The 72,089-nt window shown below is 49.6% G+C and overlaps 1 protein-coding gene and 1 long non-coding RNA gene across 3 annotated transcripts; both read left to right on the forward strand.

Moving 5' to 3' along the window:
* Window positions 1–8,912: 8,912 nt before the first annotated feature.
* Window positions 8,913–14,699, forward strand: LOC137345272 (uncharacterized). Its single transcript, XR_010968553.1, has 2 exons — window positions 8,913–9,124; window positions 13,044–14,699. It is a non-coding gene; the product is annotated as an uncharacterized lncRNA (long non-coding RNA).
* Window positions 14,700–18,405: 3,706 nt separating this feature from the next.
* ndufv1 (NADH:ubiquinone oxidoreductase core subunit V1) lies at window positions 18,406–34,351 on the forward strand. 2 transcript variants are annotated; one of them, XM_068059825.1, is made up of 11 exons: window positions 18,406–18,499; window positions 22,653–22,765; window positions 23,054–23,139; window positions 23,593–23,763; window positions 27,791–27,974; window positions 28,758–28,947; window positions 29,376–29,588; window positions 30,288–30,454; window positions 30,977–31,058; window positions 33,441–33,586; window positions 34,076–34,351. In XM_068059825.1, the coding sequence occupies exons 2-11, from the start codon at window positions 22,661–22,663 to the stop codon at window positions 34,157–34,159; spliced, it is 1,428 nt and encodes a 475-aa protein (XP_067915926.1). In that variant the 5' UTR covers window positions 18,406–18,499; window positions 22,653–22,660; the 3' UTR covers window positions 34,160–34,351. The 2 variants fall into 2 exon arrangements, with proteins under 2 accessions (XP_067915926.1, XP_067915927.1); XM_068059826.1 differs by having other exon boundaries at window positions 18,416–18,487.
* The last annotated feature ends 37,738 nt before the right edge of the window (window positions 34,352–72,089 follow it).

Here is a 72,089-nt window from a genome sequence, read left to right on the forward strand (position 1 = left end):
CACAAACCCTGACCCCTGACCCCCGACCCCTATGCCCAACCCCAAATTCACACTCTGAGTCCTGATCCCAAACCTAGGCCCTCGACCACAAACCCTAATCCGACCCCAAACCCTGACCCCCGACCTCAAACCCACACCTGACCCAAACCCCGAGCCACACCCTGACTCCACCCCAACCCACATCCTGACCCCCAACCCCAATCCACACCCTTTCCCCCCACGCATCCCACACCCTGACGCCTGACCTCAAACCCTGACCCCGACTGCAAACCCTGAATCCCGACTCCAAAAGCGAATCCTGACCCCGACCCTAAATCCACACCTTGACTCTTGAATCCTGCCCACGAATCCTGGCACCCAAGCCCAAACCCAGACTCAGAGCCCCAAATCTCAAACCCTGACCCCCGACCCCCGACCCCAAACCTTGATGCTCGACCCCAAACCCATACCCTGACCCCCGACCCCAAACCCATACCCTGATCCCCCACCCCATACCCTGAATCCCGACCCCAAATACACACACTGAGCCCCAAATCCTGACCCCAAACCCTGACCCCTGACCCTGATCCCAAACCCGACCCCAAACTCACACCCTGACCCCCAAATCATGATACTTGACCCGAAACCCTGAACCCCGACCCCAGATCCACACTCTGACCGCCGAAACCTGACCCCAAACCCAAAACCTGACCCCAAACTCTGATCCCACGACCCCCAATCCTGACACCCAAACCCAAACCCACACTCAGACCCCCGAAACCTGACCCCAAACCCAAATCCTGACCCCAAACCCTGACCCATGAGTCCAAACCTTGACACCCGACCCCAAAACCTGACCCCTGAAATCCGATCCCCAACCCACACCCAGACCCAAAACCCACACCCTGACGCTGACCCCAACCCACACCCTGATCTCCGACCCCAAACCCACAGTCTGACCCCCGAATCTCAAACCCTGACCCCAACCCCAAACCCACAGTCTGACACCCGCATCTCAAGGCACGAACCTCGACCCCAAACGCACATCCTGACCCCTGAAACCCGAACCCTGATCCTAATCCTGACCCCTGAGCCCAAACCCACATCATGGCCCCCGAATCACAAACCCTGACCCCCGACCCCTATGCCCGACCCCAAATTCACACTCTGAGTCCTGATCCCAAACCTAGGCCCTCGACCACAAACCCTAATCCGACCCCAAACCTTGACCCCCGACCTCAAACCCACACCTGACTCCAAACCCCGAGCCACACCCTGACTCCACCCCAACCCACATCCTGACCCCCAACCCACACCCTTTCCCCCCACGCATCCCACACCCTGACCCCTGACCTCAAACCCTGACCCCGACCGCAAACCCTGAATCCCGACTCCAAAAGCACATCCTGACCCCCGAATCCTGACCCCGACCCTAAATCCACACCTTGACTCTTGAATCCTGCCCACGAATCCTGGCACCCAAGCCCAAACCCAGACTCAGAGCCCCAAATCTCAAACCCTGACCCCCGACTCCAAACCTTGATGCTCGACCCCACACCCATACCCTGACCCCCGACCCCAAACCCATACCCTGATCCCCGACCCCATACCCTGAATCCCGACCCCAAATACACACACTGAGCCCCAAATCCTGACCCCAAACCCTGACCCACGACCCGAAACCCACACCCTGATCCCTGATACCCGATCCCAAACCCTGAATCCCGACCCCAAACCCACATCTGAACCCCGAATCCTGATCCCAAACCCTGATACCGACCCAAAATCCACACCCTGACCCCAAAACTCAAACCCAGACGCACAATTCTCAAACCTTGATCCCCGACCCAAACACGCACTCTGACCCCGAATCCAGACTCAAAACCCTGACACCCCACAACCCCAAACCCTGACTGCTGTATCCTGATCCCAAACTCTGACCTCTGACCCCAAACTCACACTCTGACCCCTGAATCCTGACCCCGACCCCAAACCCTGATCCCGACCCCGAACCCGCACCCTGATCCCTTACTCCCAAAATGACATCTGACCCTCCCCGACCCCAAATCCTAACCTTGACCCCAAACACTGACCCGACCCCAAACTCACACCCTGACCCTTGATCCCAAACACTCACTGCTGAATCTCAAACACTAACTCTGACCCCAAACCCACACCTGAAGCCAAACCCACACCCTGACCCCCAAATCAAGAACCCTGACCCCCGACCCCAAACCCACACCCTGACCCCCGAAATCTGAACCCTGACATGACCCCAAACCCTGACGTCTGACCCCAAACCCACACGGTGACCCCTAATCCCCACATCCTGACCCCAAACCCACATCCTGACCCCTGACCCCCAAACCCACATGCTGACCCCCAAATCCCAAATGCCAACACTTGACCCCAAACCCTGAAAGCTGTTCCCAAGGCTCAACGTCCAACCCTCGGACTTTGACACTGGACCCCTGACCTCCGAACACAAATCCCAACCACCAATCCTGCCTGCATCTTGGTTCCATCCTCGAAAACCTGACTGCCAAGCCTAGACCCCTGACCCCAAACCCCGACTCCCAAAATTTGCTCCCTTCCTGACTCCAGACCCTCAAAGCACGCGCAGTCTGAACCTTCTCCTAATCCTGGCATCAGGAATGGTCTTTACCGGGTTCCCCTCAATCTGCAGATCTCTGTTAACTCCCCTCTCCCTCCCTCCAGTGGAAAGCTGGGATCGGACTGTGCTGCTGCGAGTGGCCCACCTACGTCTACCCCCTGGAGCTGAAGCTGGCCGTGCGGTCGGCCTTCCCCGGGCAGCTGCGGGATTATCCGGACCCACATCACAGCAGGGTAAGCATCGTAAGGGAGCGTGACCCACTCTGAGGGAGGGGCAAGGGTGGGGAGACTTCCTGGAGGGAAATAAACCCTGGGATGATAAATCCTCCCCCCTCGGGATATCTCACCCAGCAGCCCCCCCACCCTACCATCCTCACGCCCTGACACTCTCACCCCAGGCTGCAATCTCACTGGGACATTCAGCCATGGTTTGCATCACAGCCAAAATCCAAACCTATCCTCACAGGACCCTCGACTTACGCATGACCCCCGGTGCTGGGTTACTGTGGGGGTGTCACTGGACAGTGATCAGGAGCAGAAAATCCGGCTGATTTCCCCTCTCTCTCTAACCCAGGGGTCACTGGACAGTGATCAGGAGCAGGAAATCTGGGTGATTTCCCCTCTCTCTCTAACCCAAAGGTCACTGGACAGTGATCAGGAGCAGGAACCCTGGCTGATTTCCCCTCTCTATCTAACCCAGGGGTCACTGGACAGTGATCAGGAGCAGGAACCCTGGCTGATTTCCCCTTCTCTCGAACCCAGGGGTCACTGGACAGTGATCAGGAGCAGGAACCCTGGCTACTTTCCCCTCTCTCTCTAACCCAGGGGTCACTGGACAGTGATCAGGAGGAGGAACCCTGGCTGATTTCCCCTCTCTCTCTAACCCAGGGGTCACTGGACAGTGATCAGGAGCAGGAATCCTGGCTGATTTCCCCTCTCTCTCTAACCCAGGTGTCACTGGACAGTGATCAGGAGCAGGAACCCTGGCTGATTTCCCCACTCTCTCTCTAACCCAGGGGTCACTGGACAGTGATCAGGAACAGGAACCCTGGCTGATTTCCCCCTCTCTCTCTAACCCAGGGGTCACTGGACAGTGATCAGGAGCAGGAAATCTGGCTGATTTCCCCACTCTCTCTCTAACCCAGGGGTCACTGGACAGTGATCAGGAGCAGGAACCCTGGTTAATTTCCACTCTCTCTCTAACCCAGGGGTCACTGGGCAGTGATCAGGAGCAGGAACCCTGGCTGATTTCCCCACTCTCTCTCTAACCCAGGGGTCACTGGACAGTGATCAGGAGCAGGAAATCTGGCTGATTTCCCCACTCTCTCTCTAACCCAGGGGTCACTGGACAGTGATCAGGAGCAGGAACCCTGGTTAATTTCCACTCTCTCTCTAACCCAGGGGTCACTGGGCAGTGATCAGGAGCAGGAACCCTGGCTGATTTCCCCACTCTCTCTCTAACCCAGGGGTCACTGGACAGTGATCAGGAGGAGGAACCCTGGCTGGTTTCCCCTCTCTCTCCAACCCAGGGGTCACTGGACAGTGATCAGGAGCAGGAAATCTGGCTGATTTCCACCTCTCTCTAACCCAGGGGTCACTGGACAGTGATCAGGAGCAGGAACCCTGGTTAATTTCCACTCTCTCTCTAACCCAGGGGTCACTGGACAGTGATCAGGAGCAGGAACCCTGGCTGATTTCCCCTCTCTCTCAAACCCAGGGGTCACTGGGCAGTGATCAGGAGGAGGAACACTGGCTGATTTCCCCTCTCTCTCTAACCCAGGGGTGACTGGACAGTGATCAGGAGCAGGAACCCTGGCTGATTTCCCCCTCTCTCTAACCCAGGGGTGACTGGACAGTGATCAAGAGCAGGAACACTGGCTGATTTCCCTCCCGCTATCTAACCCAGGGAATCACTGGACAGTGATCAGGAGCAGGAACCCTGGATGATTTCCCTCTCTCTCTAACCCAGAGGTCACTGGACAGTGATCAGGAGCAGGAACCCTGGCTGATTTCCCCCTCTCTCTCTAACCCAGGGGTCACTGGACAGTGATCAGGAGCAGGAACCCTGGCTGATTTCCCCCTCTCTCCAACCCAGGGGCCACTGGACAGCGATCAGGGGAAGGAACCCTGCGTGATTTCCCCTCTAACCCAGGGGTCACTGGACAGTGATCAGGAGCAGGAACCCTGGCTGATTTCCCCTCTCTCTCTAACCCAGTGATCACTGGACCGTGATCAGGAGCAGGAACCCTGGCTGATTTCCCCCTCTCTCTCTAACCCAGGGATCACTGGACCGTGATCAGGAGCAGGAACCCTGGCTGATTTCCCCCTCTCTCTCTAACCCAGGGATCACTGGACCGTGATCAGGAGCAGGAACCCTGGCTGATTTCCCCTCTCTCTCTAACCCAGTGATCACTGGACCGTGATCAGGAGCAGGAACCCTGGCTGATTTCCCCTCTCTCTCTATCCCAGGGTTCACTGGACCGTGATCAGGAGCAGGAACCCTGGCTGATTTCCCCTCTCTCTCTAACCCAGGGATCACTGGACAGTGATCAGGAGCAGGAACCCTGGCTGATTTCCCCCTCTCTCTCTATCCCAGGGTTCACTGGACAGTGATCAGGAGCAGGAACCCTGGCTGATTTCCCCCTCTCTCTCTAACCCAGGGGTTACTGGACAGTGATCAGGAGCAGGAACCCTGGCTGATTTCCCCCTCTCTCTCTAACCCAGGGTGACTGGACAGTGATCAGGAGCAGGAACCCTGGCTGATTTCCCTCTCTCTCTCTAACCCAGGGGTTACTGGACAGTGATCAGGAGCAGGAGCCCTGGCTGATTTCCCTCTCTCTCTCTAACCCAGGGAATTACTGGACAGTGATCAGGAGCAGGAACCCTGGATGATTTCCCTCTCTCTCTTACCCAGAGGTCACTGGACTGTGATCAGGAGCAGGACCCTGGCTGATTTCACCTCTCTCTCTTACCCAGGGGTCACTGGACAGTGATCAGGAGGAGGAACCCTGGCTGATTTCCCCCTCTCTCTAACCCAGGGGTCACTGGACAGTGATCAGGAGCAGGAACCCTGGCTGATTTCCCCCTCTCTCTAACCCAGGGGCCACTGGGCAGTGATCAGGAGGAGGAACCCTGGCTGATTTCCCCCTCTCTCTAACCCAGGGGTCACTGGACAGTGATCAGGAGCAGGAGCCCTGGCTGATTTCCCTCTCTCTCTAACCCAGGGGTCACTGGACAGTGATCAGGAGCAGGAGCCCTGGCTGATTTCCCTCTCTCTCTCTAACCCAGGGGTTACTGGACAGTGATCAGGAGCAGGAACCCTGGCTGATTACCCTCTCTCTCTCTAACCCAGGGGTCACTGGACAGTGATCAGGAGCAGGAACCCTGGCTGATTTCCCTCTCTCTCTAACCCAGGGGTCACTGGACAGTGATCAGGAGCAGGAGCCCTGGCTGATTTCCCTCTCTCTCTCTAACCCAGGGGTTACTGGACAGTGATCAGGAGCAGGAACCCTGGCTGATTTCCCCTCTCTCTCTAACCCAGGAGTCACTGGACAGTGATCAGGAGCAGGAACCCTGGCTGATTTCCCCTCTCTCTCTAACCCAGGGATCACTGGACAGTGATCAGGAGCAGGAGCCCTGGCTGATTTCCCTCTCTCTCTCTAACCCAGGGGTTACTGGACAGTGATCAGGAGCAGGAGCCCTGGCTAATTTCCCTCTCTCTCTCTAACCCAGGGAATCACTGGACAGTGATAAGGAGCAGGAACCCTGGATGATTGCCCTCTCTCTCTAACCCAGAGGTCACTGGACTGTGATCAGGAGCAGGAACCCTGGCTGATTTCCCCTCTCTCTCCAACACAGGGGTCACTGGACAGTGATCAGGAGCAGGAACCCTGGCTGATTTCCCCCTCTCTCTAACCCAGGGGCCACTGGACAGTGATCAGGAGCAGGAACCCTGGCTGATTTCCCCCTCTCTCTCTAACCCAGGGGTTACTGGACAGTGATCAGGAGCAGGAACCCTGGCTGATTTCCCCTCTCTCTCTAACCCAGGGGTCACTGGACAGTGATCAGGAGCAGGAACCCTGGCTGATTTCCCCTCTCTCTCTAACCCAGGGGTCACTGGGCAGTGATCAGGAGCAGGAGCCCTGGCTGATTTCCCCCTCTCTCTCTAACCCAGGGATCACTAGACCGTGATCAGGAGCAGGAACCCTGGCTGATTTCCCCTCTCTCTCTAACCCAGGGGTCACTGGACTGTGATCAGGAGCAGGAACCCTGGATGATTTCCCTCTCTCTCTAACCCAGAGGTCACTGGACTGTGATCAGGAGCAGGAACCCTGGCTGATTTCCCCCTCTCTCTAACCCAGGGGTCACTGGACAGTGATCAGGAACAGGAACCCTGGCTGATTTCCCCCTCTCTCTAACCCTGGGGCCACTGGACAGTGATCAGGAGCAGGAACCCTGGCTGATTTCCCCCTCTCTCTAACCCTGGGGCCACTGGACAGTGATCAGGAGCAGGAACCCTGGCTGATTTCCCCTCTCTCTCTAACCCAGGAGTCACTGGGCAGTGATCAGGAGCAGGAACCCTGACTGATTTCCCCCTCTCTCTCGAACCCAGGAGTCACTGGACAGGGATCAGGAGCAGGAACCCTGGCTGATTTCCCTTCTCTCTCTAACCCAGGGGTCACTGGACAGTGATCAGGAGGAGGAACCCTGGCTGATTTCCCCTCTCTCTCTAACCCAGGGGTCACTGGGCAGTGATCAGGAGCAGGAGCCCTGGCTGATTTCCCCCTCTCTCTCTAACCCAGGGATCACTAGACCGTGATCAGGAGCAGGAACCCTGGCTGATTTCCCCTCTCTCTCTAACCCAGGAGTCACTGGGCAGTGATCAGGAGCAGGAACCCTGACTGATTTCCCCCTCTCTCTCGAACCCAGGAGTCACTGGACAGGGATCAGGAGCAGGAACCCTGGCTGATTTCCCTTCTCTCTCTAACCCAGGGGTCACTGGACAGTGATCAGGAGGAGGAACCCTGGCTGATTTCCCCTCTCTCTCTAACCCATGAGTCACTGGACAGTGATCAGGAGCAGGAACCCTGGTTGATTTCCCCTCTCTCTCCAACACAGGGGTCACTGGACAGTGATCAGGAGCAGGAACCCTGGCTGATTTCCCCCTCTCTCTAACCCAGGGGCCACTGGACAGTGATCAGGAGCAGGAACCCTGGCTGATTTCCCCTCTCTCTCTAACCCAGGGGTCACTGGACAGTGATCAGGAACAGGAAACCTGGCTGATTTCCCCCTCTCTCTAACCCAGGGGTCACTGGACAGTGATCAGGAGCAGGAACCCTGGCTGATTTCCCCCCCTCTCTAACCCAGGGGTCACTGGGCAGTGATCAGGAGCAGGAGCCCTGGCTGATTTCCCCCTCTCTCTCTAACCCAGGGATCACTAGACCGTGATCAGGAGCAGGAACCCTGGCTGATTTCCCCTCTCTCTCTAACCCAGGGGTCACTGGACAGTGATCAGGAGCAGGAACCCTGGCTGATTTCCCCTCTCTCTCTAACCCAGGGGTCACTGGGCAGTGATCAGGAGCAGGAACCCTGGCTGATTTCCCCTCTCTCTCTAACCCAGGAGTCACTGGACAGTGATCAGGAGCAGGAACCCTGGCTGATTTCCCCTCTCTCTCTAACCCAGGGGTCACTGGACAGTGATCAGGAGCAGGAACCCTTGCTGATTTCCCTCTCTCTCTCTAACCCAGGGAATCACTGGACAGTGATCAGGAGCAGGAACCCTGGATGATTTCCCTCTCTCTCTAACCCAGAGGTCACTGGACTGTGATCAGGAGCAGGAACCCTGGCTGATTTCCCCCTCTCTCTAACCCAGGGGTCACTGGACAGTGATCAGGAGCAGGAACCCTGGCTGATTTCCCCCTCTCTCTAACCCTGGGGCCACTGGACAGTGATCAGGAGCAGGAACCCTGGCTGATTTCCCCTCTCTCTCTAACCCAGGGGTCACTGGACAGTGATCAGGAGGAGGAACCCTGGCTGATTTCCCCCTCTCCCTCTCTAACCCAGGAGTCACTGGGCAGTGATCAGGAGGAGGAACCTTGGCTGATTTCCCCCTCTCTCTCTCTAACCCAGGGGTCACTGGACAGTGATCAGGAGCAGGAACCCTGGCTGATTTCCCCCTCTCTCTAACCCAGGGGTCACTGGACAGTGATCAGGAGCAGGAACCCTGGCTGATTTCCCCCTCTCTCTAACCCTGGGGCCACTGGACAGTGATCAGGAGCAGGAACCCTGGCTGATTTCCCCTCTCTCTCTAACCCAGGGGTCACTGGACAGTGATCAGGAGGAGGAACCCTGGCTGATTTCCCCCTCTCCCTCTCTAACCCAGGAGTCACTGGGCAGTGATCAGGAGGAGGAACCCTGGCTGATTTCCCCTCTCTCTCTAACCCATGAGTCACTGGACACTGATCAGGAACAGGAATAAAAACAGAAAGTACTGGAAATACTCAGCAGGTCTGGCAACATCTGAGAGAAGCAGGTAATATTTCAGGTCTGTGACCTTTCATCAGAACTGGCAAAGGCTCGAGAATAGTGAGGTTTTAAGCAAGTGAAGGGCATGAGGTGGGGGGAGTACAAACGGGAAGGCGTTTGATAGGGCAGGAGAGATTATATAACACAACTGTTTGAGGACAAAGGCAAAGACTCTGTTAATGCTCGTGGTGAAAGGCAAAGCTTGAGTCCAGACATAGTGTTAGTTGCAGAATAATGAGCAGGTTCTGCCAGACCTGCTGAGAATTTCCAGCACTTTTTGCTTTTTATTTCAGATTTCCAGCATTTGCAGTATTTAGCTTTTATATCAGGAGCAGGAACCAAGGTTATGTGCAGACAGCTCCCTCTAGTGTCCCATCAAACACTCCCAGGACAGGTACAGCACGGGGGTTAGATACAGAGTAAAGCTCCCTCTACACTGTCCCCCATCAAACACTCCCAGGACAGGTACAGCACGGGGGTCAGATACAGAGTAAAGCTCCCTCTACACTGTCCCCCATTAAACACTCCCAGGACAGGTACAGCACGGGGGTTAGATACAGAGTAAAGCTCCCTCTACACTGTCCCCATCAAACACTCCCAGGACAGGTACAGCACGGGGGTTAGATACAGAGTAAAGCTCCCTCTACACTGTCCCCCATCAAACACTCCCCAGGACAGGTACAGCACGGGGGTTCTTTTTTTTCTTTTGGGCCTCCTTATCTCGAGAGACAATGGATACGCGCCTGGAGGTGGTCAGTGGTTTGTGAAGCAGCGCCTGGAGTGGCTATAAAGGCCAATTCTGGAGTGACAGGCTCTTCCACAGGTGCTGCAGAGAAATTTGTTTGTCGGGGCTGTTGCACAGTTGGCTCTCCCCTTGCGCCTCTGTCTTTTTTCCTGCCAACTACTAAGTCTCTTCGACTCGCCACAATTTAGCCCTGTCTTTATGGCTGCCCGCCAGCTCTGGCGAATGCTGGCAACTGACTCCCACGACTTGTGATCAATGTCACACGATTTCATGTCGCGTTTGCAGACGTCTTTATAACGGAGACATGGACGGCCGGTGGGTCTGATACCAGTGGCGAGCTCGCTGTACAATGTGTCTTTGGGGATCCTGCCATCTTCCATGCGGCTCACATGGCCAAGCCATCTCAAGCGCCGCTGACTCAGTAGTGTGTATAAGCTGGGGATGTTGGCCGCTTCAAGGACTTCTGTGTTGGAGATATAGTCCTGCCACCTGATGCCAAGTATTCTCCGAAGGCAGCGAAGATGGAATGAATTGAGACGTCGCTCTTGGCTGGCATACGTTGTCCAGGCCTCGCTGCCGTAGAGCAAGGTACTGAGGACACAGGCCTGATACACTCGGACTTTTGTGTTCCGTGTCAGTGCGCCATTTTCCCACACTCTCTTGGCCAGTCTGAACATAGCAGTGGAAGCCTTACCCATGCGCTTGTTGATTTCTGCATCTAGAGACAGGTTACTGGTGATAGTTGAGCCTAGGTAGGTGAACTCTTGAACCACTTCCAGAGCGTGGTCGCCAATATTGATGGATGGAGCATTTCTGACATCCTGCCCCATGATGTTCGTTTTCTTGAGGCTGATGGTTAGGCCAAATTCATTGCAGGCAGACGCAAACCTGTCGATGAGACTCTGCAGGCATTCTTCAGTGTGAGATGTTAAAGCAGCATCGTCAGCAAAGAGGAGTTCTCTGATGAGGACTTTCCGTACTTTGGACTTCGCTCTTAGACGGGCAAGGTTGAACAACCTGCCCCCTGATCTTGTGTGGAGGAAAATTCCTTCTTCAGAGGATTTGAACGCATGTGAAAGCAGCAGGGAGAAGAAAATCCCAAAAAGTGTGGGTGCGAGAACACAGCCCTGTTTCACACCACTCAGGATAGGAAAGGGCTCTGATGAGGAGCCACCATGTTGAATTGTGCCTTTCATATTGTCATGGAATGAGGTGATGATACCTAGTAGCTTTGGTGGACATCCGATCTTTTCTAGTAGTCTGAAGAGACCACGTCTGCTGACGAGGTCAAAGGCTTTGGTGAGATCAATGAAAGCAATGTAGAGGGGCATCTGTTGTTCACGGCATTTCTCCTGTATCTGACGAAGGGAGAACAGCATGTCAATAGTCGATCTCTCTGCACGAAAGCCACACTGTGCCTCAGGGTAGACGCGCTCGGCCAGCTTCTGGAGCCTGTTCAGAGCGACTCGAGCAAAGACTTTCCCCACTATGCTGAGCAGGGAGATTCCACGGTAGTTGTTGCAGTCACCGCGGTCACCTTTGTTTTTATAGAGGGTGATGATGTTGGCATCGCGCATGTCCTGGGGTACTGCTCCCTCGTCCCAGCACAGGCATAGCAGTTCATGTAGTGCTGAGAGTATAGCAGGCTTGGCACTCTTGATTATTTCAGGGGTAATGCTGTCCTTCCCAGGGGCTTTTCCGCCGGCTGGAGAATCAATGGCATCACTGAGTTCCGATTTGGTTGGCTGTATGTCCAGCTCATCCATGACTGGTAGAGGCTGGGCTGCATTGAGGGCAGTCTCAGTGACAGCATTCTCCCTGGAGTACAGTTCTAGGTAGTGCTCAACCCAGCGGTCCATCTGTTTGCGTTGGTCAGTGATTATGTCCCCCGATTTAGATTTGAGGGGGGTGATCTTCTTGATGGTTGGCCCAAGAGCCCACGCAGCTTCCACAGTGCGGACTGCGACACCGACCACTCCCTGGTGTGCAGCAAGGTTAGACTCAGACCAAAGAAGCTGCATCATTCCAAGCAGAAGGGCCACCCGCGCATCAACACGAGCAGAATTTCTCACCCACAGCTGTTACAAAAATTTCTAAATTCACTTGTAACAGCCCTTCAAAACACTCCCACAGGGGATGCTGAGACCAAGTGGGCCCACATCAGAGACGCCATCTATGAGTCAGCTTTGACCACCTACGGCAAAAGTGCGAAGAGAAATGCAGACTGGTTTCAATCTCATAATGAAGAGCTGGAACCTGTCATAGCCGCTAAGCGCATTGCACTTTTGAACTACAAGAAAGCCCCCAGCGATTTAACATCCGCAGCACTTAAAGCAGCCAGAAGCACTGCACAAAGAACAGCTAGGCGTTGCGCAAACGACTACTGGCAACACCTATGCAGTCATATTCAGCACGGGGGTTAGATACAGAGTAAAGCTCCCTCTACACTGTCCCCCATCAAACACTCCCAGGACAGGTACAGCACGGGGGTTAGATACAGAGTAAAGCTCCCTCTACACTGTCCCCATCAAACACTCCCAGGACAGGTAAGGTACGGGGTTAGATACAGAGTAAAGCTCCCTCTACACTGTCCCAATCAAACACTCCCAGGACAGGTACAGCACGGGGTTAGATACAGAGTAAAGCTCCCTCTACACTGTCCCCCATCAAACACTCCCAGGACAGGTACAGTACGGGGGTTAGATACAGAGTAAAGCTCCCTCTACACTGTCCCCCATCAAACACTCCCAGGACAGGTACAGTACGGGGGTTAGATACAGAGTAAAGCTCCCTCTACACTGTCCCAATCAAACACTCCCAGGACAGGTACAGCACGGGGGGTTAGATACAGAGTAAAGCTCCCTATACACTGTCCCCATCAAACACTCCCAGGACAGGTAAGGTACGGGGTTAGATACAGAGTAAAGCTCCCTCTACACTGTCCCAATCAAACACTCCCAGGACAGGTACAGCATGGGGTTAGATACAGAGTAAAGCTCCCTCTACACTGTCCCCCATCAAACACTCCCAGGACAGGTACAGTACGGGGGTTAGATACAGAGTAAAGCTCCCTCTACACTGTCTGATTGTTCCTACACGTGAGTTCTCCTGGTTGATGGGGTGGGTGATGTTTTGACTTGTTTTTCTTTTGCGTTGAATCTCTGCTCTGTTAATCTCCCAGGTTGTACATGTGACATTGGAGGATCTCTGGCTATTGGAGGAAGAGTGAGTGAGTGAGTGAACGAGCTTATGGAGGAGATGCTTTGTGAGGGAGAGTTGGGCAGATTCACTCCGTCCATCCCGATCCAGGATACACATTTCTCTCTGATCCATTTGGTCCTCAGGACCTGGTGGAGAGTGGGCGGGATCTCCTGCTGATTGGCCACGGCCGTACTCCCAACATGGACAGTATGTCATCAGATCAACCCTCAGTCTGGAAATCAACCAATCAGAACATCCATCAGTCAGGATATCAACCAATCAGGACATCGATCAGATAGGATAACAACCAATCAGAACTTCCATCGGTCTGGAAATCAACCAATCAGAACAACCATTGGTCTGGAAATCAACCAATCAGAACATCCATCGGTCATGAAATCGACCAGTCAGAACCTCCATCTGTCTGTAAATCAACCAATCAGAACATTGATCGGTCTGGAACTCAACCAATCAGAACCGCCATTGTTCTGGAAATCAACTGCTCATAACATCCATCGGTCCAGCACTCAACCAATCAGAACAGCTATTGATCAGGGAATCGACCAGTCAGATGTTCCATCAGTCTGGCATTCCACCAATTAGAACAGCCAATGGTCTGGAAATCAACCGTCATAACATCCATCGGTCCAGCAATCAACCAATAAGAACATCTATTGGTCAGGAAATCAACCAATCAAATCATCCATCAGTCTGGAAATCAACCAATTAGAACAGCCAATGTTCTGGAAATCAACAATTCGGAACACTCATCGGTCTGGAAAACAACCAATCAGAGCACCTATCAGTCTGGAAATCAACCAATCGGAACATATATCGGTCAGGCAATCAACCAATCAACATCCACCGGGTAGCAATCAACCAATCTGAGCATTGAACTACCAGTTTTGGGATCTACCTATCAGGTTGTCAGGTGTTAAAAAGCATTACTCGGAATTGATCCTTCATTCAGCCCCTCCTCGAGCCTGTTACACAGGAACAGGAGGAGGCCATTCAGACCCTCCCCCTAGAACCTGTTACACAGGAACAGGAGGACGCCATTCAGACCCTCCCCCTAGAACCTGTTACACAGGAACAGGAGGACGCCATTCAGACCCTCCCCCTAGAACCTGTTACACAGGAACAGGAGGAGGCCATTCAGTCCCTCCTCGAGCCTGTTACACAGGAACAGGAGGAGACCATTCAGACCCTCCTCTAGAACCTGTTACACAGGAACAGGAGGAGGCCATTCAGCCCATCAGGGGAAATAGTTTCTCTCTCCCAAATCCTTTAATCATCTTGAACCCCTCGATTAGATCACCCCTTCCTCTCCAATACTCGACGGAATACACGCCCAGTCTCTACAGCTCTCCTCAGAGTTTAACACGTTCAATCCCGGGATCATTCTGGGGAATCTTCCCTTCTCTCCCCTGAAATCCTTCCTGAAACGTTGAGATCACTTTATCGTTTTGTGGTCGAGTGTTTTGCAGTCAGTTTGTTTTCCCCTCAAAGAGGTTACGAGCGATTCCAGAATGTTCCATTATTTTAGGGATTGTTTCTGAATCTTCGCCTGATTGTTCAGGGTCGTTTATTCGGGTTGTTTCAAAGTTCGAGCATTAAAGTCTGGATTTGAAAACGAGGGGTTTGATTGTTTTATTGGTTAGGAAGGACAGTCGGGTCATCGGGCATTGGCTGATTCAAGTTCTGATGTTCGAACCCAGACACACGGAAAGCCCCAGGCTTCAATTCTGGCCGAGTGCTGAGGTAGACGATCACAGCCAGTGTGTGGTACCGAGGCCCACACAAACACGCACACACAGCAGGAAAGGGCTAGGCTTCAATCCTGGCCTTGTGCTGTCAGCCAATCACATCTGCTGTGTGGCATTGAGGCCCATACACAGGGCAGGAAAGGCCCAGGCTCCAATCCCGGCCTACTGCTGAGGTAACCAATCACAGTCGGTGTGTGGTAGTGAGGGCCATACACAGGGCAGGAAAGGCCCAGGCTCCAATCCCGGCCTACTGCTGAGGTAAACAATCACAGTCGGTGTGTGGTAGTGAGGCCCATACACAGGGCAGGAAAGGCCCAGGCTCCAATCCCGGCCTAATGCTGAGGTAACCAATCACAGTCGGTGTGTGGTATTGAGGCCCATACACAGGGCAGGAAAGGCTCAGGCTCCAATCCTGGCCTAGTGCTGAGTCAGCCTGATCCCAGTTGGGTGAAGTTGAGGGACACAATAATTCCCTGATGGCCCCACTTCTGAGCACTGTCCAATGAAGCCCAGCTGGATGAGATCAGCCTGTGTGTGTCAGTATGTATGTATACATGTACACAGCAATGCATGTATACATATATATATAGATATATATGTGTGTGTATGTGGATGAATGGCCATGCCAAGCATAGACTCTGATAAAGGTTAATCACTGGTCATTGTATAATGCTTTAAACAGAGAACAAAATCCCCCGAGGCAGAGAATATTAATCAAATTTTGACCCCGAGACACATAAGGAAATATTGGGACAGGCGATAAAAGCTCGGTCAAAGAGGGTGGTTTTAAGGACAGTCTTAACGGAGGAAAGAGAGAGGTGGAGAGGGTTAGGAAGGGAATTCCAGAGCTTAGGGCCGGGCAACTGAAGGCATGGCCGCCAATGGTGGAGCGATGGGAATTGGGGGATGGGCAAGAGGCCGGAATTGGAGGAGTACAGAGATCTCAGATGGTTGTTGGGGCTGGAGGAGGTTGCAGAGATAGGGAGAAGTGTAGGGACTGAAGGAGGTTACAGAGATAGGGAGGGTTTTAGGGGCTGGAGGAGGTTACAGAGATAGGGAGGGTTGTAGGGGCTGGAGGAGGTTACGAAGATAGGGAGGGGTGTAGGGGCTGGAGGAGGTTACAGAGATAGGGAGGGTACAGGGGCTGGAGGAGGTTACAGAGAAAAGGAGGGGTGTAGGGGCCAGATGAGTTTGCAGTGATATGGAGGGGTGGAGGGGCTGGAAGAGGTTACAGAGATAGGGAGAAGTGTAGGGGCTGGAGGAGGTTACGGAGATAGGGAGGGGTGCAGGGGCTGGAGGAGGTTACAGAGATAGGCAGGAGTGAAGGGGCTGGAGGATGTTACAGAGATAGGGAGGGTTGTTGGGGCTGGAGGAGGTTACAGAGATAGGGAGGGTTGTAGGGGCTGGAGGAGGTTACGGAGATAGGGAGGGGTGTAGGGGCTGGAGGAGGTTACGGAGATAGGGAGGGGTGTAGGGGCTGGAGGAGGTTACAGAGATAGGGAGGGTACAGGGGCTGGAGGAGGTTACAGAGAAAAGGAGGGGTGTAGGGGCCAGAGGAGTTTGCAGTGATATGGAGGGGTGGAGGGGCTGGAAGAGGTTACAGAGATAGGGAGAAGTGTAGGGGCTGGAGGAGGTTACGGAGATAGGGAGGGGTGCAGGGGCTGGAGGAGGTTACAGAGATAGGCAGGAGTGAAGGGGCTGGAGGATGTTACAGAGATAGGGAGGGTTGTAGGGGCTGGAGGAGGTTACGGAGATAGGGAGGGTTGTAGGGGCTGGAGGAGGTTACAGAGATAGTGAAGGTTGTAGGGGCTACAGGAGGTTACAGAGATAGGGAAGAGTGTAGGGGCTGGAAGAGGTTACAGTGATAGGGAGGGTGTAGGGGCTGGAGGAGGTTACAGAGATAGGGAGAGGTGTAGGGGCTGGAGGAAGTTACAGAGATAGGGAGGGTGTAGGGGCTGCAGGAGGTTACAGAGATAGGGAGGGTGTCGGGGCTGGAAGGAGATTACAGAGATAGGGAGAGGGGTTGGAGGAGGTTATAGAGATAGGGAGGGTGTAGGGGCTGGAGGGGGTTACAGAGCTAGGGAGGGTGCAGGGCTGCAGGTGATTACAGAGATAGAGAGAGGGGCTGGAGGAGGTTATAGAGATAGGGAGGAGTGTAGGGACTGGAGGAGTTTCCAGAGATAGGGAGGGGTGTAGGGGCTGGAGGAGGTTACAGAGATAGGGAGTTGTGTCGGGGCTGGAGGAGGTTACAGAGATAGGGAGGGGTGTAGGGGCTGGAGGAGGTTACAGAAATAGGGAAGAGTGTAGGGGCTGGAGGAGGTTACAGAGATAGGGAGGAGTGTAGGGGCTGGAGGAGGTTACAGAGATAGGGAGGGGTGTAGGGGCTGGACGAGGTGACAAAGATAGGGAGGGGTGTAGGGGCTGGAGGAGGTGACAGAGATAGGGAGGGGTGTAGGGGCTGGAGGAGGTTACAGAAATAGGGAAGAGTGTCGGGGCTGGAGGAGGTTACAGAGATAGGGAGGAGTGTAGGGGCTGGAGGAGGTTACAGAAATAGGGAAGAGTGTAGGGGCTGGAGGAGGTTACAGAGATAGGGAGGTGTGTAGGGGCTGGAGGAGGTTACAGAGATAAGGAGGGGTGTAGGGGCTGGAGGAGGTTACAGAGATAGGGAGGGTGTAGGGGCTGGAGGAGGTTACAGAGATAGGGAGGGTGTAGGGGCTGGAGGAGGTTACAGAGATAGGGAGGTGTGTAGGGGCTGGAGGAGGTTACAGAGATAGGGAGGTGTGTAGGGGCTGGAGGAGGTTACAGAGATAGGGAGGGGTGTAGGGGCTGGAGGAGGTTACAGAGATAGGGAGGGTGTAGGGGCTGGAGGAGGTTACAGAGATAGGGAGGTGTGTAGGGGCTGGAGGAGGTTACAGAGATAGAGAGAGGGGCTGGAGGAGGTTACAGAGATAGGGAGGGGTGTAGGGGCTGGAGGAGGTTACAGAGATAGGGAGAGGGGCTGGAGATGAGCATAGTGAGAGGGTGGGGGGAGGGGGTTGCTTAAGCAATTTGTTGAGAGGAACCCCCACTGGAACCCTTTAGTGCCTTGAGCAAAGATGGCAGTGCCCAAAATGTCACAGAGCGGGAACGTCCGCCAGTAACAAATATGGCGGCGCCGAAACACGGCGTTTGCGCGGGGTTGCTGTCGGTGGGCGGGGCGTGTAGCGAGACGGCGATGTGAAGAGCAGCAAGCCGCTCCTGCTGCTACTCTTTCGCCTCATATCCATTCAAGGGGTCGGATCGTACCGACGGTTATTTTATTTGTGTCCTGAACGAAAATAGCGGCTGCCCGCACACAGGCCGTCGTCGCTGCCCGCAACAAAGATGGCGCATCCCGCCTTCCATTGCTGCTGTCCCCGTGCGGCCTGCCGCCTCAAACAAGCATGGCGGCTGTCTGTTACCCGGATGGTATCCGCCCCGAACAAACATGGCCGCTCCTTTCCTCCCGCGCTTCCCGGGGACGGTCTGCGCTGCCTCTGCTCCTATCAAAGATGGCGGGGAGCAGAGGGCTGCGCTGCTGAACGCATGCGCGGGCTGGGGTGGAAGTCTGGTTCTGAGGAATACTTCCGGGTGAGGTCTTGAGGAAGGCTTGCGGCTGCGGGAAGTTGTTTTGGGAGAGGTGAGATTGAAGGTGAGAGGCTGGGAAAGAGTAAAAGAGCAAATGGAAGAATTCAAGAGGGGGAGGTGGACAAGTATTATTCTGCTGCTCAGGGTTGGGGGTGTTATTCTGCTACTGAGGGAGTGGGGGTATTATTCTGCTGCTCAGGGAGTAGGGGGTATTATTCTGCTGCTCAGGGAGTAGGGGGTATTATTCTGCTGCTCAGGGAGTAGGGGGTATTATTCTGCTGCTCAGGGAGTAGGGGGTGTTATTCTGCTGCTCAGGGAGTGGGGGTATTATTCTGCTGCTCAGGGAGTAGGGGGTATTATTCTGCTGCTCAGGGTTGGGGGTGTTATTCTGCTGCTCGGGGTCAGGGGTATTATTTTGCTGCTCAGGGTCGGGGGTGTTATTCTGCTGCTCAGGGAGTGGGGGTATTATTCTGCTGCTCAGGGAGTAGGGGGTATTATTCTGCTGCTCAGGGTTGGGGGTGTTATTCTGCTGCTCGGGGTTAGGGGTATTATTTTGCTGCTCAGGGTTGGGGGTGTTATTCTGCTGCTCAGGGAGTGGGGGTATTATTGTGCTGCTCAGGGAGTAGGGGGTATTATTCTGCTGCTCAGGGTTGGGGGTGTTATTCTGCTGCTCAGGGAGTAGGGGGTATTATTCTGCTGCTCAGGGTTAGGGGTATTATTCTGCTGCTCAGGGTTGGGGGTGTTATTCTGCTGCTCGGGGAGTGGGGGTGTTATTCTGCTGCTCGGGGAGTGGGGGTGTTATTCTGCTGCTCGGGGAGTGGGGGTGTTATTCTGCTCGGAGTGGGGGTATTCTGCTGCTCAGGGAGTGGGGGTATTATTCTGCTGCTCGGAGTGGGGGTATTATTCTGCTGCTCAGGGAGTGGGGGTATTATTCTGCTGCTCAGGGAGTGGGGGTATTATTCTGCTGCTCAGGGAGTGGGGGTATTATTCTGCTGCTCAGGGAGTGGGGGTATTATTCTGCTGCTCAGGGAGTGGGGTTATTATTCTGCTGCTCAGGGAGTGGGGGTATTATTCTGCTGCTCAGGGAGTGGGGGTATTATTCTGCTGCTCGGAGTGGGGGTATTATTCTGCTGCTCAGGGTGTGGGGGGTATTATCCTGCTGCTCAGGGTGTGGGGGGTATTATCCTGCTGCTCAGGGTGTGGGGGGTATTATCCTGCTGCTCAGGGTGTGGGGGGTATTATCCTGCTGCTCAGGGTGTGGGGGGTATTATCCTGCTGCTCAGGGTGTGGAGGTATTATTCTGCTGCTCAGGGTGTGGAGGTATTATCCTGCTGCTCAGGGTGTGGGTGGTATTTGCTGCTCGGTGTGGAGGTATTATCCTGCTGCTCAGGGTGTGAGGGGTATTATCCTGCTGCTCAGGGTGTGGGGGTATTATCCTGCTGCTCAGGGTGTGGGAGGTATTATCTGCTGCTCAGGGTGTGGGAGGTATTCTCCTGCTGTTCAGGGTGGGGGGGGGGTGGGTGTTATTATCCTGCCGCTCACGCTATGGGGGTATTATTCTGCTGCTTGGTGGGTGGGGGGATTATTCTGCTCGGTGTTTTGGGGTATTATCCTGCTGCTCAGGGTGTGGAGGTATTATCCTGCTGCTCAGGGTGTGGGGGGTATTATCCTGCTGCTCAGGGTGTGGAGGTATTATCCTGCTGCTCAGGGTGTGGAGGTATTATCCTGCTGCTCAGGGTGTGGAGGTATTATCCTGCTGCTCAGGGTGTGGAGGTATTATCCTGCTGCTCAGGGTGTGGAGGTATTACCCTGCTGCTCAGGGTGTGGAGGCATTATCCTACTGCTCGGTGTGTGGGGTATTATCCTGCTGCTTAGGGTGAGGGTATAATCCTGCTGCTTAGGGTGAGGGTATTATCCTGCTGCTCGGGGTGCGGGGTATTATCCTGCTGTTCAGGGTGTGTGGGGTATTATCCTGCTGCTCAGGGTGTGTGGGGTATTATCCTGCTGCTCAGGGTGTGGCGGTATTATCCTGCTGCTCAGGGTGTGTGGTGTATTATCCTGCTGCTCAGGGTGTGTGGTGTATTATCCTGCTGCTCAGGGTGTGTGGTGTATTATCCTGCTGCTCAGGGTGTGTGGCGTATTATCCTGCTGCTCAGGGTGTGTGAGGTATTATCCTGCTGCTCAGGGTGTGTGGCGTATTATCCTGCTGCTCAGGGTGGGAGGTATTATCCTGCTGCTCAGGGTGTGGAGCTATTATCCTGCTGCTCAGGGTGTGTGGTGTATTATCCTGCTGCTCAGGGTGTGTGGCGTATTATCCTGCTGCTCAGGGTGGGAGGTATTATCCTGCTGCTCAGGGTGTGGAGGTATTATCCTGCTGCTCAGGGTGTGTGGTGTATTATCCTGCTGCTCATGGTGTGTGGTGTATTATCCTGCTGCTCAGGGTGTGTGGTGTATTATCCTGCTGCTCAGGGTGTGTGAGGTATTATCCTGCTGCTCAGGGTGGGGGGTATTATCCTGCTGCTCAGGGTGGGGGGTATTATCCTGCTGCTCAGGGTGGGAGGTATTATCCTGCTGCTCAGGGTGGGAGATATTATCCTGCTGCTCGGGGTGGGGGGTATTATCCTGCTGCTCGGGGTGTGGAGGTATTATCCTGCTGCTCGGGGTGGGGGGTATTATCCTGCTGCTCGGGGTGGGAGGTATTATCCTGCTGCTCGGGGTGGGAGGTATTATCCTGCTGCTCAGGGTGGGAGGTATTATCCTGCTGCTCAGGGTGGGAGGTATTATCCTGCTGCTCAGGGTGGGAGATATTATCCTGCTGCTCAGGGTGGGAGGTATTATCCTGCTGCTCAGGGTGTGGAGGTATTATCCTGCTGCTCAGGGTGTGGAGGTATTATCCTATTGCTCAGGGTGTGTGGTGTATTATCCTGCTGCTCAGGGTGTGTGGTGTATTATCCTGCTGCTCAGGGTGTGTGAGGTATTATCCTGCTGCTCAGGGTGGGGGGTATTATCCTGCTGCTCAGGGTGGGGGGTATTATCCTGCTGCTCAGGGTGGGAGGTATTATCCTGCTGCTCAGGGTGGGAGGTATTATCCTGCTGCTCAGGGTGGGGGGTATTATCCTGCTGCTCGGGGTGTGGAGGTATTATCCTGCTGCTTGGGGTGGGGGGTATTATCCTGCTGCTCAGGGTGGGAGGCATTATCCTGCTGCTCAGGGTGGGAGGTATTATCCTGCTGCTCAGGGTGGGAGGTATTATCCTGCTGCTCAGGGTGGGAGGTGTTATCCTGCTGCTCAGGGTGGGAGGTATTATCCTGCTGCTCAGGGTGGGAGGTATTATCCTGCTGCTCAGGGTGGGAGGTATTATCCTGCTGCTCAGGGTGTGGAGGTATTATCCTGCTGCTCAGGGTGGGAGGTATTATCCTGCTGCTCAGGGTGGGAGGTATTATCCTGCTGCTCAGGGTGGGAGGTATTATCCTGCTGCTCAGGGTGGGAGGTATTATCCTGCTGCTCAGGGTGGGAGGTATTATCCTGCTGCTCAAGGTGGGAGGTATTATCCTGCTGCTCAGGGTGTGGAGGTATTAGCCTGCTGCTCAGGGTGTGTGGTGTATTATCCTGCTGCTCGGTGTGTGGTGTATTATCCTGCTGCTCGGTGTGTGGTGTATTATCCTGCTGCTCAGGGTGGGGGGTATTATCCCGCCGCTCGGCGCGGAGGGGATTTGGCCGCCGCTCAGGCTGCGGAGGGAGGGGTAGTATTCTCATGATGGTTGGTGCAGCAGAACAGAGGAGGACTGAGCAGCCAATGGAATACCTTTGTAATAGAGGACACGCGGCAGCGAGCCTGTGCGTAGCTGGGTCCGACAGACACAATTCGGTGTCCTACTCCTCCGCTTACATCACAGACTCGAAGCTGCTTCTTATGAAACAGGCTCGAGGGGCCTGAATGGACTGTTCCTGCATAACAGACTCGAGGAGGGGCTGAATGGTCTCCTTCTGTGTTGTCACCTGTTTATGATTCAGTCTTTTGGATCACATAGGTTAAATGATAAATGTGTATATTTAATTACTGAATTTTTGTATAGATAAAGCACTTGTACAGTGTTAGAGGGGATCTCAGAACCTTTTATAGCAGCAGAGGGTCTTCAGAATGAATGAGGTTGAATTGACTGTTAGTTTGATTTTCTGTTCAATCACTGCCTGTCTGTCTCTCTCCCTCCTTGTTAGGGGTCTCGATGCTGGCTGTTAGGCAGATCCTGGGCAGCGGGCTCCGAGGGCCCATCTCCGCACAGGGAGCTGCCCTCTCCCTCGTCCGGTATACCTCCTCACCACCTCAGCAGGTAAGCCCGGCCTCCACAAGGCCTCGATTCCCTCCCTCACCTCGTTTCCGAGTTTAACGAGGTTGGGGTGCGCCCGCACGACTGAGGGATGCCCAAATTGTTTGTGCTGCGGCGGGATATTCGCCTGCTGGAGGCATCGGCTCGTCCCCATGGCTCGCTCGCTCTCCCTCTGTCACTCTCTTTTACCCCCTCTCCCTCTGTAATTGGAGGGATTGGGTGGGAGCAGAGGGAGGGGTCCGCCAGTGACCTGGGATCCTGATAATGTCTGTGCAACCTTGTTTCTCGCAGGACGCTCCACCCGCCAAGACGAAGTACGGACCTCTCAAAGATGAAGACCGAATCTTCACCAACCTGTACGGACGGCATGACTGGAGGTGAGACACGCTGGCAGCCGCTGGGCACAAATAGTGGGGGGGCTCCCCAGCCGAGGGGGCGGGGTCGATGGGGTGGGAGGGGGGGGTGCTGCCCGGGCGAGGTCGATGGGGAGGTTGCCCGGCCGAGGGGGCGGGGTTGATGTGGGGGTGGGGGGGGGGGGTGCTCCCCGGCCGAGGGGGCGAGGTCGATAGGGAGGCTCCCCGACTGAGGGGGCGGGGTCGATGGGGAGGCTCCCCGGCCGAGGGGGCGGGGTCGATGGGGAGGCTCCCCGGCCGAGGCTCCCCGGCCGAGGCTCCCCGGCCGAGGGGTCGGGGTCGATGGGTTAATGGGACGCTCCCTTTCTCACCCTGCTCCTTGGGACACTCTGGGTTCAGGCAGCTGCAGTTCTCTGTCCTCACCCCCTCCGAATTGCCTGCCATGTGTAACTCCTTCCTGCCTCTCTCTCCATCCAGGCTGAAGGGAGCACAGAGGCGTGGCGACTGGTACAAGACCAAGGAAATTCTGCTGAAGGGGGTGGACTGGATCCTGGGAGAGGTGAAGACGTCAGGCCTGCGGGGGAGGGGAGGAGCCGGATTCCCCACAGGAATGAAGTGGGGCTTCATGAACAAACCGTCTGACGGCAGGTATGTACCCGTCTCGGAGGGGGTCACCCAAGAATGCTCACTGTTCACACTGGGTATAAAGTGAGGGCACAATTCTTCGAGGGAGCTTTATTCTGTATCTAACCCCATTTATTATTTTTTCTTGTTTTTTTTCCCTTTTTTCAGGTGGCCTTTATACCCCAGGCCCCTTTGATATATTTGATGTCGAGGGAGCCTTTATTTCTCAGGCCCCCTTTATATACGTATTTATATTTTTAATATAACTTTATTGAAACAGATAAATAAACCAAAAACTCAAATTAAAATGCCATTTTCGGCATCGGCAATGCACTCCAGTCCTTGCGGTGCCCACCGGTCACGGAAGGCCTCAAGCGTACCGGCGGACATCACATGCTCCTCCAGGGATACCCGGGCACGAACGTAACCACGGAAGAGGGGCAGGCAGTCGGGGAGGACGGACCCCCCGACGGCCCGCAACCTGGACCTGTGAATTGCCACCTTGGCCAGGCCCAGGAGCAGACCGACGAGGAGATCCTCCTCCCGGCCCAAGCCCCTCCACACCGGGTGCCCAAAGATCAGGAGCGTGGGGCTGAAGTGCAGCCAGAACTTGAGGAGCAGCCCCTTCAGATACTCTCAGAGGGGCTGCAACCTCGCACACTCCGTATATACGTGGAACACGGACTCGTCCAGGCTGCAGAAAGTACAGACGGCCTGGGAGTCCGTGAACCTACTTAAAAGTCTATTGCACGGGACTGCTCTGTGCAGCACCCTCCACCCCAGGTCCCCGATGTAAAGGGGGAAGACTCCCGCGTAGACAGACCTCCATCGGGGTTTCCCCTCGCCGCCAGATGGCAACGCGGACCGCCAGGGCACGTCCGGCCAGCTGACGAGGGCGAGGAAGTGGAGAGTGTGCAGGAGCAGCCCGTACAGGAAACCCCTTCACGCCGATTGGAATGGCACGGAGGGCATTTCCGAGAGGTGGCTCGGGTTGTGCGGGACCGGCTCCCGAGGAGGGTTTCGGAGCCTGGGTCCGATGAGCATTTCCAGCCGAGCGGTGGTCAGCTCGGCCGGGGTCGCTCCGCACTCCCGAGCCCCCTCGCCACCCGCAGTGAGGGGCGTCCCAGGGGCTTCGGCTACTCCTCCACCCTGTCCCCGGCTTCGGCTGCCCGAGCAGCCGAGGCGCTCTCCTCCACCGGCAGGGGAGCGCCCTGACTGGAGGCGACCATGTTCCAGACTCGGAATAGATCCCGGTAAATGACAGGCAACCTCCTCAGAGAGGCGTGGCTAAAGGACTCCGCCACCTCACTGGCGATGGAATCATGATCGTCTTCAGTGCCTCACACCGAGTCCCCATCCTCCTCCGGATCGTCACTGCCAGCAGCCGACTCATCCAACATACACTGTGGGGCGGATGTCCCGGCCACGCCAGTTGGTCCCGCCTCCGTCACGATCCCACCCCCAGGATCGATGGCGGAGGAGTTCTCTCTGGGTTCCAGGATGGAACTGGAGCCTATGGACACCAGCAGCCCAGGATCCCCCCCCCCTCCAACTCCGTGCCCAGGCCAATGAGTGGTCCAGGGGAGTTGGAAGTTCCCGACTCCGGAAATCCAACTGGAGCCGAGACCGGAGGCGGAGAGAGGAGGCCATCTCCTGCTCCGCCAGCACCCAGAGGCCCAGCAGATGGGGCAAAATTTTCAATAATTATAACCGGGTCGGGTGCCTCCTGGTTGGTGGTGGATTTTGGCTGGGAGGGCTGACCCTTTGGGGCCTCGCCCTCCCCTTCACTCAGGGCACCCGACCCAGTGACAGAATGGGAAACCTCGCCCACCACAAGTAGGACTCCACATGTACAGGGGTCTCCCCCTCCCCTCCATTTTGAGGGGGATGGAGCTCCTGCTCAGGCTTTACAGACTTGATGGTGATGATGGTAGGGGGAACCTGGGGACCTGAAACAGGAGACAGCTCCCCTCCAACAGATGGGCCCTGCACCTCAGGGCACTGTGTTACCTCTGTGGAGGGGTGCCTTCTCCTCTTTGTCCCAGATGGGCACGGAGGCTCAGAGACCTCCATGTCATCAGAGGCTTCCGCACCCTCCTTTTGTTTTTGAGTTACTCTGGGCCTGAGCCCAGCCCTGGGACAGGTGGATTCCCTGCGAATAGGCCTTGGGCTGAGCTCAGGCTCAGGTTGTGTCATGGTGTCCAGGGGACACGCCTCTCGGTGTTTTTTTTCCCCCCACGCCTTCATTCCACCCAGACGGGCACCCCCTTCCCTTCTGGAGGCTGTGACAACCACAGCCTCCGGAACTGACTGAGCGGTGTCTGGAGGATGTGTGGGGGGGAGTGGGAGGAGGTGCAGTGGCGTCACCCTGGGCTGCCGAGGTGGAGTTGGCGGCTGGGAGGTTGGGGCAGTTCTTACGAACGTGCCCCACCCCCTTGCAGATATGGCACCCCACCCCATCCGAGGTCCAGAAGATGCGGTAGGCCGTCCCCTGGAACTCTACATTGAAATGGCCCTCCAAGACCACCTCCCACGCCAGCTATATAAATAGCTGACGGCGGAAGGAGTAGACCTGTCGGGGGGCTGTGCTCCCGAAGACCGAGCGGGATTGGGGTGATCCCTGACCTCACATCACCCAGGTGGTGCAGGTGGGGGAGGAGGAGCTCCCTGGGAATCAAGAGCGGGACGTTTGAAAGCTGAGCAGTGGCCCCCAGTGCGTCCATAGGCAGGTAATCCCCCCCCCCCCCACAATGAGCCATTTATTCAGGGCCAGGGACACGGCCCGCTCGGTCTTCAGAAAGAACACAGCCTTCCCGTACATCTTTGAGGCTGCAACAATGGCCGAGGGGCCGACAGTCTCACAGGCCTGTTGGAGTGGGGATAGCTCTTCACCCCATGGCTGGATGCTATCAACTTAAAGGGTGACGGGGTTGCGTGGGCAGCCACAGAGGCTGCAGCTGCATAGGTAGTAGAGGGCCCCACCACCGGTGATGAAGGGCTTGCCATGGGTCAAAGAGCTAAACCCACCCCAAATTGTCGGCTTGCAAACCGAATAACTTAAAAGATTCATAGGAAATATTGATTATCTATAAAAGACAAACAAACAACAGGTTAGGGGAGAGGCTGATGGTATAGAGAAGAGGGAAAGACAGGCTGTAAGGGATGACTTTCTTTTCCGGAGGTGGTGCACACAGCACACTTAAAACAGTCTTTCCCAGCACGCTTGGTCTTCTGGTTGGGGGAGGCGTCTTCACCTGGGTCAGCTGAAGCTGCCCAGGCACAATCTATCCCCTTCTGTCTCTTTAGCCAGGCAGCTTCATCTGATCCAGGCTGCGCAATTGGGGTGGGGAGGGAGCTTCCCTGTGTGCTTTTGCAGCAACACAGATTCCTGTTGAATTGGCAGCCCCATCCCTTGTTGTTCCAGCCACTTGTTCCTCCCCCAACAGTCCAAAGCAAAGGAAATTACTGGTGTTCAGCACCCACCTGCAGACAAAGCCTTGTTTCCAACAAAAAAATGTCTCTCTCTTTGCTGTGGTAGTGATTGTTGTTGAAGCTTTCCTTTGCTCAGTGTAGCTCCTCTCTCCACCTCAGCAACCTCCACCTGCCACCAGCACTGTCAGCTGAGGCTCGTTGCTGCAATCAGCAGTCAACACTCCAATTAGACAGCAGCCAACCTCATGCTGTATCTGTCCTGGGGAGTGTTTGATGGTGACAGTGTAGAGGGAGCTTTACTCTGTATCTAACCCCATGCTGTACCTGTCCTGGGGAGTGTTTGATGGTGACAGTGTAGAGGGAGCTTTACTCTGTATCTAACCCCGTGCTGTACCTGTCCTGGGGAGTGTTTGATGGGGACAGTGTAGAGGGAGCTTTACTCTGTATCTAACCCCGTGCTGTACCTGTCCTGGGAGTGTTTGATCCTGTGACACTGGGTATTGAGTGGGGTGGAGGGCCTGCTCTGTCAGGATGATCTCCGCCCCGGCCGGGATTGGAGCCTGGGATCCGTGTACATCGGTTGACTGACCTCTGTCTCTCTGCTCCCTGCCCTGTTCAGGCCCAAGTATCTGGTGGTCAATGCTGACGAGGGAGAGCCAGGAACATGCAAGGATCGCGAGATCATGAGGCACGATCCCCACAAGCTGATTGAGGGCTGCCTGATTGCAGGACGTTCAATGGGTGCTCAGGCTGCCTATATCTACATCAGGGGCGAGTTTTACAATGAAGCTTCAAATGTACAGGTCAGTCAGGCCTAGTACAGTGACCCTGGCCGCCTCCGACATCCCCGTGTCCTACCTGGCACCGAGTCCCATTCACCCATCACCCCCTTACTAGACCCCACTCCCACCTGCTCACTGAACACTGACTCCCAGTCTGTCTCGATTTTAACAATCTAATCCCACAGTTCGGATCCCTCCATGGCTGCCTCGCACCCCCCCCTCCCCGTGTCTGTAACTTCCCACGCACTCCCTATCTGTGTAATCTCCTCCAGCCCCTACGCCCCTCCCTATTTCTGTAACCTTCTCCAGCTCCAACAACCCACCGAGATCTTTGCGCTCCCTCAATTCCGGCCTCTTACCCATCCCCCGGTTCCCGTCTCCTCCACCATTGGCGGCCGTGTCTTCAGCTGCCCAGGCCCTAAGCTCTGGAATTCCCTCCCTAAACCTCTCCGCCTCCCCCTCTCCTCCTTTAAGACGTTCTTTAACCAATCTTTTGGTCACATGTCCGAATATCTCCTTTTTCGGCTTAGTGTGTAGTTTTGTTTGAGAATGCTTCGGTCAAGTGCCTTGGGAGGGTTTACTATGTTAAAGGCAGTATATAAGTGCCAATAGTTGATGATCCCTCTAGAACAGAGCAGGCTAAGAGATTTGAATGAGTTTATGTTTAAATTATAAAACTATAAAGAGTTGTCGTAGTGATTGGAGCAGAGTTAATTGAGTCTGTGGGCTAGGTATTGACCCCTGCCCTTCAAGGGTGAAAGGGAAGACTTTCTGACCCTTGTCTCTCTCCCGGCTTGATGGCAGGTGGCGATAAAGGAGGCGTACGAGGCAGGCCTGATTGGGAAGAACGCCTGTGGGTCCGGATATGACTTTGATGTGTTTGTGTTCCGAGGAGCCGGGGCGTATATCTGTGGGGAGGAGACGGCCCTGATCGAGTCACTGGAGGGAAAACAAGGCAAGCCCCGCCTGAAGCCCCCCTTCCCTGCTGACGTGGGTAAGCTTGCCTGGGAACATGGTGGGGGGGAGGGAGGGCGGTAAAGGGCTGGAGGGCGGGAAGGGGGAGGAGATGGAGGGGGAGCTGGTGGAGAGGGAAGGGGGTAGCAGGTGTGGAGAGGATCAGGCTGGGGCAGGGAGGACAGAAGTGAGGGAGTGGGTAGGAGGGTAGAGACAGAGAGGAACGGAGGGCAGGGATGGCAGAGTGGGGGGAGGGGGGAAGAGTGGAGAGCAGAGGGAGCGAGGGCTGTAGAGGGATGGACGGGGGGTAGAGGGGAAGGGATGAAGGGCAAGTGTAGGAATGCGAGGAGAGGGAGGGAGGTAGGAGATGTGTGAGATGACGAGTTGTCCTTCCTTGCTGTCCTGCGACCTTTGACCCTCTAACTCTTTTTCTCTTTTTTTCCCCCCCCCCCCCCCCCGCCTTCCCAGGCCTGTTTGGCTGCCCGACAACGGTCGCTAACGTGGAGACGGTGGCCGTCTCCCCCGCCATCTGCCGGCGCGGCGGCGCCTGGTTCCACAGTTTCGGGCGGGAGCGTAATTCCGGCACAAAGCTCTTCAACATCTCGGGCCACGTCAACAACCCCTGCACCGTGGAGGAGGAGATGTCCATCCCCCTGAAAGAGCTCATTGAGAGGCACGCCGGTAGGTGAGGGTGCAGGCTGCCCTGTCCGCTAGGCCGAGCTGTGCCTGTGGGGGGGTTGGGGGGTGGGGGGGGGGGGGTGACCTCTGACCTCCCGCAACCCGGTCAGATCGGGTGACCGACCTTGGCGCTCGGCCGGATGATGTTTCTGCTCCGTGTACGCGCTTGTGGTATGTTAGCTTTTGTTACCGAGGGATTGGAGTCGAAGAGTTAAGACATCATACTGCAATTCTACAGGGCATTGGCAAGACCACACCGGGAGTGGAATTCGAAACACAAACAGATCAGCCATGATTTTATTGAATGGCGGAGCCGGCTCGAGGGGCCGAACGGCCTCCCCCTTCTCCCATTTCCCATGTTCCTGAACCACATTGCTGTGGACCTGGAGTCACACGCAGGCCAGACCGGGCAAGCTTGGCAGATTTCCTTCCTGAAAGGGCGTTCATGGCCCAGGCTTGTTTTAACAGTAGTCCAGTAGTTTCACGGTCAACACTATTTACTGAACTGAATTTCAAATTCCACCAGCTGCCGTGGCGGGATTTGAATACAGGTCTGGGGACCGTTAGTCCGGGTCTCCGGATTAATAGACCGTGACGTGACCGCTCGGCTCCCGTTCCCATGTACTAAGCCGGGATGGGAGCCCGGACGTTTCTTGAGGTTTGAAATCTGCCCCTCACGTGCATGTTCTCTTTCCATGGCAGGTGGTGTTACCGGAGGTTGGGACAATCTCCTGGGAGTCATTCCAGGCGGCTCCTCCACCCCTATAATCCCAAAATCCGTTTGCGAAGACGTGATGATGGACTTTGACGCCCTCGTCCAGGCTCAGACTGCTTTAGGGACAGCAGCCGTCATTGTGATGGATAAATCGGTAGTGTCCTGTGATTCTTACTCTGTATCTAACCCCGTACTCTACCTGTCCTGGGAGTGTTTGATGGGGACAGTGTAGAGGGAGCTTTATTCTGTATCTAACCCCCGTACTGTTCCTGTCCTGGGAGTGTTTGATGGGGACAGTGTAGAGGGAGCTTTACTCTGTATCTAACCCCCGTACTGTTCCTGTCCTGGGAGTGTTTGATGGAGACAGTGTAGAGGGAGCTTTATTCTGTATCTAACCCCCGTACTGTTCCTGTCCTGGGAGTGTTTGATGGGGGACAGTGTGGAGGGAGCTTTACTCTGTATCTAACCCCTGTACTGTACCTGTCCTGGGAGTGTTTGATGGGGGACAGTGTGGAGGGAGCTTTACTCTGTATCTAACCCCCGTGCTGTACCTGTCCTGGGAGTGTTTGATGGGGGACGGTGTGGAGGGAGCTTTACTCTGTATCTAACCCCCGTGCTGGGACTGTTCGATTCATCACTCCTCAGACTGTAACCTTTGACCCTCTGCTCTCTCTAGTCGGACGTTATTCGCTGCATCGCACGTTTGCTGGAGTTTTACAAACACGAAAGCTGTGGACAGTGTACGCCTTGTCGGGAGGGTGAGTTCACCGAATCACAATGGTTGCAGCACAGAAGGAGGCCATTCGGCCCATCCTATCTGTGCTGGATCTCCGAAGGAATAGTGCCACTCCCCTGCCTTCTCCCCATCGCCCTGCACATTCTTCCTCTCCAGATAATTCTCCAATTGCCTTTTGAAAGCCTCAATTGAATCTGCCTTCACCACACTCTCAGGCAGTACATTCCAGGTCAGAAACACTCACTGCGGGAAAATATTTTTCCTCGTGTCACCTCTGCTTCTCTCACCAATCACCTTAAGTCAGTGTCCTCTGGTTTTCGATCCATCCCCCAGTGGGAACAGTTTCTCTCTATCTACTCTGTCCGGAACCCTCATGATTTTGAACACCTCGATCAGATCTCCTCTCAACTTCCTCTTCTCCAAGGAGAACAATCCCAGCTTCTCCAGTCTCTCCACATTGACTGAAATCCCTCATCCCTGGAACCATTATCGTGAATCTTTTCTGCACCCTCTCTAACGCCCTCACATCCTTCCTAAAGTGCGGAGCCCAGAACCCGACACAATACTCCAGTTGAGGCCGAACTAGTGTCTGATACAAGTTCAACATAACTTCCTTTTTACTCTATGTCCCTATTAATAAAGCCCAGGATACTGTATGCTTTATTAACTTCTCTTTCAACCTGTCCTGCCACCTTCAATGACTTATGTACAAATACACACAGGTTCCTCTGCTCCTGCACCCCCTTTAGAATTTCACCCTTTATTTTATATTGTCTCTCCATGTTCTTCCTACCAGAATGAATCCCTTCACATTTCTCTGCATTGAACTTCATCTGCCACCTGTCTTCCCATTGCACCTGTCTTTTTGTGGGATATGTCAAACATTCCTTGTTCCAGTCCTACTCAGGCCCCCTCCCCCATCTCTTTTTCCAGTACATTGATGACTGTATCGGTGCCGTTTCCTGCTCCCGCCCCGAACTGGAAAACTTTGCTTCTAATTTCCACCCTTCTCTCACCTTTACATGGTCCATCTCTGACACTTCCCTTCCCTTCCTCGCCTTCTCTATCTCCATCTCTGGTGATAGGTTGTCTACTAATATCCATTATAAGCCCACCGACTCCCACAGCTACCTGGACAACACTTCTTCACACCCTACCTCCTGTAAGGACTCCATTCCATTCTCCCAGTTTCTCCGTCTCTGACGCATCTGCTCTGATGATGCTACCTTCCATGACGGTGCTTCTGATATGTCTTCCTTTTTCCTCAACCGAGGATTCCCCCCCACTGTGGTTGACAGGGCCCTCAACCATGACCGGCCCATTTCCCACACCTCTACCCTCACCCCTTCCCCTCCCTCCCAGAACCGTGACAGAGTTCCCCGTGTCCTCACTTTCTACCCCATCAGCCTCCATATCCAAAGGATCATCCTCTGCCATTTCCGCCACCTCCAGCGTGATGCCACTACCAAACGGATCTTCCCCTCCTTTCCCCTGTCAGCATTCCGAAGGGATCGTTCCCTCTGTGACGCCCTGGTCCACTCTTCCATTACCCCCACCACCTCATCCCCGTCCCATGGCACCTTCCCCTGCAATCGCAGGAGGTGTAATACCTGTCCATTTACCTCCTCTCTCCTCACTATCCCAGGCTCCAAACACTCCTTTCAGGTGAAACAGTGATTTACTGGTACTTTCAATGTAGTAAAAAATGTCCCCTCACCACCTCCTCTGGTTCTTTTACCTGTTATCTTAAATCTGTGCCCCTCTGGTTACCGACCCTCCTGCCACTGGAAACAGTTTCTCATTTACTCCATCGAAACCCCCTCGACATTCTGAACGTCCGGATTAAATCCCATCTGAACCTTCTCTGCTGCAGGAACAATCCCAGCTTCTCCAGTCTCTCCACATGAACTGAAGTCCCTCATCCCTGGGACCATTATTGTCAATCTCTTCAGCACTCTCTCCAAGGCCTCGATATCCTTCCTTACGTGTGGTGACCAGAACGGAGACACTACTCCATCTGGGACCTTTAGTTAAAGGGTTTGAAGAACAAACTTGCTTGCTTTTGTACTCTTGTGATCTACAGGTCGATGAGTGACGTGCAGAGAGCTTGGACGTTCCCATTCCAAGGTGGAAGGGGGCTGTTCCATACCTCAATAGGTATCACATTGAGGAGTGGCCTTGTCAGAGGGGATGATGCCTGGGATCTTCCTGTGATGAGTGTGGGTCTCAGCACGTGCAGAGTGTAACATGAGCTAACGCAGCACAAGGTCTAAAGTGGCATGTGTTCATTCAGGTCGTGACCCACCTCCTCCCCGCCCGGGTAGTGGGCACCTCGGAGCCCCCCCCCCCCCCCCCATCCTCGCACCCCTCGATCCTGACCTCTGCGCCTCTCTATCTCCTCCAGGTGTGGACTGGATGAACCAGATGATGTGGCGTTTTGTGAAGGGAAATGCTCGTCCAGCCGAGATTGACATGCTCTGGGAGATCAGCAAGCAGATCGAAGGACACACCATCTGCGCCCTGGGTGATGGAGCAGCGTGGCCCGTACAGGTATAACTCCCATCCACTGGGGAAGTGAGTCCTGACTCCCCCTGATGTGACAGTGCGTGGCCTGTACAGGTATAACTCCCATCCGCTGGGGAAGTGAGTCCCGACTCCCCGAGATGTGACAGTGCGTGGCCCGTACAGGTATAACTCCCATCCACTGGGGACGTGAGTCCCGACTCCCTGGCGCAGTGGTTAGCACCGCAGCCTCACAGCTCCAGCGACCCGGGTTCAATTCTGGGTACTGCCTGTGTGGAGTTTGCAAGTTCTCCCTGTGTCTGCGTGGGTTTCCTCCCCCATGCCAAAGACTTGCAGGTTGGTAGGTAAATTGGCCATTATAAATTGCCCCTAGTATAGGTAGGTGGTACTCTCTCTCTCTCTCTCGCGCCCTCATGCCCCCTCTGTTGCTCTCTCACTCGCGCCCCTCTCTCTCTCTACCCTGCAGTTTTCCATGCTCCCTCCTCCTGACGGTGATGTTTTCTCTCGCTGCTCCAGGGTTTAATCCGACACTTCCGGCCAGAGATGGAGAAGAGAATCAAATCCTTCCGGGAGGGCGGAGCGGTGGAAGCTGCGATGTGAGGGTACCATCAGGATGAAGATCTGCTGGAACAGCTCACAAAGCCGTGTGTGGGCTCGGCTGTGTGTGTGATTTATTTATAGATGATGGGCAGGATTGGGTTCTGAACTCTCTTAACTTGTATCCGTTCCCGTGTCGGGACTGCTTGTCTGAAGCGTATAAACTTGCCAGTAAAATTCTTATAGTTGAACACACTGCCTGTGTAACTGTTTAGTTTAACATGGACATCAGATTGAATTCGTTTCATAATAGCTTGTCCAGTTCAACAGGTTCCCTTGAAGTTGGGAAATATCTGTCCAGTGAATCCATTTGCGGTTTGGTGGTTTGGGTTAATGGTTAATTTAAGATTGATATGAATTACTAGTTAGTTTAATATAGGGAGACAATAAGGTCCTTTAACTGGAATGTGCAATTAGTGGTTAGTGCAATGAAACATGAGTAATAGGGATATGAGAATACTAGTTAGTTACTAGTTAGGGTATTTGGGGTGTGTGTCAGTATTTACAGGGGGGTCCCCGGGGATTGTGTCAGTATTCACAGGGGGAGTGTGTCAGTATTTACTGGGGGAGTGTGTCAGTATTTACTGGGGGGGTCCCCGAGGGGTGTGTCAGTATTCACAGGGGGAGTGTGTCAGTATTTACTGGGGGAGTGTGTCAGTATTTACTGGGGGGGTCCCCGAGGGGTGTGTCAGTATTCACAGGGGGAGTGTGTCAGTATTTACTGGGGGGGTCCCCGGGGATTGTGTCAGTATTCACAGGGGGAGTGTGTCAGTATTTACAGGGGGAGTGTGTCAGTATTTACTGGGGGGTCCCCGGGGATTGTGTCAGTATTCACAGGGGGAGTGTGTCAGTATTTACAGGGGGAGTGTGTCAGTATTTACTGGGGGGTCCCCGGGGATTGTGTCAGTATTCACAGGGGGAGTGTGTCAGTATTTACTGGGGGGTCCCCGGGGATTGTGTCAGTATTCACAGGGAGAGTGTGTCAGTATTTACTGGGGTTCCCCGGGGAGTGTGTCAGTATTCACAGGGGGAGTGTGTCAGTATTTACTGGGGGGTCCCCGGGGAGTGTGTCAGTATTCACAGGGGGAGTGTGTCAGTATTTACTGGGGGGTCCCCGAGGGGTGTGTCAGTATTCACAGGGGGAGTGTGTCAGTATTTACTGGGGGGTCCCCGGGGATTGTGTCAGTATTCACAGGGGGAGTGTGTCAGTATTTACAGGGGGGTCCCCGGGGATTGTGTCAGTATTCACAGGGGGAGTGTGTCAGTATTTACTGGGGGGTCCCCAGGAAGTGTGTCAGTATTCACAGGGGGAGTGTGTCAGTATTTACTGGGGTTCCCCGGGGAGTGTGTCAGTATTCACAGGGGGAGTGTGTCTGTATTTACGGGGGGTCCCCGGGGAGTGTGTCAGTATTCACAGGGGGAGTGTCAGTATTTACGGGGGGTCCCCGGGGAAAGTGTCAGTATTCACAGGGGGAGTGTGTCTGTATTTACGGGGGGTCCCCGGGGAGTGTGTCAGTATTTACAGGAGGGTCCCCGGGGAGTGTGTCGGTATTTACAGGGGGACCCCAGGGAGTGTGTCAGTATTTACAGGGGGTCCCTGGGGATTGTGTTGGTATTTACAGGGGTCCCCAGGGAGTGTGTCAGTATTTACAGGAGGGTCCCCGGGGTGTGTGTCAGTATTTTGCAGGCAGGAAGTGCTCCAGATTGCCCAGCCAATCCCGTGCTGTACCTGTCCTGGGAGTGTTTGATGGGGACAGTGTAGCGGGAGCTTTACTCAGTATCTAACCCCCGTACTGTACCTGTCCTGGGAGTGTGTGATGGGGACAGTGTAGAGGGAGCTTTACTCTGTATCTAACCCCCGTACTGTACCTGTCCTGGGAGTGTTTGATGGGGACAGTGTAGAGGGAGCTTTACTCAGTATCTAACCCCCGTACTGTACCTGTCCTGGGAGTGTTTGATGGGGACAGTGTAGCGGGAGCTTTACTCAGTATCTAACCCCCGTACTGTACCTGTCCTGGGAGTGTTTGATGAGGACAGTGTAGAGGGAGCTTTACTCTGTATCTAACCCCCGTACTGTACCTGTCCCTGGGAGTGTTTGATGGGACAGTGCAGAGGGAGCTTTACTCCGTATCTAACCCCATTTTTTTTTTTCATGTCGAGGGGCCCTTTATTTCTCAGGCCCCCTTTATATAGATATTTATATTTTTAAAATAACTTTATTAAAGACAGATAAATAAACAAAAAACTCAAATTAAAATGCCATTCTCGGCGTTGACAATGCACTCCAATCCCTGCGGTGCCCACCGGTCGCGGAAGGCCTCAAGCGTACCGGCGGACACCGCATGCTCCTTCTCCAGGGACACCCAGGCGCGAACGTAACCGTGGAAGAGGGGCAGGCAATCGGGGAGGACGGACCCCCCCGATGGCCCGCAGCCTGGACCTGTGAATTGCCACCTTGGCCAAGCCCAGGAGCAGACCGACGAGGAGATCCTCCTCCCGGCCCAAGCCCCTTTGCACCGGGTGCCCAAAGATCAGGAGCGTGGGGCTGAAGTGCAGCCAGAACTTGAGCAGCCCCTTCAGATACTCAAAGAGGGGCTGCAACCTCGCACACTCCGTACAGACGTTGAACACGGACTCGTCCAGGCTGCAGAAAGTACAGGCGGCCTGGGAGTCCGTGAACCTACTTAAAAGCCTATTGCACGGGACTGCTCTGTGCAGCACCCTCCATCCCAGGTCCCCGATGTAAAGAGGGAGTCACTCTGTCAGTGATCCTGTTTAAAGAGGGAGTCATAGAATCACTGACAAATAGACTCCCTCTTTAAGCAGGATCATTGACAGAGAGACTCTCTTTAAACAGGATCACTGACAGAGAAACGTCCTCTTTAAACAGGATCACTGACAGAGATGTTCAAGTAATTGTACACACTGTCTCCCTGACACTCACTTTCTGTGTTCCAGTAATTGTTCAAACTGTGTCCCTCACACTCTCACTCTCCATATTCCAGTAATTGATGTCACATCCAGAGACATTTTTCTTCCCACCCAGTGGCATATATCTTCAGCACAGGGACACTTCACCTATGAAGCAAATGAATTAGATTGATGGGCAATCCTAAGACTCAAATGTAAATTATTTGCAGGAGTCAATTAATTGCCTTTTCATGCTTAAGATATTGTATATTTTATTTAAAGAGGGAGTCTCTCTGCGAGTGATCCTGTTTAAAGAGAGAGTCTCTTTGTCAGTGATCCTGTTTAAAGAGAGAGTCTCTTTGTCAGTGATTCTGTTTAAAGAGGGAGACAGTGTGTACAATTACCGGAATGTGGAGAGTGAGAGTGTGAGGGACACAGTGGGTACAATTACTGGAACAAGGAAAGTGAGAGTGTGCGGGACACAGTGTGTACAATTACAAGAACATGGAGAGTGAGAGTGAGTGGGACACAGTGTGTACAATTACTGGAATATGGAGAGTGAGAGTGCAGGGACACAGTGTGTACAATTACTGGAACATGATGAGTGAGAGTGTGGGGACACAGTGTATACAATTACTGGAACATGGAGACTGAGAGTGTGAGGACACAGTGTGTGCAATTACTGGAACATGGAGAGTGAGAGTGTGAGGACACAGTGTGTGCAATTACTGGAATATGGAGAGTGAGAGTGTGAGGGACACAGTGCGTACAATTACCGGTACAGGGAGAGTGAGTGTGTGGGGATACAGTGTGTACAATTACTGGAACAGAGAGAGTGCGAGTGTGGGGACACAGTGACTACAATTACTGGAACATGGAGAGTGAGAGTGTGGGGACACAGAGTGTACAATTACTGGAACATGGAGAGTGAACGTGTGAGGACACAATGTGTACAATTACTAGAACATGGAGACTGAGAGTGTGGGGACACAATGTGTACAATTACCGGAACATGGAGAGTGAGTGTGTGAGGACACAGAGTGTACAATTACTGGAGCATTGGGAGTGCGAGTGTAGGGACACACTGTGCACAATTACTGGAACATGGAGAGTGAGAGTGTGGGGACACAGTGTGTAAAATTACAGGAACAGGGAGGGTGAGAGTGTGGGGACACAGTGAGTACAATTACTGAACATGGAGATTGAGAGTGTGGGGACACCGTGTGTACAATTACTGGAACATGGAGAGTGAGAGTGTGCGGGACACAGTGTGTACAATTACTGGAACATGGTGAGTGAGAGTGTGGGGACACAGTGTGCACAATTACTGAACATGGAGAGTGAGAGTGTGTGGGACACAGTGTGTACAATTACTGGAACATGGAGAGTGAGAGTGTGGGGACACAGTGTGTACAATTACTGGAATATGGAGAGTGAGAGTGTGGGGACACAGTGCGTGAAATTTCTAGAATATGGAGAGTGAGAGTGTGAGGGACACTGCGTACAATTACCGGAACATGGAGAGTGAGAGTGTGAGGGACACAGTGCGTACAATTACCGGAACATGGAGAGTGAGAGTGTGATGACACAATGTGTACAATTACTGGAACATGGAGAGTGAGAGTGTGGGGACACAGTGTGTACAATTACTGGAACATGGAGAGTGAGAGTGTGGGGACACAGTGTGTACAATTACTGGAACATGGAGAGTGAGAGTGTGGGGACACAGTGTGTACAATTACTGGAACATGGAGAGTGAGAGTGTGGGGACACAGTGTGTACAGTTACTAGAACATGGAGAGTGAGAGTGTGAGGGATACAGTGTGTACAATTACAGGAACATGGAGAGTGAGAGTGTGGGGACACAGTGTGTACAATTACTGGAACATGGAGAGTGAGAGTGGGGATACAGTGTGTACAATTACTGGAACATGGAGAGTGAGAGTGTGGGGACACAGTGTGTACAATTACTGGAACATGGAGCGTGAGAGTGTGGGGACACAGTGTGTACAATTACAGGAACATGGAGAGTGAGAGTGTGGGGACACAGTGTGTACAATTACTGGAACATGGAGAGTGAGAGTGTGGGGATACAGTGTGTACAATTACTGGAATATGGAGAGTGAGAGTGTGGGGACACAGTGTACAATTACAGGAACATGGAGAGTGAGAGTGTGGGGACACAGTGTGTACAATTACAGGAACATGGAGAGTGAGAGTGTGGGGATACAGTGTGTACAATTACTGGAATATGGAGAGTGAGAGTGTGAGGACACAGTGTGTGCAATTACTGGAACATGGAGAGTGAGAGTGTGAGGACACAGTGTGTGCAATTACTGGAATATGGAGAGTGAGAGTGTGAGGGACACAGTGCGTACAATTACTGGAACATGACGAGTGAGAGTGTGGGGATACAGTGTGTACAATTACTGGAACATGGTGAGTGAGAGTGTGAGGACACAGTGTGTGCAATTACTGGAATATGGAGAGTGAGAGTGTGAGGACACAGTGTGTGCAATTACTGGAATATGGAGAGTGAGAGTGTGAGGGACACAGTGTGTGCAATTACTGGAACATGGAGAGTGAGAGTGTGAGGACACAGTGTGTACAATTACTGGAACAGAGAGTGAGAGTGTGAGGACACAGTGTGTGCAATTACTGGAACATGGAGAGTGAGAGTGTGAGGACACAGTGTGTGCAATTACTGGAACAGGGAGAGTGAGAGTGTGAGGACACAGTGTGTGCAATTACTGGAACATGGAGAGCGAGAGTGTGAGGACACAGTGTGTGCAATTACTGGAATATGGAGAGTGAGAGTGTGGGGACACAGAGTGTACAATTACTGGAACATGGAGAGTGAACGTGTGAGGACACAATGTGTACAATTACTAGAACATGGAGACTGAGAGTGTGGGGACACAATGTGTACAATTACCGGAACATGGAGAGTGAGTGTGTGAGGACACAGAGTGTACAATTACTGGAGCATTGGGAGTGCGAGTGTAGGGACACACTGTGCACAATTACTGGAACATGGAGAGTGAGAGTGTGGGGACACAGTGTGTAAAATTACAGGAACAGGGAGGGTGAGAGTGTGGGGACACAGTGAGTACAATTACTGAACATGGAGATTGAGAGTGTGGGGACACCGTGTGTACAATTACTGGAACATGGAGAGTGAGAGTGTGCGGGACACAGTGTGTACAATTACTGGAACATGGTGAGTGAGAGTGTGGGGACACAGTGTGCACAATTACTGAACATGGAGAGTGAGAGTGTGTGGGACACAGTGTGTACAATTACTGGAACATGGAGAGTGAGAGTGTGGGGACACAGTGTGTACAATTACTGGAATATGGAGAGTGAGAGTGTGGGGACACAGTGCGTGAAATTTCTAGAATATGGAGAGTGAGAGTGTGAGGGACACTGCGTACAATTACCGGAACATGGAGAGTGAGAGTGTGAGGGACACAGTGCGTACAATTACCGGAACATGGAGAGTGAGAGTGTGATGACACAATGTGTACAATTACTGGAACATGGAGAGTGAGAGTGTGGGGACACAGTGTGTACAATTACTGGAACATGGAGAGTGAGAGTGTGGGGACACAGTGTGTACAATTACTGGAACATGGAGAGTGAGAGTGTGGGGACACAGTGTGTACAATTACTGGAACATGGAGAGTGTGAGTGTGGGGACACAGTGTGTACAGTTACTAGAACATGGAGAGTGAGAGTGTGAGGGATACAGTGTGTACAATTACAGGAACATGGAGAGTGAGAGTGTGGGGACACAGTGTGTACAATTACTGGAACATGGAGAGTGAGAGTGGGGATACAGTGTGTACAATTACTGGAACATGGAGAGTGAGAGTGTGGGGACACAGTGTGTACAATTACTGGAACATGGAGCGTGAGAGTGTGGGGACACAGTGTGTACAATTACAGGAACATGGAGAGTGAGAGTGTGGGGACACAGTGTGTACAATTACTGGAACATGGAGAGTGAGAGTGTGGGGATACAGTGTGTACAATTACTGGAATATGGAGAGTGAGAGTGTGGGGACACAGTGTACAATTACAGGAACATGGAGAGTGAGAGTGTGGGGACACAGTGTGTACAATTACAGGAACATGGAGAGTGAGAGTGTGGGGATACAGTGTGTACAATTACTGGAATATGGAGAGTGAGAGTGTGAGGACACAGTGTGTGCAATTACTGGAACATGGAGAGTGAGAGTGTGAGGACACAGTGTGTGCAATTACTGGAATATGGAGAGTGAGAGTGTGAGGGACACAGTGTGTGCAATTACTGGAACATGGAGAGTGAGAGTGTGAGGACACAGTGTGTACAATTACTGGAACAGAGAGTGAGAGTGTGAGGGACACAGTGTGTGCAATTACTGGAACATGGAGAGTGAGAGTGTGGGGACACAGTGTGTACAATTACTGGAACATGGAGAGTGTGAGTGTGGGGACACAGTGTGTACAGTTACTAGAACATGGAGAGTGAGAGTGTGGGGATACAGTGTGTACAATTACTGGAACATGGTGAGTGAGAGTGTGAGGACACAGTGTGTGCAATTACTGGAATATGGAGAGTGAGAGTGTGAGGACACAGTGTGTGCAATTACTGGAATATGGAGAGTGAGAGTGTGAGGGACACAGTGTGTACAATTACTGGAACATGGAGAGTGAGAGTGTGAGGACACAGTGTGTACAATTACTGGAACAGAGAGTGAGAGTGTGAGGACACAGTGTGTGCAATTACTGGAACATGGAGAGTGAGAGTGTGAGGACACAGTGTGTGCAATTACTGGAACATGGAGAGTGAGAGTGTGAGGACACAGTGTGTGCAATTACTGGAACATGGAGAGCGAGAGTGTGAGGACACAGTGTGTGCAATTACTGGAATATGGAGAGTGTGAGGACACAGTGTGTGCAATTACTGGAACATGGAGAGTGAGAGTGTGAGGACACAATGTGTACAATTACTGGAACAGAGAGTGAGAGTGTGAGGACACAGTGTGTGCAATTACTGGAACATGGAGAGTGAGAGTGTGAGGACACAATGTGTACAATTACTGGAACATGACGAGTGAGAGTGTGGGGATACAGTGTGTACAATTACTGGAACAGAGAGTGAGAGTGTGAGGACACAGTGTGTGCAATTACTGGAACATGGAGAGTGAGAGTGTGAGGACACAGTGTGTGCAATTACTGGAACATGGAGAGTGAGAGTGTGAGGACACAGTGTGTGCAATTACTGGAATATGGAGAGTGAGAGTGTGAGGGACACAGTGCGTACACTTACTGAAACATGGAGAGTGAACGTGTGAGGACACAATGTGTACAATTACTGGAACATGGAGAGTGAACGTGTGAGGACACAATGTGTGCAATTACTGGAACATGGAGAGTGAGTGTGTGGGGATACAGTGTGTACAATTACTGGAACATGGAGAGTGAACGTGTGAGGACACAATGTGTACAATTACTGGAACATGGAGAGTGAACGTGTGAGGACACAATGTGTACAATTACTAGAACATGGAGAGTGAGAGTGTGGGGACACAGTGTGTACAATTACTGGAACATGGAGAGTGAGAGTGTGGGGATACAGTGTGTAAAATTACAGGAACAGGGAGAGTGAGAGTGTGGGGATACAGTGTGTAAAATTACAGGAACAGGGAGAGTGAGTGTGGGGATACAGTCTGTACAATTACTGGAACATGGAGAGTGAGAGTGTGGGGATACAGTGTGTACAATAACTGGAATATGGAGAGTGAGAGTGTGGGGACACAGTGTGTACAATTACTGGAATATGGAGAGTGAGAGTGTGGGGATACAGTGTGTACGATTACTGAACATGGAGAGTGAGAGTGTGGGGACACAGTGTGTACGATTACTGAACATGGAGAGTGAGAGTGTGGGGACACACTGTGTACAATTACTGGAATATGGAGAGTGAGAGTGTGGGGACACAGTGTGAACAATTACTGGAACATGGAGAGTGAGAGTGTGGGGATACAGTGTGTAAAATTACTGGAACATGGAGAGTGAGAGTGTGGGGACACAGTGTGTACAATTACTGGAACATGGAGAGTGAGAGTGTGGGGATACAGTGTGTACAATTACTGGAACATGGAGAGTGAGAGTGTGGGGATACAGTGTGCACAATTACAGGAACATGGAGAGTGAGAGTGTGGGGATACAGTGTGTACAATTACTGGAATATGGAGAGTGAGAGTGTGGGGACACAGTGTGTACAATTACTGGAATATGGAGAGTGAGAGTGTGGGGACACAGTGTGTACGATTACTGAACATGGAGAGTGAGAGTGTGGGGACACACTGTGTACAATTACTGGAACATGGAGAGTGAGAGTGTGGGGATACAGTGTGTACAATTACTGGAACATGAAAAGGCAGACTCTTTGAGACACCTTGTGTACAATTACTGAATCGCTGTTTCCTGGTATTTGTGAAATGTTTCTGTGCCTGCTGTGTTGTCATTCAGTATTAGGAATTTACACAATTGTGGGTGGGGTTCGCTGCCATTTGCCTGTTGGATGCTGATTATTGATTATAATTTGCTGAGTAATCAGAAAGATGTGGATATAAACTCACTCCGGGTGCAAGAAAACTATCGAGTGATTTCACTGCTACTGATCACATTGAAATCAGGGAACATCGACAACATCGCAGTCAGGATGAACAAGATTACCCTGTATGATCAGGTCGACTTCCATGGCCACAGCAAGGTGTTTACGGAGAGCGTCCCTGACCTTATCGACTATAACTTCTCCGGCAAAGCTCGCTCCGTGAAAATGGAGGGGAAACAATGTATCGCTTACACCAGCACAAACTACACCGGAGAGTCGATTCTTTATGATGCAGGAGAGTATGCCAGTCTTGGTGGCATGGATAAAAGGATTCAATCATTGCGCCTGATTGAGTGAACAGGGAGCACTACTGAGCACTGATTTTAAAGTGTGAAAACTCAGCTGGAGAAGAGTTTGAGGAGGTCTGTGCCCAGGCTGATCCGCTCTGAATGCTTCCTGCCCTCTGCTGATAGACTGTCCTCCCCTTTACTAAACTCACTGTCTGCAAGATAGAGAGAGGTTGCACCGAACATCTTTCACAAAATACTGAAGCAGCTCCGCACAAACTGATTCCAAAATCTGCGTCACTCTGCAAAGCTCCACATTTGCTGTTCCTCGGTGCAGGTTGGATTTGTAACTTTGCTTTTGCTCTGTCAGTTCAGAACCAATCAAATAAAATTCAAACGCTGCAAAGTCATCACCAATGTTTCCGTTTGAGTTTCTCTGTCATTATTTGAAATATTTGTTAATTCAAACAACAGAAAATGTTTGCAAGTATATCTTTAGATTTGTGTAATGACACAGCGCATCTGAAATAACACAGGTGAGAGTCTGAGAAGGAGAATTAAATCCCTGGTAATTCAGGGAAGGTGACTCTCTGAGCTGTTCAGACACATTCCCAAAACATTGTCGCTCAAGACTGGTCTCACAAAACTGATTCTGCTTCTAAATTTGAGCAGGTTTCAGTGCTGCAGTCTGTACAATTATGTTTAAACTACCTCCCACAGATCCGAGTGGAGGGCTGAAAGGGAGACTGTTTCTACAGGAGTACAGGAAGCTGAGAGGTGATTTAATAAAACTGTTTAAAACAGCAAGGACTTTGCTCAGTGAATAGGAAAGATTGGGTTCGTGAGTTCGTGGATAAGGGGTCGTCAACATAAAATTCTCTTCATGAATGAAGAGGGATATTGGGAGCATTCTCCACGCCACCTTCACTAATTTATTATTTTTATTCATGGGATGTGGACATCACTGACAAGGCCAGCATTTGTTCCCCATCCCGAATTACCCTTGATGACTGAGTGGAGATTTCAAATGGAATTTAACAATCAACCACATTGCTGTGGGTCTGGAGTCACATGTAGGCCAGACCAGGTAAGGACAGCAGATTTCCTTCTCTAAAGGACATTAGTGAACCAGATGGGTTTTCACAACAATCAATGATAGTTTTGCAACACCATTACTGAGAATAGCTTTCAATTATGATTTTTATTAATTAATTGAATAGAAATTCCCCCAGCTGCCGTGGTAGGAATTGAACCCGTGACCCCAGGGTATCAGCCTGGGCCTCTGGATTACTAGTTCAGTGACATGACCACTCTGCCACTGTCTTACCTCCAACACTAAGTGTGAGGAGCTCATGAACTTCCTCACTAGGATTCAGACCATGTGATCAGCTGCCTCTGCTGCTTCCCTCCCTTCCCCTCGCCCACCGAGCTAAACTCCCTCGAAGACACCTCACCCTCCTCCCCGTCCAGGACCTGAACTTGTATCCTTCTCTCGCTTCTCTCCTATCTCCCCTTGTGCCCTTTCTCAGCTCACCTTGTACAGTAGGCCCGCCTCCTGCTCTCACAGCCCCTATTCCCACTAAACTGCTGACCACCCAACTTCCCCAACTGGTCCCCATGTGAGCGGGGGTCGGCAAAGTGTCCGTACACGAACTCCAGTGTCAGTGGTAAAAGTGCTGAGGTCCGTGACTGTTAATTTCAGGGATAGGAAATTTCCCATTGGCTTCTGCTTTCCCACCAGAGCAGATTTAAAAAGGAATGCACCTGTCAGTTTTACAGCTGAATTGGAATTTCTGAGCTCAGATCTTTATCTAATGTTCATTAACAAACCTTTCCATATTCACAGCTGAGAGCAGGAAAAGCAGCTTCCAAACTCTGGACAGATTCGGGGCTTTCCAGCAGGTTCAGGTTTTTTTTAAAGCCCTCTGGAATACCCTGAATCTATCTGAAGTTCAGAAACCTCCGCCCCTCTCTCAGCAACAGTCAGAGAGAGAGGGTGGTGCAAAGAGAGAGAGGGAAAAGTGAAGAGAGAGAGAGGCCAGTGAGGGAGGAGAGAATGAGAGGGGCATGGGGGTTGGGTGACAGTGAGGGGGAGACAGGGAGAGGAGCTGCAAAGGGAGAGGAGGGTACAGTGAGGGAGAGAGGGAGAGAGGGGGGGAATTATACAGGAGGGTGTACACAGGAAAATTAGACAGGAGGGTGTTCACTGCGAGAATTAGAGAAGAGGGTGTTCTCGGGGGAATTGAACAGGAGGGTGTTCACAGGGGGAATTAGACAGGAGGGTGTTCACAGGGGGAATTAGACAGGAGAGTGCTCATAGGGGGAATTGGATAGGAGGGTGTTCACAGGGGGAATTAGACAGGAGAGTGCTCACAGGGGGAATTGGACAGGAGGGTGTTCACAGGGGAAATTAGACAGGAGGCTGTTCACAGGGGAAATTAGACAGGAGAGTGCTCATAGGGGGAATTAGACAGGAGGGTGATCACAGGGGGAATTGGACAGGAGGCTGTTCACAGGGGAAATTAGACAGGAGAGTGCTCATAGGGGGAATTAGACAGGAGAGTGCTCACAGGGGGAATTGGACAGGAGAGTGTTCACAGGGGGAATTAGACAGGAGGCTGTTCACAGGGGAAATTAGACAGGAGAGTGCTCACAGGGGGAATTGGACAGGAGGGTGTTCACAGGGGGAATTAGACAGGAGAGTGCTCACAGGGGGAATTGGACAGGAGGGTGTTCACAGGGGAAATGAGACAGGAGAGTGCTCACAGGGGGAATTGGACAGGAGGGTGTTCACAGGGGGAATTAGACAGGAGGCTGTTCACAGGGGAAATGAGACAGGAGAGTGCTCACAGGGGGAATTGGACAGGAGGGTGTTCACAGGGGGAATTAGACAGGAGAGTGCTCATAGGGGGAATTGGATAGGAGAGTGTTCACAGGGGGAATTAGACAGGAGGGTGTTCACAGGGGGAATTAGACAGGAGGGTGTTCACAGGGGAAATGAGACAGGAGAGTGCTCATAGGGGGAATTGGATAGGAGAGTGCTCACAGGGGGAATTGGACAGGAGGGTGTTCACAGGGGGAATTAGACAGGAGGGTGTTCACAGGGGGAATTAGACAGGAGAGTGCTCACAGGGGGAATTGGACAGGAGAGTGCTCACAGGGGGAATTGGACAGGAGGGTGTTCACAGGGGGAATTAGACAGGAGGGTGTTCACAGGGGGAATTAGACAGGAGAGTGCTCATAGGGGGAATTGGATAGGAGGGTGTTCACAGGGGAAATGAGACAGGAGAGTGCTCACAGGGGGAATTGGACAGGAGGGTGTTCACAGGGGGAATTAGACAGGAGAGTGCTCATAGGGGGAATTGGATAGGAGGGTGTTCACAGGGGGAATTAGACAGGAGGGTGTTCACAGGGGGACTTGGACAGGAGAGTGCTCATAGGGGGAATTAGACAGGAGGGTGTTCACAGGGGAAATTAGACAGGAGAGTGCTCATAGGGGGAATTAGACAGGAGGGTGTTCACAGGGGGAATTAGACAGGAGAGTGCTCATAGGGGGAATTGGATAGGAGGGTGTTCACAGGGGGAATTAGACAGGAGGGTGTTCACAGGGGGACTTGGACAGGAGAGTGCTCATAGGGGGAATTAGACAGGAGGGTGTTCACAGGGGAAATTAGACAGGAGAGTGCTCATAGGGGGAATTAGACAGGAGGGTGTTCACAGGGGAAATTAGACAGGAGGGTGTTCACAGGGGAAATTAGACAGGAGAGTGCTCATAGGGGGAATTAGACAGGAGGGTGTTCACAGGGGAAATTAGACAGGAGAGTGCTCATAGGGGGAATTAGACAGGAGGGTGTTCACAGGGGGAATTAGACAGGAGGGTGTTCACAGGGGAAATTAGACAGGAGAGTGCTCATAGGGGGAATTAGACAGGAGGGTGTTCACAGGGGAAATTAGACAGGAGAGTGCTCATAGGGGGAATTAGACAGGAGGGTGTTCACAGGGGGAATTAGACAGGAGGGTGTTCACAGGGGGAATTGGACAGGAGGGTGTTCACAGGGGAAATGAGACAGGAGAGTGCTCACAGGGGGAATTGGACAGGAGGGTGTTCACAGGGGGAATTAGACAGGAGGGTGTTCACAGGGGGAATTAGACAGGAGAGTGCTCATAGGGGGAATTGGATAGGAGGGTGTTCACAGGGGGAATTAGACAGGAGGGTGTTCACAGGGGGACTTGGACAGGAGAGTGCTCATAGGGGGAATTAGACAGGAGGGTGTTCACAGGGGAAATTAGACAGGAGAGTGCTCATAGGAGGAATTAGACAGGAGGGTGTTCACAGGGGAAATTAGACAGGAGGGTGTTCACAGGGGAAATTAGACAGGAGAGTGCTCATAGGGGGAATTAGACAGGAGGGTGTTCACAGGGGAAATTAGACAGGAGGGTGTTCACAGGGGAAATTAGACAGGAGAGTGCTCATAGGGGGAATTAGACAGGAGGGTGTTCACAGGGGGAATTAGACAGGAGGGTGTTCACAGGGGAAATTAGACAGGAGAGTGCTCATAGGGGGAATTAGACAGGAGGGTGTTCACAGGGGGAATTAGACAGGAGGGTGTTCACAGGGGAAATTAGACAGGAGAGTGCTCATAGGGGGAATTAGACAGGAGGGTGTTCACAGGGGGAATTAGACAGGAGGGTGTTCACAGGGGAAATTAGACAGGAGGGTGTTCACAGGGGAAATTAGACAGGAGGGTGTTCACAGGGGGAATTAGACAGGAGGGTGTTCACAGGGGGGAATTAGACAGGAGGGTGTTCACAGGGGAAATTAGACAGGAGGGTGTTCACAGGGGGAATTAGACAGGAGGGTGTTCACAGGGGGGAATTAGACAGGAGGGTGTTCACAGGGGGAATTAGACAGGAGGCTGTTCACAGGGGAAATTAGACAGGAGAGTGTTCACAGGGGGAATTAGACAGGAGAGTGCTCACAGGGGGAATTGGACAGGAGGGTGTTCTCGGGGGAATTGAACAGGAGGGTGTTCACAGGGGGGAATTAGACAGGAGGCTGTTCACAGGGGAAATTAGACAGGAGAGTGCTCACAGGGGGAATTGGACAGGAGGGTGTTCACAGGGGGAATTAGACAGGAGGCTGTTCACAGGGGAAATTAGACAGGAGAGTGCTCACAGGGGGAATTGGACAGGAGAGTGCTCACAGGGGGAATTGGACAGGAGGGTGTTCACAGGGGGAATTAGACAGGAGGGTGTTCACAGGGGGAATTAGACAGGAGAGTGCTCATAGGGGGAATTGGATAGGAGGGTGTTCACAGGGGGAATTAGACAGGAGGGTGTTCACAGGGGGACTTGGACAGGAGAGTGCTCATAGGGGGAATTAGACAGGAGGGTGTTCACAGGGGAAATTAGACAGGAGAGTGCTCATAGGGGGAATTAGACAGGAGGGTGTTCACAGGGGAAATTAGACAGGAGGGTGTTCACAGGGGAAATTAGACAGGAGAGTGCTCACAGGGGAAATTAGACAGGAGAGTGCTCATAGGGGGAATTAGACAGGAGGGTGTTCTCGGGGGAATTGAACAGGAGGGTGTTCACAGGGGGAATTAGACAGGAGAGTGTTCACAGGGGGAATTAGACAGGAGAGTGCTCACAGGGGGAATTGGACAGGAGGGTGTTCTCGGGGGAATTGAACAGGAGGGTGTTCACAGGGGGAATTAGACAGGAGAGTGTTCACAGGGGGAATTAGACAGGAGAGTGCTCACAGGGGGAATTGGACAGGAGGGTGTTCTCGGGGGAATTGAACAGGAGGGTGTTCACAGGGGGGAATTAGACAGGAGGCTGTTCACAGGGGAAATTAGACAGGAGAGTGTTCACAGGGGGGAATTAGACAGGAGGGTGTTCACAGGGGGAATTGGACAGGAGGGTGTTCACAGGGGAAATTAGACAGGAGAGTGCTCATAGGAGGAATTAGACAGGAGGGTGTTCACAGGGGAAATTAGACAGGAGGGTGTTCACAGGGGAAATTAGACAGGAGAGTGCTCATAGGGGGAATTAGACAGGAGGGTGTTCACAGGGGAAATTAGACAGGAGGGTGTTCACAGGGGAAATTAGACAGGAGAGTGCTCATAGGGGGAATTAGACAGGAGGGTGTTCACAGGGGGAATTAGACAGGAGGGTGTTCACAGGGGAAATTAGACAGGAGAGTGCTCATAGGGGGAATTAGACAGGAGGGTGTTCACAGGGGGAATTAGACAGGAGGGTGTTCACAGGGGAAATTAGACAGGAGAGTGCTCATAGGGGGAATTAGACAGGAGGGTGTTCACAGGGGGAATTAGACAGGAGGGTGTTCACAGGGGAAATTAGACAGGAGGGTGTTCACAGGGGAAATTAGACAGGAGGGTGTTCACAGGGGGAATTAGACAGGAGGGTGTTCACAGGGGGGAATTAGACAGGAGGGTGTTCACAGGGGAAATTAGACAGGAGGGTGTTCACAGGGGGAATTAGACAGGAGGGTGTTCACAGGGGGGAATTAGACAGGAGGGTGTTCACAGGGGGAATTAGACAGGAGGCTGTTCACAGGGGAAATTAGACAGGAGAGTGTTCACAGGGGGAATTAGACAGGAGAGTGCTCACAGGGGGAATTGGACAGGAGGGTGTTCTCGGGGGAATTGAACAGGAGGGTGTTCACAGGGGGGAATTAGACAGGAGGCTGTTCACAGGGGAAATTAGACAGGAGAGTGCTCACAGGGGGAATTGGACAGGAGGGTGTTCACAGGGGGAATTAGACAGGAGGCTGTTCACAGGGGAAATTAGACAGGAGAGTGTTCACAGGGGGAATTAGACAGGAGAGTGCTCACAGGGGGAATTGGACAGGAGAGTGCTCACAGGGGGAATTGGACAGGAGGGTGTTCACAGGGGGAATTAGACAGGAGGGTGTTCACAGGGGGAATTAGACAGGAGAGTGCTCATAGGGGGAATTGGATAGGAGGGTGTTCACAGGGGGAATTAGACAGGAGGGTGTTCACAGGGGGACTTGGACAGGAGAGTGCTCATAGGGGGAATTAGACAGGAGGGTGTTCACAGGGGAAATTAGACAGGAGAGTGCTCATAGGGGGAATTAGACAGGAGGGTGTTCACAGGGGAAATTAGACAGGAGGGTGTTCACAGGGGAAATTAGACAGGAGAGTGCTCACAGGGGAAATTAGACAGGAGAGTGCTCATAGGGGGAATTAGACAGGAGGGTGTTCTCGGGGGAATTGAACAGGAGGGTGTTCACAGGGGGAATTAGACAGGAGAGTGTTCACAGGGGGAATTAGACAGGAGAGTGCTCACAGGGGGAATTGGACAGGAGGGTGTTCTCGGGGGAATTGAACAGGAGGGTGTTCACAGGGGGGAATTAGACAGGAGGCTGTTCACAGGGGAAATTAGACAGGAGAGTGTTCACAGGGGGGAATTAGACAGGAGGGTGTTCACAGGGGGAATTGGACAGGAGGGTGTTCACAGGGGGAATTGGACAGGAGGGTGTTCACAGGGGAAATTAGACAGGAGAGTGTTCACAGGGGGGAATTAGACAGGAGGGTGTTCACAGGGGGAATTGGACAGGAGGGTGTTCACAGGGGGGAATTAGACAGGAGAGTGCTCACAGGGGGAATTGGACAGGAGGGTGTTCACAGGGGAAATTAGACAGGAGAGTGTTCACAGGGGGGAATTAGACAGGAGGGTGTTCACAGGGGGAATTGGACAGGAGGGTGTTCACAGGGGGGAATTAGACAGGAGAGTGCTCACAGGGGGAATTGGACAGGAGGGTGTTCACAGGGGAAATTAGACAGGAGGCTGTTCACAGGGGAAATTAGACAGGAGAGTGTTCACAGGGGGGAATTAGACAGGAGGGTGTTCACAGGGGAAATTAGACAGGAGGCTGTTCACAGGGGAAATTAGACAGGAGAGTGTTCACAGGGGGGAATTAGACAGGAGAGTGTTCACAGGGGGAATTAGACAGGAGGCTGTTCACAGGGGAAATTAGACAGGAGAGTGTTCACAGGGGGGAATTAGACAGGAGAGTGCTCACAGGGGGAATTGGACAGGAGGGTGTTCACAGGGGGAATTAGACAGGAGGCTGTTCACAGGGGAAATTAGACAGGAGGGTGTTCACAGGGGGGAATTAGACAGGAGAGTGTTCACAGGGGGGAATTAGACAGGAGAGTGCTCACAGGGGGGAATTAGACAGGAGGGTGTTCACAGGGGGAATTGGACAGGAGGCTGTTCACAGGGGGACTTGGACAGGAGGGTGTTCACAGGGGGAATTAGACAGGAGGCTGTTCACAGGGGGGAATTAGACAGGAGGGTGCTCACAGGGGGGAATTAGACAGGAGGGTGTTCACAGGGGGAATTGGACAGGAGGCTGTTCACAGGGGGACTTGGACAGGAGGGTGTTCTCGGGGGAATTGAACAGGAGGGTGTTCACAGGGGGAATTAGACAGGAGAGTGCTCACAGGGGGAATTGGACAGGAGGGTGTTCTCGGGGGAATTGAACAGGAGGGTGTTCACAGGGGGAATTAGACAGGAGGGTGTTCTCGGGGGAATTAGACAGGAGAGTGCTCATAGGGGGAATTAGACAGGAGGGTGTTCTCGGGGGAATTGAACAGGAGGGTGTTCACAGGGGGAATTAGACAGGAGAGTGTTCACAGGGGGAATTAGACAGGAGAGTGCTCATAGGGGGAATTAGACAGGAGGGTGTTCTCGGGGGAATTGAACAGGAGGGTGTTCACAGGGGGAATTAGACAGGAGAGTGTTCACAGGGGGAATTAGACAGGAGAGTGTTCACAGGGGGAATTAGACAGGAGAGTGTTCACAGGGGGAATTAGACAGGAGAGTGTTCACAGGGGGAATTGGACAGGAGGCTGTTCACAGGGGGACTTGGACAGGAGGGTGTTCTCGGGGGAATTGAACAGGAGGGTGTTCACAGGGGGAATTAGACAGGAGGGTGTTCTCGGGGGAATTGAACAGGAGGGTGTTCACAGGGGGAATTAGACAGGAGGGTGTTCACAGGGGGACTTGGACAGGAGGGTGTTCTCGGGGGAATTGAACAGGAGGGTGTTCACAGGGGGAATTGGACAGGAGGGTGTTCACAGGGGGAATTAGACAGGAGAGTGTTCACAGGGGGAATTGAACAGGAGGGTGTTCACAGGGGGAATTAGACAGGAGAGTGCTCACAGGGGGAATTGGACAGGAGGGTGTTCACAGGGGGAATTAGACAGGAGGCTGTTCACAGGGGAAATTAGACAGGAGAGTGCTCACAGGGGGAATTGGACAGGAGGGTGTTCACAGGGGGAATTAGACAGGAGGCTGTTCACAGGGGAAATTAGACAGGAGAGTGCTCACAGGGGGAATTGGACAGGAGGGTGTTCACAGGGGGAATTAGACAGGAGGCTGTTCACAGGGGAAATTAGACAGGAGGCTGTTCACAGGGGAAATTAGACAGGAGAGTGCTCACAGGGGGAATTGGACAGGAGGGTGTTCACAGGGGAAATTAGACAGGAGGGTGTTCACAGGGGAAATTAGACAGGAGGGTGTTCACAGGGGAAATTAGACAGGAGGGTGTTCACAGGGGAAATTAGACAGGAGGGTGTTCACAGGGGGGAATTAGACAGGAGAGTGCTCACAGGGGGAATTGGACAGGAGGGTGTTCACAGGGGAAATTAGACAGGAGGGTGTTCACAGGGGAAATTAGACAGGAGGGTGTTCACAGGGGGGAATTAGACAGGAGAGTGCTCACAGGGGGAATTGGATAGGAGGGTGTTCACAGGGGGAATTAGACAGGAGAGTGCTCACAGGGGGAATTGGACAGGAGGGTGTTCACAGGGGAAATTAGACAGGAGAGTGCTCACAGGGGGAATTGGACAGGAGGGTGTTCACAGGGGGAATTAGACAGGAGAGTGCTCACAGGGGGAATTGGATAGGAGGGTGTTCACAGGGGGAATTAGACAGGAGGGTGTTCACAGGGGAAATTAGACAGGAGGGTGTTCACAGGGGGACTTAGACAGGAGGGTGATCACAGGGGGAATTAGACAGGAGGGTGTTCACAGGGGAAATTAGACAGGAGAGTGCTCACAGGGGGAATTGGACAGGAGGGTGTTCACAGGGGGACTTAGACAGGAGGGTGTTCACAGGGGAAATTAGACAGGAGAGTGCTCACAGGGGGAATTGGACAGGAGGGTGTTCACAGGGGGACTTAGACAGGAGGGTGTTCACAGGGGAAATTAGACAGGAGAGTGCTCACAGGGGGAATTGGACAGGAGGGTGTTCACAGGGGGACTTAGACAGGAGGGTGATCACAGGGGGAATTAGACAGGAGAGTGCTCACAGGGGGAATTGGATAGGAGGGTGTTCACAGGGGGAATTAGACAGGAGGGTGTTCACAGGGGAAATTAGACAGGAGAGTGCTCACAGGGGGAATTGGACAGGAGGGTGTTCACTGGGTGGATTAGAAAGGAGAGAGTTCACAGGGGGAATTGGATAGGAGGGTGTTCACAGGGGGAATTAGACAGGAGGGTGTTCACAGGGGGAATTAGACAGGAGGGTGTTCACAGGGTGAATTAGACAGGAGGGTGTTCACAGGTTGAATTAGACAGGAGGGTGTTCACAGGCGGAATTAGACAGGATGGTGATCACAGGGTGTATTAGACAGGAGGGTGTTCACAAGCGGAATTAGACAGGAGGGTGATCACAGGGGGAATTAGACAGGAGGGTGTTCACAGGGTGAATTACACAGGAGGGTGTTCACAGGGGGAATTAGACAGGAGGGTTTTCACAGGGTGAATTACACAGGAGGCTGTTCACAGGGGGAATTAGACAGCAGGGTGTTCACAGGGGGAATTAGACAGGAGGGTATTCACAGGGTGAATTACACATGAGGGTGTTCACAGGGGGAATTAGACAGCAGGGTGTTCACAGGGGGAATTAGACAGGAGGGTGATCACAGGGTGAATTAGACAGGAGGGTGTTCACAGGGGGAATTAGACAGGAGGGTGTTCACAGGGGGAATTAGACAGGATGGTGTTCACAGGGGGAATTAGACAGGAATGTGTTCACAGGATGAATTACACAGGACGGTGTTCACAGGGGGAATTAGAGAGGAGGGTGTTCACAGGGTGAATTAGACAGGAGGGTGTTCACAGGGGGAATTAGACAGGAGGGTGTTCACAGGGTGAATTAGACAGGAGGGTGTTCACAGGGGAAATGAGACAGGAGGGTGTTCACAGGGTGAATTACACAGGAGGGTGTTCACTGGGTGAATTAGACAGGAGGGTGTTCACAGGGGGAATTAGACAGGAGGGTGATCACAGGGTGAATTAGACAGGAGGGTGTTCACAGGGTGAATTAGACATGAGCGTGGTCACAGGGGGAATTTGACAGGAGGGTGTTCACAGAGTGTATTAGACATGAGGGTGTTCACAGGGGAATTAGACAGGAGGGTGTTGACATGGTGAATTAGAAAAGAGGGTGTTCACAGAGTGTATGAGACAGGAGGGTGTTCACAAGGTGAATTAGACATGAGCGTGGTCACAGGGGGAATTTGACAGGAGGGTGTTCACAGAGTGCATTAGACAGGAGGGTGTTCAAAGGGGGAATTTGACAGGAGGGTGTTCAGAGAGTGTATTAGGCAGGAGGGTGATAACAGGGGGAATTAGACAGGAGGGTGTTCACAGGGGGAATTAGACAGCAGGGTGTTCACAGGGGGAATTAGACAGGAGGGTGATCACAGGGTGAATTAGACAGGAGGGTGTTCACAGGGGGAATTAGACAGGAGGGTGTTCACTGGTTGAATTAGACAGGAGGGTCTTCACAGGGGGAATTAGACAGGAGGGTGATCACAGGGTGAATTAGACAGGAGGGTGTTCACAGGGGGAATTAGACAGGAGGGTGTTCACAGGGGGAATTAGACAGCAGGGTGTTCACAGGGGGAATTAGACAGGAGGGTGATCACAGGGTGAATTAGACAGGAGGGTGTTCACAGGGGGAATTAGACAGGAGGGTGTTCACTGGTTGAATTAGACAGGAGGGTTTTCACAGGGGGAATTAGACAGGAGGGTGTTCACAGGGTGTATTAGACAGGAGGGTTTTCACAGGGGGAATTAGACAGGAGGGTGTTCACAGGGGGAATTAGACTGGAGGGTGCTCACAGGGTGAATTAGACAGGAGGGTGTTCACATTGGGAATTAGACAGGAGGGTGTTCACAGGGGAAATTAAACAGGAGGGTGTTCACAGGGTGAATTAGACAGCAGTGTGTTCACATTGGGAATTAGACAGGAGGGTGTTCACAGGGTGAATTAGACAGGAGGGTGTTCACATGGTGAATTCTCTTATCTCCAAATGGACAGTGACAGAATAGGTCTGTTATTATATTATCTCCACTTGGACAGTGACAGAGTAGGTCTGTTATTATATTATCTCCAAATGGACAGTGACAGAGTAGGTCTGTTATTATCTTATCTACACATGGACAGTGACAGAGTAGGTCTGTTATTATCTTATCTACACATGGACAGTGACAGAGTAGGTCTGTTATTATATTATCTCCACTTGGACAGTGACAGAGTAGGTCTGTTATTATCTTATCTCCAGATGGACAGTGACAGAGTAGGTCTGTTATTATCTTATCTCCACATGGACAGTGACAGAGTAGGTCTGTTATTATCTTATCTCCACATGGACAGTGACAGAGTAGGTCTGTTATTATCTTATCTCCAGATGGACAGTGACAGAATAGGTCTGTTATTATCTTATCTCCACATGGACAGTGACAGAGTAGGTCTGTTATTATATTATCTCCAGATGGACAGTGACAGAATAGGTCTGTTATTATCTTATCTACACATGGACAGTGACAGAGTAGGTCTGTTATTATCTTATCTCCACATGGACAGTGACAGAGTAGGTCTGTTATTATATTATCTCCAGATGGACAGTGACAGAATAGGTCTGTTAATATCTTATCTAAACATGGACAGTGACAGAATAGGTCTGTTATTATATTATCTACACATGGACAGTGACAGAATAGGTCTGTTATTATCTTATCTCCAGATGGACAGTGACAGAATAGGTCTGTTATTATCTTATCTACACATGGACAGTGACAGAATAGGTCTGTTATTATCTTATCTACACATGGACAGTGACAGAATAGGTCTGTTATTATCTTAACTCCACATGGACAGTGACAGAGTAGGTCTGTTATTATCTTATCTACACATGGACAGTGACAGAATAGGTCTGTTATTATCTTATCTACACATGGACAGTGACAGAATAGGTCTGTTATTATATTATCTACACATGGACAGTGACAGAATAGGTCTGTTAATATCTTATCTAAACATGGACAGTGACAGAATAGGTCTGTTATTATCTTATCTACACATGGACAGTGACAGAGTAGGTCTGTTATTATCTTATCTCCAGATGGACAGTGACAGAATAGGTCTGTTATTATCTTATCTACACATGGACAGTGACAGAATAGGTCTGTTATTATCTTATCTACACATGGACAGTGACAGAATAGGTCTGTTATTATCTTATCTCCAGATGGACAGTGACAGAGTAGGTCTGTTATTATCTTATCTCCAGATGTACAGTGACAGAGTAGGTCTGTTATTATCTTATCTCCAGATGGACAGTGACAGAATAGGTCTGTTATTATCTTATCTACACATGGACAGTGACAGAATAGGTCTGTTATTATCTTATCTCCAGATGGACAGTGACAGAGTAGGTCTGTTATTATCTTATCTCCAGATGGACAGTGACAGAATAGGTCTGTTATTATCTTATCTACACATGGACAGTGACAGAATAGGTCTGTTATTATCTTATCTACACATGGACAGTGACAGAATAGGTCTGTTATTATCTTATCTCCAGATGGACAGTGACAGAATAGGTCTGTTATTATCTTATCTACACATGGACAGTGACAGAATAGGTCTGTTATTATCTTATCTACACATGGACAGTGACAGAGTAGGTCTGTTATTATCTTATCTACACATGGACAGTGATAGAATAGGTCTGTTATTATCTTATCTCCAGATGGACAGTGACAGAGTAGGTCTGTTATTATCTTATCTACACATGGACAGTGACAGAATAGGTCTGTTATTATATTATCTACACATGGACAGTGACAGAATAGGTCTGTTAATATCTTATCTAAACATGGACAGTGACAGAATAGGTCTGTTATTATATTATCTACACATGGACAGTGACAGAATAGGTCTGTTATTATCTTATCTCCAGATGGACAGTGACAGAATAGGTCTGTTAATATCTTATCTAAACATGGACAGTGACAGAGTAGGTCTGTTATTATCTTATCTCCAGATGGACAGTGACAGAATAGGTCTGTTATTATCTTATCTACACATGGACAGTGACAGAATAGGTCTGTTATTATCTTATGTACACATGGACAGTGACAGAATAGGTCTGTTATTATCTTATCTCCAGATGGACAGTGACAGAGTAGGTCTGTTAATATCTTATCTAAACATGGACAGTGACAGAATAGGTCTGTTATTATATTATCTACACATGGACAGTGACAGAATAGGTCTGTTAATATCTTATCTAAACATGGACAGTGACAGAATAGGTCTGTTATTATATTATCTACACATGGACAGTGACAGAATAGGTCTGTTATTATCTTATCTAAACATGGACAGTGACAGAGTAGGTCTGTTATTATCTTATCTACACATGGACAGTGACAGAGTAGGTCTGTTATTATCTTATCTCCAGATGGACAGTGACAGAATAGGTCTGTTATTATCTTATCTACACAGGGACAGTGACAGAATAGGTCTGTTATTATCTTATCTCCAGATGGACAGTGACAGAGTAGGTCTGTTATTATCTTATCTCCAGATGTACAGTGACAGAGTAGGTCTGTTATTATCTTATCTACACATGGACAGTGACAGAATAGGTCTGTTATTATCTTATCTACACATGGACAGTGACAGAATAGGTCTGTTATTATCTTATCTACACATGGACAGTGACAGAATAGGTCTGTTATTATCTTATCTCCAGATGGACAGTGACAGAGTAGGTCTGTTATTATCTTATCTCCAGATGTACAGTGACAGAGTAGGTCTGTTATTATCTTATCTACACATGGACAGTGACAGAATAGGTCTGTTATTATCTTATCTACACATGGACAGTGACAGAATAGGTCTGTTATTATCTTATCTACACATGGACAGTGACAGAATAGGTCTGTTATTATCTTATCTACACATGGACAGTGACAGAATAGGTCTGTTATTATCTTATCTCCAGATGTACAGTGACAGAGTAGGTCTGTTATTATCTTATCTACACATGGACAGTGACAGAATAGGTCTGTTATTATCTTATCTCCAGATGTACAGTGACAGAGTAGGTCTGTTATTATCTTATCTACACATGGACAGTGACAGAATAGGTCTGTTATTATCTTATCTACACATGGACAGTGACAGAATAGGTCTGTTATTATCTTATCTACACATGGACAGTGACAGAATAGGTCTGTTATTATCTTATCTACACATGGACAGTGACAGAATAGGTCTGTTATTATCTTATCTACACATGGACAGTGACAGAATAGGTCTGTTATTATCTTATCTACACATGGACAGTGACAGAATAGGTCTGTTATTATCTTATCTACACATGGACAGTGACAGAATAGGTCTGTTATTATCTTATCTACACATGGACAGTGACAGAATAGGTCTGTTATTATCTTATCTACACATGGACAGTGACAGAATAGGTCTGTTATTATCTTATCTACACATGGACAGTGACAGAATAGGTCTGTTATTATCTTATCTCCAGATGTACAGTGACAGAGTAGGTCTGTTATTATCTTATCTACACATGGACAGTGACAGAATAGGTCTGTTATTATCTTATCTACACATGGACAGTGACAGAATAGGTCTGTTATTATCTTATCTACACATGGACAGTGACAGAATAGGTCTGTTATTATCTTATCTACACATGGACAGTGACAGAATAGGTCTGTTATTATCTTAACTCCACATGGACAGTGACAGAGTAGGTCTGTTATTATCTTATCTACACATGGACAGTGACAGAATAGGTCTGTTATTATCTTATCTACACATGGACAGTGACAGAATAGGTCTGTTATTATATTATCTACACATGGACAGTGACAGAATAGGTCTGTTAATATCTTATCTAAACATGGACAGTGACAGAATAGGTCTGTTATTATCTTATCTACACATGGACAGTGACAGAGTAGGTCTGTTATTATCTTATCTCCAGATGGACAGTGACAGAATAGGTCTGTTATTATCTTATCTACACATGGACAGTGACAGAATAGGTCTGTTATTATCTTATCTACACATGGACAGTGACAGAATAGGTCTGTTATTATCTTATCTCCAGATGGACAGTGACAGAGTAGGTCTGTTATTATCTTATCTCCAGATGTACAGTGACAGAGTAGGTCTGTTATTATCTTATCTCCAGATGGACAGTGACAGAATAGGTCTGTTATTATCTTATCTACACATGGACAGTGACAGAATAGGTCTGTTATTATCTTATCTCCAGATGGACAGTGACAGAGTAGGTCTGTTATTATCTTATCTCCAGATGGACAGTGACAGAATAGGTCTGTTATTATCTTATCTACACATGGACAGTGACAGAATAGGGCTGTTATTATCTTATCTACACATGGACAGTGACAGAATAGGTCTGTTATTATCTTATCTCCAGATGGACAGTGACAGAATAGGTCTGTTATTATCTTATCTACACATGGACAGTGACAGAATAGGTCTGTTATTATCTTATCTACACATGGACAGTGACAGAGTAGGTCTGTTATTATCTTATCTACACATGGACAGTGACAGAATAGGTCTGTTATTATCTTATCTCCAGATGGACAGTGACAGAGTAGGTCTGTTATTATCTTATCTACACATGGACAGTGACAGAATAGGTCTGTTATTATATTATCTACACATGGACAGTGACAGAATAGGTCTGTTAATATCTTATCTAAACATGGACAGTGACAGAATAGGTCTGTTATTATATTATCTACACATGGACAGTGACAGAATAGGTCTGTTATTATCTTATCTCCAGATGGACAGTGACAGAATAGGTCTGTTAATATCTTATCTAAACATGGACAGTGACAGAGTAGGTCTGTTATTATCTTATCTACACATGGACAGTGACAGAATAGGTCTGTTATTATCTTATCTACACATGGACAGTGACAGAATAGGTCTGTTATTATCTTATCTGCACATGGACAGTGACAGAATAGGTCTGTTATTATCTTATCTCCAGATGTACAGTGACAGAGTAGGTCTGTTATTATCTTATCTACACATGGACAGTGACAGAATAGGTCTGTTATTATCTTATCTCCAGATGTACAGTGACAGAGTAGGTCTGTTATTATCTTATCTACACATGGACAGTGACAGAATAGGTCTGTTATTATCTTATCTACACATGGACAGTGACAGAATAGGTCTGTTATTATCTTATCTACACATGGACAGTGACAGAATAGGTCTGTTATTATCTTATCTACACATGGACAGTGACAGAATAGGTCTGTTATTATCTTATCTACACATGGACAGTGACAGAATAGGTCTGTTATTATCTTATCTACACATGGACAGTGACAGAATAGGTCTGTTATTATCTTATCTACACATGGACAGTGACAGAATAGGTCTGTTATTATCTTATCTACACATGGACAGTGACAGAATAGGTCTGTTATTATCTTATCTACACATGGACAGTGACAGAATAGGTCTGTTATTATCTTATCTACACATGGACAGTGACAGAATAGGTCTGTTATTATCTTATCTCCAGATGTACAGTGACAGAGTAGGTCTGTTATTATCTTATCTACACATGGACAGTGACAGAATAGGTCTGTTATTATCTTATCTACACATGGACAGTGACAGAATAGGTCTGTTATTATCTTATCTCCAGATGGACAGTGACAGAGTAGGTCTGTTATTATCTTATCTCCAGATGTACAGTGACAGAGTAGGTCTGTTATTATCTTATCTCCAGATGGACAGTGACAGAATAGGTCTGTTATTATCTTATCTACACATGGACAGTGACAGAATAGGTCTGTTATTATCTTATCTACACATGGACAGTGACAGAATAGGTCTGTTATTATCTTATCTCCAGATGGACAGTGACAGAATAGGTCTGTTATTATCTTATCTACACATGGACAGTGACAGAATAGGTCTGTTATTATCTTATCTACACATGGACAGTGACAGAATAGGTCTGTTATTATCTTATCTCCAGATGGACAGTGACAGAATAGGTCTGTTATTATCTTATCTACACATGGACAGTGACAGAATAGGTCTGTTATTATCTTATCTACACATGGACAGTGACAGAGTAGGTCTGTTATTATCTTATCTACACATGGACAGTGACAGAATAGGTCTGTTATTATCTTATCTCCAGATGGACAGTGACAGAGTAGGTCTGTTATTATCTTATCTACACATGGACAGTGACAGAATAGGTCTGTTATTATCTTATCTACACATGGACAGTGACAGAATAGGTCTGTTATTATCTTAACTCCACATGGACAGTGACAGAGTAGGTCTGTTATTATCTTATCTACACATGGACAGTGACAGAATAGGTCTGTTATTATCTTATCTCCAGATGGACAGTGACAGAGTAGGTCTGTTATTATCTTATCCACACATGGACAGTGACAGAATAGGTCTGTTATTATCTTATCTCCAGATAGACAGTGACAGAGTAGGTCTGTTATTATCTTATCTACACATGGACAGTGACAGAATAGGTCTGTTATTATCTTATCTACACATGGACAGTGACAGAATAGGTCTGTTATTATCTTATCTACACATGGACAGTGACAGAGTAGGTCTGATATTATCTTATCTCCAGATGGACAGTGACAGAATAGGTCTGTTATTATATTATCTACACATGGACAGTGACAGAGTAGGTCTGTTATTATCTTATCTCCACATGGACAGTGACAGAGTAGGTCTGTTATTATCTTATCTCCAGATGGACAGTGACAGAGTAGGTCTGTTATTATCTTATCTCCAGATGGACAGTGACAGAATAGGTCTGTTATTATCTTATCTACACATGGACAGTGACAGAATAGGTCTGTTATTATCTTAACTCCACATGGACAGTGACAGAGTAGGTCTGTTATTATCTTATCTACACATGGACAGTGACAGAATAGGTCTGTTATTATCTTATCTCCAGATGGACAGTGACAGAGTAGGTCTGTTATTATCTTATCCACACATGGACAGTGACAGAATAGGTCTGTTATTATCTTATCTCCAGATAGACAGTGACAGAGTAGGTCTGTTATTATCTTATCTACACATGGACAGTGACAGAATAGGTCTGTTATTATCTTATCTACACATGGACAGTGACAGAATAGGTCTGTTATTATCTTATCTACACATGGACAGTGACAGAATAGGTCTGTTATTATCTTATCTACACATGGACAGTGACAGAATAGGTCTGTTATTATCTTATCTCCACATGGACAGTGACAGAGTAGGTCTGTTATTATCTTATCTACACATGGCCAGTGACAGAATAGGTCTGTTATTATCTTATCTACACATGGACAGTGACAGAGTAGGTCTGTTATTATCTTATCTACACATGGACAGTGACAGAATAGGTCTGTTATTATCTTATCTCCAGATGGACAGTGACAGAGTAGGTCAGTTATTATCTTATCTACACATGGACAGTGACAGAGTAGGTCTGTTATTATCTTATCTCCAGATGGACAATGACAGAGTAGGTCTGTTATTATCTTATCTACACATGGACAGTGACAGAGTAGGTCTGTTATTATCTTATCTCCAGATAGACAGTGACAGAGTAGGTCTGTTATTATCTTATCTACACATGGACAGTGACAGAATAGGTCTGTTATTATCTTATCTACACATGGACAGTGACAGAATAGGTCTGTTATTATCTTATCTCCAGATGGACAGTGACAGAGTAGGTCTGTTATTATCTTATCTACACATGGACAGTGACAGAGTAGGTCTGTTATTATCTTATCTCCAGATGGACTGTGACAGAGTAGGTCTGTTATTATCTTATCTCCAGATGGACAGTGACAGAGTAGGTCTGTTATTATCTTATCTCCAGATGGACAGTGACAGAATAGGTCTGTTATTATCTTATCTACACATGGACAGTGACAGAATAGGTCTGTTATTATCATATCTACACATGGACAGTGACAGAGTAGGTCTGTTATTATCTTATCTACACATGGACAGTGACAGAGTAGGTCTGTTATTATCTTATCTACACATGGACAGTGACAGAGTAGGTCTGTTATTATCTTATCTCCAGATGGACAGTGACAGAGTAGGTCTGTTATTATCTTATCTCCAGATGGACAGTGACAGAATAGGTCTGTTATTATCTTATCTACACATGGACAGTGACAGAATAGGTCTGTTATTATCTTAACTCCACATGGACAGTGACAGAATAGGTCTGTTATTATCTTATCTCCAGATGGACAGTGACAGAGTAGGTCTGTTATTATCTTATCTACACATGGACAGTGACAGAGTAGGTCTGTTATTATCTTATCTCCAGATGGACAGTGACAGAGTAGGTCTGTTATTATCTTATCTCCAGATGGACAGTGACAGAATAGGTCTGTTATTATCTTATCTCCAGATGGACAGTGACAGAGTAGGTCTGTTATTATCTTATCTACACATGGACAGTGACAGAGTAGGTCTGTTATTATCTTATCTCCAGATGGACAGTGACAGAGTAGGTCTGTTATTATCTTATCTCCAGATGGACAGTGACAGAATAGGTCTGTTATTATCTTATCTACACATGGACAGTGACAGAGTAGGTCTGTTATTATCTTATCTACACATGGACAGTGACAGAGTAGGTCTGTTATTATCTTATCTCCAGATGGACAGTGACAGAGTAGGTCTGTTATTATCTTATCTCCAGATGGACAGTGACAGAATAGGTCTGTTATTATCTTATCTACACATGGACAGTGACAGAGTAGGTCTGTTATTATCTTATCTCCAGATGGACAGTGACAGAGTAGGTCTGTTATTATCTTATCTACACATGGACAGTGACAGAGTAGGTCTGTTATTATCTTATCTACACATGGACAGTGACAGAGTAGGTCTGTTATTATCTTATCTCCAGATGGACAGTGACAGAGTAGTTCTGTTATTATCTTATCTCCAGATGGACAGTGACAGAATAGGTCTGTTATTATCTTATCTACACATGGACAGTGACAGAATAGGTCTGTTATTATCTTAACTCCACATGGACAGTGACAGAATAGGTCTGTTATTATCTTAACTCCACATGGACAGTGACAGAATAGGTCTGTTATTATCTTATCTACACATGGACAGTGACAGAGTAGGTCTGTTATTATCTTATCTCCAGATGGACAGTGACAGAGTAGGTCTGTTATTATCTTATCAACACATGGACAGTGACAGAATAGGTCTGTTATTATCTTATCTACACATGGACAGTGACAGAATAGGTCTGTTATTATCTTAACTCCACATGGACAGTGACAGAGTAGGTCTGTTATTATCTTATCAACACATGGACAGTGACAGAATAGGTCTGTTATTATCTTATCTACACATGGACAGTGACAGAATAGGTCTGTTATTATCTTAACTCCACATGGACAGTGACAGAGTAGGTCTGTTATTATCTTATCAACACATGGACAGTGACAGAATAGGTCTGTTATTATCTTATCTCCAGATAGACAGTGACAGAGTAGGTCTGTTATTATCTTATCTACACATGGACAGTGACAGAATAGGTCTGTTATTATCTTATCTACACATGGACAGTGACAGAATAGGTCTGTTATTATCTTATCTACACATGGACAGTGACAGAATAGGTCTGTTATTATCTTATCTACACATGGACAGTGACAGAGTAGGTGTGTTATTATCTTTTCTCCAGATGGCAGTGACAGAGTAGGTCTGTTATTATCTTATCTACACATGGACAGTGACAGAGTAGGTCTGTTATTATCTTATCTCCACATGGACAGTGACAGAATAGGTCTGTTATTATCTTATCTACACATGGACAGTGACAGAATAGGTCTGTTATTATCTTATCTACACATGGACAGTGACAGAATAGGTCTGTTATTATCTTATCTACACATGGACAGTGACATAGTAGGTGTGTTATTATCTTTTCTCCAGATGGACAGTGACAGAGTAGGTCTGTTATTATCTTATCTACACATGGACAGTGACAGAGTAGGTGTGTTATTATCTTTTCTCCAGATGGACAGTGACAGAGTAGGTCTGTTATTATCTTATCTACACATGGACAGTGACAGAATAGGTCTGTTATTATCTTATCTACACATGGACAGTGACAGAGTAGGTCTGTTATTATCTTATCTACACATGGACAGTGACAGAATAGGTCTGTTATTATCTTATCTACACATGGACAGTGACAGAGTAGGTCTGTTATTATCTTATCTACACATGGACAGTGACAGAATAGGTCTGTTATTATCTTATCTACACATGGACAGTGACAGAGTAGGTCTGTTATTATCTTATCTACACATGGACAGTGACAGAATAGGTCTGTTATTATCTTATCTACACATGGACAGTGACAGAGTAGGTCTGTTATTATCTTATCTACACATGGACAGTGACAGAATAGGTCTGTTATTATCTTATCTACACATGGACAGTGACAGAATAGGTCTGTTATTATCTTATCTACACATGGACAGTGACAGAGTAGGTCTGTTATTATCTTATCTACACATGGACAGTGACAGAATAGGTCTGTTATTATCTTATCTACACATGGACAGTGACAGAATAGGTCTGTTATTATCTTATCTCCACATGGACAGTGACAGATTAGGTCTGTTATTATCTTATCTACACATGGACAGTGACAGAATAGGTCTGTTATTATCTTATCTACACATGGACAGTGACAGAGTAGGTCTGTTATTATCTTATCTACACATGGACAGTGACAGAATAGGTCTGTTATTATCTTATCTCCACATGGACAGTGACAGAGTAGGTCTGTTATTATCTTATCTCCACATGGACAGTGACAGAGTCGGTCTGTTATTATCTTATCTCCACATGGACAGTGACAGAATAGGTCTGTTATTATCTTATCTACACATGGACAGTGACAGAATAGGTCTGTTATTATCTTATCTCCACATGGACAGTGACAGAGTAGGTCTGTTATTATCTTATCTCCACATGGACAGTGACAGAGAAGGTCTGTTATTATCTTATCTACACATGGACAGTGACAGAATATGTCTGTTATTATCTTATCTACACAAGGACAGTGACAGAGTAGGTCTGTTATTATCTTTTCTCCAGATGGACAGTGACAGAGTAGGTCTGTTATTATCTTATCTACACATGGACAGTGACAGAATAGGTCTGTTATTATCTTATCAACACATGGACAGTGACAGAGTAGGTCTGTTATTATCTTTTCTCCAGATGGACAGTGACAGAGTAGGTCTGTTATTATCTTATCTACACATGGACAGTGACAGAGTAGGTCTGTTATTATCTTATCTCCATATGGACAGTGACAGAATAGGTCTGTTATTATCTTTTCTCCAGATGGACAGTGACAGAGTAGGTCTGTTATTATCTTATCTACACATGGACAGTGACAGAGTAGGTCTGTTATTATCTTATCTCCACATGGACAGTGACAGAGTAGCTCTGTTATTATCTTATCTACACATGGACAGTGACAGAATAGGTCTGTTATTATCTTATCTACACATGGACAGTGACAGAATAGGTCTGTTATTATCTTATCTACACATGGACAGTGACAGAGTAGGTCTGTTATTATCTTATCTACACATGGACAGTGACAGAATAGGTCTGTTATTATCTTATCTACACATGGACAGTGACAGAATAGGTCTGTTATTATCTTATCTACACATGGACAGTGACAGAGTAGGTCTGTTATTATCTTATCTCCACATGGACAGTGACAGAGTAGGTCTGTTATTATCTTATCTACACATGGACAGTGACAGAATAGGTCTGTTATTATCTTATCTACACATGGACAGTGACAGAATAAGTCTGTTATTATCGTATCTACACATGGACAGTGACAGAGTAGGTCTGTTATTATCTTATCTCCACATGGACAGTGACAGAGTAGGTCTGTTATTATCTTATCTACACATGGACAGTGACAGAATAGGTCTGTTATTATCTTATCTACACATGGACAGTGACAGAATAGGTCTGTTATTATCTTATCTACACATGGACAGTGACAGAATAGGTCTGTTATTATCTTATCTCCACATGGACAGTGACAGAGTAGGTCTGTTATTATCTTATCTCCAGATGGACAGTGACAGAGTAGGTCTGTTATTATCTTATCTCCACATGGACAGTGACAGAATAGGTCTGTTATTATCTTATCTACACATGGACAGTGACAGAGTAGGTCTGTTATTATCTTATCTACACATGGACAGTGACAGAATAGGTCTGTTATTATCTTATCTACACATGGACAGTGACAGAATAGGTCTGTTATTATCTTATCTACACATGGACAGTGACAGAATAGGTCTGTTATTATCTTATCTCCAGATGGACAGTGACAGAATAGGTCTGTTATTATCTTATCTCCACATGGACAGTGACAGAGTAGGTCTGTTATTATCTTATCTCCAGATGGACAGAGGCAGAGTAGGTCTGTTATTATCTTATCTCCAGATGGACAGAGGCAGAGTAGGTCTGTTATTATCTTATCTCCAGATGGACAGTGACAGAGTAGGTCTGTTATTATCTTATCTCCAGATGGACAGAGGCAGAGTAGGTCTGTTATTATCTTATCTCCAGATGGACAGTGACAGAGTAGGTCTGTTATTATCTTATCTCCAGATGGACAGAGGCAGATTAGGTCTGTTATTATCTTATCTCCAGATGGACAGAGGCAGAGTAGGTCTGTTATTATCTTATCTCCAGATGGACAGAGGCAGAGTAGGTCTGTTATTATCTTATCTCCAGATGGACAGTGACAGAGTAGGTCTGTTATTATCTTATCTCCAGATGGACAGAGGCAGAGTAGGTCTGTTATTATCTTATCTACACATGGACAGTGACAGAGTAGGTCTGTTATTATCTTATCTACACATGGACAGTTACAGAGTAGGTCTGTTATTATCTTATCTCCAGATGGACAGTGACAGAGTAGGTCTGTTATTATCTTATCTCCAGATGGACAGTGACAGAATAGGTCTGTTATTATCTTATCTCCAGATGGACAGATGCAGAGTAGGCCTGTTATTATCTTATCTCCAGATGGACAGTGACAGAGTAGGTCTGTTATTATCTTATCTCCAAATGGACAGAGGCAGAGTAGGTCTGTTATTATCTTATCTACACATGGACAGTGACAGAGTAGGTCTGTTATTATCTTATCTACACATGGACAGTTACAGAGTAGGTCTGTTATTATCTTATCTACAGATGGACAGTGACAGAGTAGGTCTGTTATTATCTTATCTCCACATGGACAGTGACAGAGTAGGTCTGTTATTATCTTATCTCCAGATGGACAGTGACAGAGTAGGTCTGTTATTATCTTATCTCCACATGGACAGTGACAGAGTAGGTCTGTTATTATCTTATCTACACATGGACAGTTACAGAGTAGGTCTGTTATTATCTTATCTACAGATGGACAGTGACAGAGTAGGTCTGTTATTATCTTATCTCCAGATGGACAGTGACAGAGTAGGTCTGTTATTATCTTATCTCCAGATGGACAGAGGCAGAGTAGGTCTGTTATTATCTTATCTCCAGATGGACAGTGACAGAGTAGGTCTGTTATTATCTTATCTCCAGATGGACAGAGGCAGAGTAGGTCTGTTATTATCTTATCTACACATGGACAGTGACAGAGTAGGTCTGTTATTATCTTATCTACACATGGACAGTTACAGAGTAGGTCTGTTATTATCTTATCTACAGATGGACAGTGACAGAGTAGGTCTGTTATTATCTTATCTCCACATGGACAGTGACAGAGTAGGTCTGTTATTATCTTATCTACACATGGACAGTTACAGAATAGGTCTGTTATTATCTTATCTACAGATGGACAGTGACAGAGTAGGTCTGTTATTATCTAATCTCCAGATGGACAGTGACAGAGTAGGTCTGTTATTATCTTATCTCCAGATGGACAGAGGCAGAGTAGGTCTGTTATTATCTTATCTCCAGATGGACAGTGACAGAATAGGTCTGTTATTATCTTATCTCCAGATGGACAGAGGCAGAGTAGGTCTGTTATTATCCTATCTCCAGATGGACAGTGACAGAATAGGTCTGTTATTATCTTATCTAGACATGGACAGTGACAGAGTAGGTCTGTTATTATCTTATCTACACATGGACAGTTACAGAGTAGGTCTGTTATTATCTTATCTACACATGGACAGTGACAGAATAGGTCTGTTATTATCTTATCTACACATGGACAGTGACAGAATAGGTCTGTTATTATCTTATCTCCAGATAGACAGTGACAGAGTAGGTCTGTTATTATCTTATCTACACATGGACAGTGACAGAATAGGTCTGTTATTATTTTATCTACACATGGACAGTGACAGAATAGGTCTGTTATTATCTTATCTCCAGATGGACAGTGACAGAGTAGGTCTGTTATTATCTTATCTCCAGATGGACAGTGACAGAGTAGGTCTGTTATTATCTTATCTCCAGATGGACAGTGACAGAATAGGTCTGTTATTATCTTATCTCCAGATGGACAGTGACAGAGTAGGTCTGTTATTATCTTATCTCCAGATGGACAGAGGCAGAGTAGGTCTGTTATTATCTTATCTCCAGATGGACAGTGACAGAATAGGTCTGTTATTATCTTATCTCCAGATGGACAGAGGCAGAGTAGGTCTGTTATTATCTTATCTCCAGATGGACAGTGACAGAATAGGTCTGTTATTATCTTATCTACACATGGACAGTGACAGAGTAGGTCTGTTATTATCTTTTCTACACATGGACAGTTACAGAGTAGGTCTGTTATTATCTTATCTACAGATGGACAGTGACAGAATAGGTCTGTTATTATCTTATCTACACATGGACAGTGACAGAGTAGGTCTGTTATTATCTTATCCTCACATGGACAGTTACAGAGTAGGTCTGTTATTATCTTATCTCCAGATGGACAGTGACAGAGTAGGTCTGTTATTATCTTATCCTCACATGGACAGTGACAGAGTAGGTCTGTTATTATCTTATCTCCAGATGGACAGTGACAGAATAGGTCTGTTATTATCTTATCCTCACATGGACAGTGACAGAATAGGTCTGTTATTATCTTATCTACACATGGACAGTGACAGAGTAGGTCTGTTATTATCTTATCTCCAGATGGACAGTGACAGAGTAGGTCTGTTATTATCTTATCTCCAGATGGACAGTGACAGAATAGGTCTGTTATTATCTTATCTCCAGATGGACAGTGACAGAATAGGTCTGTTATTATCTTATCTCCAGATGGACAGTGACAGAGTAGGTCTGTTATTATCTTTTCTCCAGATGGACAGTGACAGAGTAGGTCTGTTATTATCTTATCTCCAGATGGACAGTGACAGAGTAGGTCTGTTATTATCTTATCTACACATGGACAGTGACAGAATAGGTCTGTTATTATCTTATCTACACATGGACAGTGACAGAGTAGGTCTGTTATTATCTTATCTACACATGGACAGTGACAGAATAGGTCTGTTATTATCTTATCTACACATGGACAGTTACAGAGTAGGTCTGTTGTTATCTTATCTACACATGGACAGTGACAGAATAGGTCTGTTATTATCTTATCTCCAGATGGACAGTG

The sequence above is a fragment of the Heterodontus francisci genome, chromosome 28 (assembly GCF_036365525.1).
Source record: "Heterodontus francisci isolate sHetFra1 chromosome 28, sHetFra1.hap1, whole genome shotgun sequence".
In the NCBI taxonomy this organism is placed as follows: domain Eukaryota; kingdom Metazoa; phylum Chordata; class Chondrichthyes; order Heterodontiformes; family Heterodontidae; genus Heterodontus; species Heterodontus francisci.

Excerpts from the sequence above, each read along its gene's own strand:
- ndufv1 (XM_068059825.1), top strand. The coding sequence starts at position 22,661 with ATGCTGGCTGTTAGGCAGATCCTGGGCAGCGGGCTCCGAGGGCCCATC. Across the intron at positions 23,764-27,790 it reads AACAAACCGTCTGACGGCAG|GCCCAAGTATCTGGTGGTCA; the intron begins GTATGTACCCGT and ends TGCCCTGTTCAG. Across the intron at positions 28,948-29,375 it reads CCCCTTCCCTGCTGACGTGG|GCCTGTTTGGCTGCCCGACA; the intron begins GTAAGCTTGCCT and ends CCGCCTTCCCAG.